The sequence below is a fragment of the Pteronotus mesoamericanus genome, unplaced genomic scaffold (assembly GCF_021234165.1).
Source record: "Pteronotus mesoamericanus isolate MK-2021 breed Mesoamerican mustached bat unplaced genomic scaffold, CSHL_Meso_final scaffold_21, whole genome shotgun sequence".
Lineage (NCBI taxonomy): Eukaryota > Metazoa > Chordata > Mammalia > Chiroptera > Mormoopidae > Pteronotus > Pteronotus mesoamericanus.
This window is the reverse complement of record NW_026555310.1, coordinates 3,039,039-3,108,903: the sequence shown is the minus strand read 5'-3', so window position 1 is coordinate 3,108,903 and position 69,865 is coordinate 3,039,039. Positions and strand designations below refer to the sequence as shown.

Sequence of the window (69,865 nt, the reverse complement as noted above, 5' to 3'; positions counted from 1 at the left end):
GGGGTAAGATGTGACACTTGGGGAGATAAGCAGGGAAGAGTCTTAGCTTCACTCCAGGGCATGACGACAAGGTCAGATCACTCTTCCAGGAAGCCTTCCCAGATGAGCCTGCTCACGTTCCTGTCCATCTCTCTTCCTCTCTCCTAAAAGCACCACCACATCTATACTCACTGGGTCAGAGACCGCTCCCTGATGAGGCTGGAAACTCTGGCCTCCTTTCTTTGGACTGTCATGTTGAGCAAGCCTGTCCTGAGGCCGCAGGAGGGAGGCCCTGCCCAAGTTCTGGGAAGGATGTCCTAGGCCCAGGGCTTCAGGTTTTTGAGCAAACTGCTGCTGTGTGAAAAAAATTTCTGTGGGCCCTGGAGCTGGGGATGGGGAGAATAAAAGTACATTTGGGATGGGAAAAGGCCAAGAAAGGGGAAACTAACAGCAAGGATAGGGAAATTAAAACAGTGCGCACGAAGCCTCCTCCATGTGCCAGGCAGGCTATGGAGGCCGGAAGAGGCACTGACCCAGGTGGAGGTGTCTGTGATGTCTTCCCAGTGAGGCCGGGGAGCAGAGGCTTGAAGGAAGAGGAAGAGCTGAGCAGGAGGGGAGGAGAAATGTGTTTCAGGCTAAGGCAGTAGAGCTGTGAGGGTGAGAAACAGTGTGTGTGGGTGACGATGATGACAGCCAGTATTACTGGAGTGTCAGAGGTGCTTTGGAGCTCAGAGGAGCAGTGACCAATTCGGGGGCCCAGGGAGAACACAATCATTTCATTACTTTGCATAAAGTTCTTCAGTAGCTCCCTGGGGACTATGGGATAAAGTCTAGAAGATTCCTTGGAACAGCAGAAAATCTCCTTTGCAGTTGTTGCCCTTCCTTTCTCCATCTCAGCTCCTCCATACCTGCCTTCTCTCCACATCCCCTGCCAATTTCTACCGCTTCCCAACTGGCCCCATTTTCCTGAACCTGCCGAGTGATGCCAAGTGTCCACGTTGGACAGCACAGGCATGGGACATTTCCATCACTGCATGCGATTCTACTGGACAGTGCTCATCTGCAAAGAAGGCATCTGAGGGGGGCCTGGAGGCTGCAGATTCCTGGAGGCTGTGAAGTCCTTCAAGACAGACTAGGGGGGCAGCATTGGGTCAAGGTAGAGCTCTGGACCAGGAGACAGGAGACATGATTTCCGGCCTGGGCTTTGCCACCTGCCAGCTGTGTGGTTAGGGATCAAATGCTTGGCTTCTTTCGGCCACAGTGGTTTGTAAAATTAGGTTGTAGAAGCCACCTGGATGACTGCTGTGTTTTTTTGTTTTGTTTTTAATTTAAGTTTTGTTTTCCAGTTTAGTTCATCAAATGTTTTTCAAACTATTGTCAATCCCCTCGCTGTACGAGGGGAACCAAGCTCGTCAGCCGGCAGCACCCTGGGAGGTTGGGCAGGTACGGGTTTTCTATAATGAGGGCAGGCCTCTGGAGCTAGGGAGAGGTAAGCGCGGGCTAATTACTCTTTCCTGCCTTCATAGCACTTAGCCCAATTTGTAATTATTTGTTGTTGGTTGTTTATTTGTCCTGCCTCCCCTCTGGAGCTCTGAGCTCTGTGAGCACAGGGACTATGTCGTGCTTTTGCTGCTTCCGTGTCCCAGTGCTTGACACATAGTAGGTGATTGATGACCATTTCTTCCTGAAGTGACTCAAAGGCCACCTGCACAGGGCACTTGTTCTACTGTGTTGCGGCACAGGATAGAACATCAAGAGCTTCTGATGGGATAGGTGGAGAGACCCCACGTGCGTTGGAGGACAGTCAGGATGGGGTGTCCCCCCCACTCTGGGGGCTGGCCCCACAGCACCTGGCTGCTTCCTTGCCCAGCTGAGCTGGGCTGACTGGGATGGGCCTGGGGTCAACATTAGGTCCTCAACCTGGGGTGTCACACGTAGCACCACCGGAGACCTGGCATCTTCTCCTTCAGTTCCCACTCAGCATGGGGTGGGAACTCTGACAACCCCCTTGCATGGCCATGCCTTAGGGGGGTGGCGAGAAGATTGCTGGGCCCTGCTGGAAAAGAAAGAGGTAAAAAGAAACCTCCTTAAGCTGCAGAAGCCCCACTAGGCTAGGGCTTGGTCAGGCATGCAGCTGGGGCTGGGCAGGCACTAAGCCAGAAGGCTCCAGGACCTTCTCCTTAGATGTAGGCCCTATGGGTGAAGCACATGGGGCTTGGTTTCCCTGATCCAGGTGTAAGGCAGGCCCAGCCTACTGGGAGAACCCCAGCCCGTGCCCGGCTATGTGGGTGCTGAGTTCATGCCAGTGGCATTTCAGCCTGGTTGCCAGGCCTGCTTCTGGGTGGAGAGGAGCAGGAAGAGGAGTTGCACAAAGGGAAACTAATAGGAGGTCCTCACTTCCTCTGGCAGCTCAGTGCCTCCTGGAGAGGACCAGGGGACGGCACAGGCCCCTTGGTTCCCGGGACACACTGCACCTTCCATCTGCCGGGTCCCAGCAACAGGGGTCTCAGTGGCTTCCTGCCACTTCCCATTCCACTTGCTGTGCCTGGCTGCTTATCCCATAAGGAAGGTTCCTTCCAACAAGCTTCATTTCTCAGCCCTGAGAGAGACACTCAGTGTTTCTCCTTCCTCCCACACTCACCACCTACCTACCAGCCTCTGAGCCTTCACTTGGGCCACTCGGCTGACTCCACCTGCTCTCTCCCTGCAGGGAGTTCTCCCAAAACACCCCTCTCACTTGTTCTTTGAGCAGGAGAGCTCTTAAAAGCAGCCTCCATGATGGCAAGGACTTTATTTCGTTCACTGCTCTATCGCCACTGGCACACAGTAGGCGTGTAAGAAATAGTTGTTGAATTAGTGATTGGTGAGCCCTTTATTATTTAGCCCTTGTTTCTGTGCCTCCTTTAGTCAGTATCTCTTCCCTCTACCACCCTTCCCCACTAGGGACCCTATTTTCTTTCCTCTGAGTCCCTCCAGGCCTGGAATCCTGGAGAAACCGGCCAGTCTTGGCTACCCTGCCATTTGTACCTTCACTCAGGAAATGCTTTCTGCATCGTTCCTGGGTGCTGAGCTGTGGGGCAAATACAAGGATACATGAGGCAAGGTGGGGACTGGGTGTTCTCCCCACATGCCTCCCAGCCCAGTGCTGTCTGAACTCTGGGGTCTGTTTTCCCCCGGCCTCTGCTTCTGGGCAGCTGCCCTTGGGTCCCGGCTCCTCAGCCTTCCATTCCTGGCACTGCACCCAGCTCTTCGGGAGCTGTCCCCGCGCTGGGGCTGCTTTCAGAGAGGAACAAGGAGGGACTGGAAAGCTGGGGTGGCTGACAAAGGCAGGACAGGGGAGTGGTAGGGCATCTGGAGATTCTTATTTGTAAGCCCAAACCACTCCCCAAGCTCCAGCCACTGCCTTTATCTGCCCTGATAATAGACCGAAACCATATTCTGCTCCCTGTTGGACGATCTGTGCCCGGTCTCTGTGAGCCTGCCAGGATGGCAGCAGCCCAGGGTGGCGCTAGGCACTGTGCCAGCTGCCATAGGCCGGCCAGCCCTGGGAAGCCACAGCTAGGTGGGTAGCCACCAGCCTGCAGACCACCCCACACACAGGAGGTCCCACTCATCCAGGGTCCTCTGTGACCGTACAGGCCACACACGTGACTCTCAGGATGGATCTTGGGAACTAAAACTTGAGCTATAATGGCTTATGGTTCATTCACCTTTGTATCCTTAGTACTGAGCGTGGTGCCTGGCATGCAGTAGGAGCTCAGCTGTGGAGCTTCATGCACTCAGCACCCATGTGCAGGCAGCCGTGTCCTCTCCCTGCCCGATCCTTTTATCTCATCCCTCCTGATGCAGCGAGGCAAGGGGAGTCTTTAAGGAGGCCGTGGAAGGCTAATCTGGGGCCAGCCCTGCTCACTGTGTCTTAGGGAGAAAAGGAGGAGGAAGTCCTTTCTTGTGTCCCCATTACCCAAATTAGTACCCAGGCTTACAAAAAGTGCTCACACATGTGGCCTGATTTTATCTCCCCAATGCTGCTGAACAGGCTGGGCACCCTGCACCTCCATTTTTCAAGAGGTATGGGATTTCCATGCAGATCTTCTACCTCCAAACGCAGCCCCCAGCCCAGGCTTCCTCATGTGGATTAGAGTCTTCGCCCATAGTTAAGCTCTGAGTTTTGGGGGGAAGTTGGGGGAAGCTAGGGGCTGGGAGATGAGAGAAGAGTGGGGGTGGAGATGGGCCAGGGAGGGTAGTGATTGTGGGAGGGGCGAGGAGCAGGGGGAGCAAGGCTCAGGGCTGGGCCCCTGGCCTGGGCACTGGATGAAGCAGCACTAGCCAGCAGGGATCTGATGACCTCAGCTCCTCTCTCTGAGGTGCCGTTGTTGCCTCCGTAGTGTGCAAGCAGTGCTGGGTGAGTCTGGGGACTAATGAGTATTTTCCAGAGGACGATTCCTCTATGTGGGGTTTATCTTCCCGGGTCATCGTTTTGCAGTCTGCACTTAGCAGGGTAATAGCAGCTGGGTCTGGGGCTCCACCCGCCCGCTGGCCCCAGGGGCTGCAAACAGATGGCAGCAGATGAGGGAGAGGAAGGCAGGAAGAAGCAGGAGCAGCATGCCTGCTTGACCGCACCCTGCTTCCTTATCCTAGGTCACTGCAGGTGTGTGTGCCCACAGCCATACAGGTGGTTCACTGCTGCCCGGATCCACGGACCCCCGCAGACACCCACGACCCCTCCCAGTTCTCACTGACTTCAGCCCTCAGCCCCTGCCCAAGCCCACAGAGACCACCTCTGCAGTCCTTCACTCACCTTTCCCCTGCCCCTCAGGGCTCCTTCTCTATCCCCAGAAAGCCGAAAAGGGAGAGGGCAGCACTCTTGATCCAGGACCCTCCCCTACATCCCCCGCCCAGTGTGAGGCACAGTTCTCCATGTTCAGGTGGCTTTCTAGTTTTCATTTTTTTCAATCTTCACCAGAGGGTATGTTTATTAATTTAGAGAGAGAGTGAGAAAGAGAGAGAGAGAGAAATATTGATGTGAGAGAGAAACATCAACTGGTTGCCTCCTGCACATGCCCCAAGTGGGGATAGAACCCACAACCTTTGATGTATGGGATAGTACTCCAATCAACTGAGCCACCTGGCCAGGGCTCAGGTGGCCTTCTAAATCCCCTGTGACCTCCCATGTGGTAGGAGTTATTTCTAGGTTGCCGTGGAACATGCTGAGACCTTGGGAAATTAAATGGCTTGTCCAAGGTCATGCAGTGTGCTAGGCAGAACAATGGACCCCCAACATCTCCACATTCTAATCCCCAGAAGCTGTGAATATATTACCTTACATTGCAAGAAGGACTTTGCAGATCAGATTGAATTAAAGGTCTTGAAATGGAGAGATTATCCTGAATTATCTAGGTGGGCCCAATGTAATCACAAGGGTTCTTCAAACGTGGAAGAGGAGGCGAAGAGTGATCCAATGGGAGAAAGTCTCATCTGACCATGACTGGCTTTGAAGGTGGAAGGGGAGCCAAGGAAGATGGGCGGATTCTAGAAACTGGAAAAGGGTTGGGGGGGGAATGATCTTCCATAATACCTTCAGAAGAAGCACAGCCTTGCTGGCCCCTTGATTTTAGCCCATTGCGATGCATTTTGGACCTATGACCCCCAAACTAAGATAATGAAACTGTTGTTTTAAATCACTAAGATCGTAGTGATTTGTTATAGCAGCAACAGGAAACTAATACACTCAGCTTGTGGCAGAAATGGGATCTCAAGCCAGGACTCAGCCTCTAATCTGTTTCCTTATCTGTCTGATGACTATGCTCCGCTCACCAGCCTAGGCTGCCTCTCTTCCTGTCCCCTGACCTCATATCCTGAACCGAAAGTCAACAAGAGCTAAAACATGAGGAGAAGCTTGCTCATTGCAAAGATTCAAAACTGGAACAAAGGCTAGATTTCAGGTACTCTCCTCCTCCAATTTCAGCTTCCCCTTCTGGTATTTCCCCTACTGGGAGTCTCAAGCTTTTAGAAACATGCTTATAGCAGCCCATTTCTTGGGGAGGGGGTTGTCAAGGGAGGCAGGGCATGTGTTAGCCGTTAGGATTGGGGGTGTGGAGGGAGCTTCAGTGTTAAACCAACATTATCCCACCCTTAGGGCAGGCACAACCTGCCTGCTTCTGCACTCAGTGTGGCTTCTCTTTCCTGGGAGCTGAGTCTCTGAAGCAGGGAGAAGGTGGGGTGAGAGGGGACATCTGAGAGTTTTTCTGTTCTGAGGCTCTTGACAGTCTGTGGGTGTCTCCTTTAGGGCAGCAGAGATACATGAGTGTCTGAGTGCCTGGTTGTGGAAGGACCCAGGGGCCCTGCTCTGCTGGCGGGTGTTGGGTGTCTCTGGGCAGTGTGTCTGTTCGGGCTTCTGTTTGTGAGCTTGTGCATGCGTATCTACCCATACCACTGTGTGAGTGTGTGAGGGTGTTATGTAAATCATGCCTATGGTTTGTGTCTGTTTGTAAGTACGTCTGCTCACATCCTGTATGTGTGATTAAATGTGTGGCTGTGTAAGTACGTGATCACATGTCTCTTGTGCCCCTGGGTGAATGTGTCTTTTCATATCCGTGTGAGTGTGCTGCCACATGTGTGAGGGCCTACTCACACCTCTGTGTAAATGTGTTAAGTGTGAAAAGATGGCTCCTCATGCTCCTGCATGTGAGTATGAACATGGGAGGGTGTGAGCATGTTAGTTTGCACCCCAAGTGTGAACAAGTGATCATGTCAGCGCACAATCATTCCCACTCATGTGTCAAGTGGGAATACGTTTGTGCGCAAGTGTGTGTCCACTCGCACTTCTGTTGGAGTATATAAACATGTGAGTGCCGGAGAGTGTGGATGTTAACGCGTGAGAGCTGGTGTGTGCTCTGCTAGCCTGAGGGGGGTGAGTGGCAGCTGCCCTGCACCCCGCCAGCATTGCCTCACCCCTGTGACACGGCTGCTAATGACTGTTTGCCATTGTCTGGGAGGCGGTGGCATCACCTGCACTAATGACAGTCTCCCTGCCTAATGACCTGCCTCCTGCCCCATCATTTAGAGCCACAAGAGCACTCGGGGCCTGTGTCCAGAGAGATGTTGACGAGCTCAACACATTTCCCTATGGGGTGTCCGTGGGGGTGGGGAGAAGCATAAATCCCACCCTCCCCTGCAGCCCTCCCCGTGTGGGCAGGAATGCCAGCTGGCTGATGGCATTCCTGGGCGGGAGCCCTGGGTCTGGGCCCTGCCCTCTGTCTCTGGTGTGGCTGGGTGCTTGTTGTTGGGGCTGCTCTGGTCTGGGGCCACCTCTTGACGGTAAAGGTGGCTGGGGCAGCCCAGGAGTTTACAGCCACCCTGTCTGGAGTCCCACCACTGAAGCCTCATTGGATGGCCCCACAAACATGTCTTTTAAAATGGAAATGAAGTTAAAATTGCGTTCTTTACCCTAGAAGAAGGAACTGGGGAGGGGCTGCCAACCCCCTTCTATGAGCCCACAGCAACTGCTTCAGTCTCTCATAGCTTTGAACCTACTCCATCCTACTGGTGTTTCCCACTAACAGGCCTGCCTCCTCCTATCATAAGTTTATCTAGATAAGCAGATAAACCTAGTACTCCACCTAGCTCAGTGGGGACTCACTGAAGGTTTTCTGGTTAAGGAATGCATCCCTGAACTAGCTGTGTGACCTGGAAGTGACTTGCAGCGTTCCGCTCTGCAAAACGGGGTGGCAGCAGTGCTTGCTTCAGGCTGATTTATATATACCAGCTCCAGTCTTTGCCACCTTCTTCAAGTGGTTTTCTTATTGTGCCATTTCGCAGATGGGGAAATCAAGGTGCAGGCACGAAGTACATCCACACAATTGGGAAGTGTGAGAACTGAGGTTCAACCCCAGGTCCACCTCTCCTTATGTCCTGCTGTGGTGTCCTGCTGTCTCATCCTTCTGGGACGTCTAGGAGCAAAGCTGAGTGTGCTGGTGGAGACACAAAGTTGGCACTCAGTCTGGTTCTGGAAGAGGGAACCTGGTCTCAGAAGGGCTTGCAGTGCTCCAAAGGGAGAAATGTCCCTTGAAGAGAAGCTTACCTTTTCCAGGTACTCCCCAGAGACTCCTGTCCCCGCCCTGAGACTCCTGCCCTGATACATCCTTATCTGGGGCCTCCCTGGCAGCTGAGGCAAGAATTAGAACATGAGGAGAAGCTTGCTCATTGTTGAGAGTTTCTTCAGTTGCTTGATTACCAAGGGGAAAAAAAATTGCAGGAAGAGAGATATGACTTAGATTCCAGAGTCTTCCTTGGCACTCCTTAAGGGAAGAGACTAATCCTCCAGCAAAATGGGTTTAATTAACACGGGAGACTCTCACAATGAGTGATGACCATGGAAGATGTGGCTTTATGAGAACATTTGCAAAACAATGTATAAGCAAGGGCACAGGAATATAGGGAAAACTCTGGATCTAGGTGCTGAGGGAACCTGGGACAAGCGGTGCAAAGGGCTGGGTGGGGTTACTCCGGGAAGACTTCCTAGAGCAGGGGGGTGTGGACTGGCTTGGGGAGGGATAGGTTTCCTTGGAGGGGGCGCAGGGGAGCAGCAGGCACCTAGCGTCCCAGCAGCAACATTCCTGGGCCATGCCCCAGAGCCTTGGCTCGGTGACCTGGTACCCTGGGAATTTGCCCTGCCTCCTGGGTGGGGATTGTCCAGCCACATGCCGGCCTAACCCTCTTGGTGTCACTTTATAATGACATGGAAACGTGGTGTTGCCTTGAGTCAGGTCTTCTTCTCCAGGGAATTTGGCCCAGTTTGACCTATGGTCCATCCAGGTGTCTTCTCCATGGGGTGTCTGGGGAAAGAGATGAAGGAGGAGTGGGGGGTGGGGCTAAGGGAGCAGTTGGAGATGTAGGGAAATGGAAGGACATGCTAATAAGGCCTGCTGCCTCCCTTGAAAGGGGTCAGGGTGCCGATAGGGTGGTCGGCAGGCCCAGAATCGGCCTGCCCTGTGCTTGGCTGCTTCAGGGAGGGGCCTGGGTCTCAGGTGGTGGAGAGAAACTTTCGATGTTCAGAGCTCCTGAGCAGCAAAGGCCCTCAGTCTCCCTGCTTCCTTCAGAAAGGGACCTGGAAGGCTAGGAGGACAGAGTTTATGTGTGGGAGGAGAGGGAGATGGGGAGCAGAAAGAGCACCCGAGGGATGGAGCTCTAGGCCCAAGCTGAGGGCCTTGCCTTAGAGTCAGGAGGCAGACAGAACCCCTGGGGTCCAGCAGGACTTCTGACTGAGCCACTGGATGCAGACAACTCTTCACCCCTGGGAGCATGAAGCCTGAGGCCCAGGGGTTCCCACCAGGATTCTTGTGCTGAGCTCCAGGAGCTGTAGCTTGTCCAGCCAGAGCCGGGTGGTGGGCTCTCTTTTCCCCAGCTGTAGGTTTTGTTTTGGGGAGGCATCTGGGGGGGCATCCTGGAGTGGCCTTGGGCAGGAGGCGTTAAGGATCAACACACGGGAGATCTTTGAGACTGGGGTTGACTCCTGGCCTGTCCTCGCTTCTAGGGACGCCCCGAAACTGGACAGAGTCATCTATTTAGGGATTCATCTTCATTTTATAACTGGCATTTAGATGCGTGCCTGCAGCAGCCTCAGGAATGACGGTATTTGACCATTCATCTCCCGTCCAACAAACTCTCCATGCTTCAAAGCAACAGCATCATTCAGGGCCAGTTGTTTGGAGCAGAGAGGCACTGAAAGAGAAGGCAGAGACTGACCCTCGCAGGAGAAAAGGGAGCCTCTCCTCCCCTTATTTATTGTCCTTTAGGGAGGGGTGGGCAGGGGGAGGGGGACTACTGGGCAACATGAAGAGGTCTTGGAGCAAGAGCCTGACTAGGTGGTGGGTCACTAGCCAAAGGCCTTATGTAGAGGCCAGAGGGAACTTCAGTCCGAGCCCTGTGGGGACGGCTCTGTTGTGAGCCCTTCATCTTGTCCTTGGGCTTCGTGCCCAGGCTTTGCTGTCAGCACCTGCTCCCTGAGCCAGCACCTGGCAAATGCAGCCATGAGATCATGGGGTGGGGTAAGTTGGCTGGTCCCCGATCTCTGCTGGAGCCGCGGCAGGTGCATGGCAGAGCCCAGGGCCCGGCGCCTCTGTAATCTCCCTGCTGGCCCCTTCCAGGGAGGTGGCTTCTCCAACCAGCCAGTGTGGTCTCATCCACCTCAGTCCCCAGACTCCAACAAAGGTGAAACACTGGCTAATGTCATAGAATGAAGGCTTGAGATTAGACTCCAAGAAGGACTTTGTACTCAAGAGATGGGATGGTAGGATAAGGGAAGGGGGAGTTAAAATTAAGGACACGTGTTAATAATAAGTGTATCACTCCTCATTGAGGGCTTATTCTGTGTTCTGCTCTATGCTAAGTGCTTTGTAAGCAGTTCCCTTGCTGTCTTCGCCATGACCTTGAAGAGCATGGAAACTCAGGCTAAGTTTTCGCAGTCAATAAGCAGGGAAGTTGGTACTAGCACCCTAGTCTCCAGCTCTGGCATAAATCTTGACGTCCTGGGAGATGGCCCACCAGAAGGCCATGTGGGCTCCCAAGGGCTTCCTCATGTCTTCATTTAGCATTCAAAGGTGAACAAGATAGGATGCTTGAGGGCAAGGATTGGAGGTTAAACAGGTAGAAACACTAAGAAGTGAGTTCATATTCCCGAGGGTGGAAGTGGGTCATACAGAGGTGGGTGGGTTTGTTTCTGTTTGGCACATCTTGAGTCAGAAAAGAAGCAATAGCATCAGAACTGCAGCAAGAGAGAGCAAGGTGAGACAGCAAGATCTTCTGACTTCCCGGGCTGCATGTCATGGTCACGTGAAGGGCATGTTCTCTCAAGAGGGAGAGTAGGTTGAAGGGCTCAGTGCGGAGGTGGGGAGATGGACGGCCTGACTTGGGGGTCTTTGTTCAGGTGTGTGTGTGTGTGTGTGTGTGCATGCACGTGTACACATATGTGTGTCCACAGTTTCCAGTGACACACTTTCTGCCCCCAGCTGGCTCTGAGCCCTCCAGCAGCATCTGTGTGGTTGTACCATAGGTACCCATGGTTCCCTTGCTGATGGTCCCTATTTACGTACAGTGCTGTCTTGATTGGGGACCCTTCTTGTTCCCCAAATGTCCTCCAGTTTGGCAGACCACTTATCCTAGTCCTGATATTCCCACTTTGACTCCCAGGATGTTTCCTCTGTCCCTTGTTCGAGGACCCCCATTTCCTTCCCTTACCTTGGGGATGAGCTGGGTCTAGGATTTTAGCTAGTGGTAGGCATGTCCGATTCCTTCCCTGGGAGCCCTTGATTGTACCTTGACTCATTCACTCCGGTGTTCTAACTGCCATAGGACTGGACCCACTGTAGCAGGTCCCCACATGCTTGTAGCATGAATGCATGGAGATGAGGATGCATGGATGGCTCCTGGCATGTAACTGGGGCCAGTCCTCGGGTGTGCCCTGTCAGGAGCCATGTTGGCTGCTGACCCCTGTCTGCTCTTGGCATGCAAGCCTGTGCCCTGTGTTGGTGGGTCTGGGATCAGTTCTTGTGTTTCAAGACACGGTGGCAACACACACAGAACCCTAAGATGTTAGGGCTGCAGGAAACCTCAGAGACCAGCAAGCCTCATGTCCGACATTGACAGACAAGTCACCCCCAGAGAGGAGAGGCCTTTGCCCAGAATCACACAGTATTTTTAGGATACTGTGTGTCTCCTGGCGCCTGTTCCACAGCCTTTCCCATCACGTGACATTGCCTCCCAACGTGACATCAACGAGCCTCTCTCCCCCTCAATTTTTTCTCTTGCTTCTGTACTTTTCTCATGCTTCCCCCTCTCAAGTTCACCTCTCCAGGCCCTGCCATTCCTCAAGGCCTAGCCTCGCCCTCCTCTGCTCCAGAACCTACCTGATTCCCCTCCTCTACCTTCTTCTCCTCCTCCATTTAACAGTATGTCCTGCTAATTCCCATTCCCTAATTGTCTGTAACACAAATTAATTCTTTATTACTTGATGTTCTAATGACCTGGGTTCTAACCAGGCTCAATTGCTGCATGACCTTGGGCTACTTACTTAACATTCTTAATCCTTTGTGTTTCTCATCTGTAAAACGGTGCAGGTGTTTGAGACTGAGGGAACAGCAGAAGCTAAACTCAGAGGGCTCAACCTGGGAAATGGCAAGATTGAAATCTGAGGTGTGGTGGATGTGAGTGAGGGTGATGATGGAAAGGCAGGCAGGGGCCAGGTGGGGGGGTCCTCATTTGGGAGAGGTTATGCTATTGGCAATGGGGAGCCCTCAGGCATTTTTGGAAGAGAAGAAACGCACCCCCCCCAACCTTCACCCACAGTTTAGGGTAGCCAAGAACTGGGATGGAACGGATATGGGCTTTGGAGCTGGCAGGTCTGGATTTGTATTTCAGTTCCACCACTGGTTAGCAGTGTGATGCTGCACAGATAGCTGGATCTCTCTGAGCTTCCTTTTTCAGCCTGTAAAATGAAGATTTTATCTACCCCTTAGACTTATGGGAAAGATAAACTGAGAAAGCGTCCCTAAATTGCTTAGCTTGGAGTCCCGTACTTAGTAGTACTTAATGAGGGGTAGTCATTATTTCTGGGTTGCTTTTGTCATCCAAGATTATCCATCTGCCTGCCTCCTGTTCTGGCTTTGTCCCTGGGCCTGTCTGGGCCCTGAGTGACAGGTTCATTCTTCATTTTCCAGCTTGGAGACTTTTCAAGGACAAGGCCTACGTGCCTTGTCTCCCTGCTCTAGCTGTTCTAGGAAGGGAAGGAGCTGGGAAAGCTGTTGAAAAGAAGAGAATGTCATGCTTTGGGGTCTCTGGGTGGCTCTGCAGAAGCGCCAGAGACCTGTGGGAGGAGGGTCCAAGTCCCCTTGGCCTTCCATTGACCTTGCATTGTCTGAGGGGATTAAGGCATGCAGGGAGCTCTGTGTTGACAAGACGTGTCCTCAACCTTCTAGCCAACTCTCCCAGGGATAGTCCTTGGGCCTCAGGTGCTGCGGTGGCCCTGCTGCTTCTTGTGAACCCTGTGAAGAGGGGCAGGTACAGTGCTTGGGGAAGGAGCAAGGGAGTGAGGGGTTAGGGGAAACTGGAGGCCACCGCCCCACCCCAGTGTCTCATTGGCTGGAGCTGGTGGAGAGGGGAGCCAGACACAACATCAATGAAAGAGTTAGAGTCTAATGATTGTTACACAATATTTATAAAACACCTACTAGGAGCTCAGCAATATGTCAGGTGCTGAGGATAATCATTTGGCAAAGATTGGCTGGGTTCTGTCTGCAGAGAGGGGATTCAGACAGACATTTGGAGGAGCAAGCACAGGGGGTTACAGGAGCTCTGAGGGCTGTGCCCCACCCTGCTCTGTGGGGACCTGCAAGACCTGAAAACAGCTGTGTGATTGGAGAGCAGACAGCGTGGCTGGCCGGCACTGGGAGTGTTGTGGGAGTGTTGTAGGAAGACCAGGCCTGAAAGTTACGCAAGAGCCTTGAAGGCCACAGTGAGGAGTGTGCACTATGTCTCAAGGGGAGGTGGGAACAACTGAAGGGTTTTTAACCAGAGGAGAGACGTGGCCAGATGCAGGGGCTGCAATGCTGTGGGAATGAAGAAGGATGGGTGGTCTGACTCCAGGTTTTGTGGAGGAGGGAGTGATGAGGGGGATAACATGCTTCTGGGGATGGGGAAGGAGCAGGATGATTGTGGAGTGTGTGGAGTGCGAGTGTGATTCTGGAGCTGAAATTTGGGATGCATCTGCAAGGTGAAAGGGCTGGGACTCCCCCGGGAGGGGATTTGGAGCTCAGGTGCGTGTGTAGGTGGGGTACAGGGCAGGCCTGAGTCAGGACTCTGCTGGAGGGGGCAGGCTGAGGTCCAGGGTGGTGCTGAAGGAAGAGCAGGCCAGGGGCCTGACTGTGGCCTTCACTTTGGCACCTCTCCCTTTAGGCCTTGAAGCCATAGGCCGCCAGACAAGATAGGCCCTCAGTGATCTCATCTGAAACATGGAGAGCACAATGCCTTTCTCCCTGTTGCTTGGAGTGTCCGATTAAGGGATAGTCAGTGTTCCCCCATCTGGGCCTGAGTTCTGGGACACAGAAACCAGTAGATGCAGAGCCTGTGGCCCAACAGGATCCCACTGGCCCCAGAATGGCCCCAGGTGGGCTGCGGACATGATGACTAAGCTCTGGGAGGGGCTGGAGGGATGAGGTTTTCGGAGGGTGTGCAGGGTGAAGAGCCGCTGGACAAGGTCCTGGGTCCAAGGCCCCCTTATTTCCTCTGTAATCCAGCTGCTCTCTCAGAACCTTCCAGCTCACCAAGCTTACCCCCTAATCCTGTGAGAGTGGGACCGGGTCCCCAGGGCTGGGAGGGCAGGGAAGGTGGGTGACGGCTTAGGCACAAAGGGGTGAGAACCCTGGACTCATCCTGTTCTGAGGGTCTCTGCACCGTTGCACATTATAGCTCCTCTTCAGATTCTACAGAGCCGTGAATAGGAGGAAATAGGCTCACGAACCGAGTAAGTGAGCTAGAGAGATACTCATACCCCAGGGGCCTGGTGCTCCCAGGGCACCTGCCACCTGGGCCTTGTTGGAAGTTGTCCCCATGTGGCTGTCAGGCTGTCAGGCAGGTTGGGGCTGGCCAAGGTGCTACGGGGATTCCTGCCACTGGGAGCAGGGTGGTCTGGTCAGTCCCGGAGAGGGAAGAGGGTTCCCACCCTTATGCTCCCCCACCCCTCCCCCCATGGGCTCCTGTTACTGGAAAAGGCGCTCTCTCAGGCTCATCCTGTTGTCTCCTTGCATCCTCTCTGTCCTGTTCTTCCTCCTCCTCTCTCTCACTCCCTCCCCTCTATAGTTCCCCCTTCATTGCTGGCACTGTCTTTTCCATCTCCCTCCATTTTTCTTTTCACTTTCCCCCTATTCCTCCCCCCTCTCCTCTCTGTTTCCTCCCAGTACCTCCTCATCTTCACTCTGTTTCTCTTTCCCTTACTAGCCCCTACTTAGACTCATCCTCGAGTTCCAGCTGCTCATTCTCCTTTCTTGGAGCAGGATGTGATTCCAGACACTGCAGGGAGTCCAGGCTGTCTTCTCAACATGTGCCCCCCGCCCCCCTCTCCCGCCGTTGTGTCTCTCCTCCGGGTCCCAGCCAGAGGCCCCACGGTGCCACCTACTGCCTCAGGTTGTGGAAGGACTCTACCCTTCAGAGCCTGGGGAAGGGACTGCAGACTGGGCAGCGGCCCCTAGAGGTGAGGCTTGGGATTGCAGCTTCCTGTCAGTTCCCTGCCTCCCTGCTCATAGCCTCCCCCCAGGCATCCGCAGGCCACACCTATTTGTCTAGAGGTGTGCAGGAGTGTGTGAATAGTGTGTAGACACTTGGGAATAGTATGTCATGCATGTACATGTGTGTCTGGCATGGGTGTGTGATTTGAGTGTGCACACTCTGCCAGGTGTCCATGTCTGTGTCTGTGTGAGTATAGAGTGCACCTGTAAGTGTGTGAATGGCATATGGGCTCTGCAGACTTTTGCCTGTGTGTAAGTGCTTTGTATACTTGTGAGTGTGTACACACGGGAGCACATGTTATAGTGGAAAAGAACATGTTTCTGTGAATACCTGGAGGAGCTTGAGGGCTCTGCTAAGTAGGAGCTCATCTGTACCTGGGGACACCAATGAGCATGGGAACAGCATGAAGACAGGTGGCTCTGTGTGTGAGGGAGGGAGGGGGCTGCTCTCACTGCCTGTGGCAGGTTCATGTGTGCACTTGTATTTTCACTGCAGTGTGGGGGATAGGAGACCCCCAGCAGGGTGACCGTTTGGGTCTGCAACACCAGAGTCACGCATGAGTAACAAAGAAGGACTGGGGAAGCTGTCTTTGTGTACATGTGGAAATGAGCCTTTATAGGCCAAGGGTGGCGCTGGGCTGAAAGTGGAAGTAGTTAGTGATTTATAAGCTTTTAAAGAAATGCCTCTGCTCCCAGTTGGGCCCCAGATGCAGTGAGGCCCATGCATTGCTCAGGTCTGACATCAACCAGACACCTGAAACCACAGGAAGGAGAGGAGGCTGCCTCCCTCACCTGCCCACCCACCGGAGGCTGAGGTCAGTGGAGAGCACGCACGTCTCTTGCCCCGAAGCACCCACTGGGTGCAGAAGCACACTGCCCAACGGATGCCCCAATCCCAGCCAGAGACCCCTCCCCGGCCACTGAGGCGACATGCCAGCAGGCAGTGGAACCCCTGTCTCTGCCTTGGTGGATCTGGGTACCCTCTTTTTCAGCTAAGCCTGGCTCCTCCAGGAGAGCTGAGTGGACCTCCTGCAGGCTGCGCTTCAGCCACAAAGCAGAGGTCAGGAAGCCCTCCATGACTGCTGTCTGGAGGGATAAATAAACAAATGGTGGTCCCCAGGAGTGGTGCTGTCTGGCCTCAGGGGGTTCCTGAGGGCAAGTGGGTGGCTGAACTTAATGCTGGGAGATTGGCCTTTGAATTCATCTCTACATGATTGTCTTTGAACTTTCCTTCTTTTTAGAAAAGACCAGAAATATCCCACAGGGTCATTATACCGATGAAATGTGGTAGTGTTCCTGGTCCCTGACATGTGGTAGGTGCTCAGGAAATGGCAGGTAACTCCTCCTTAAGGGCTGACTGTTGCCCTGAGCCCTTTCAGCAGCTACCCTAGACTAGCTACTGCTGGGAAGCAGGAATCATCAGGTTCCATTCTAGAAGCATGAGTCAGACCCAGGTCAGGGAGGAGGGAGGTCACAATGGGGTCAGATGCTAGACCAGGTAGGAGCAGACATGTGCCTGGCTCCCACCTTATCATGATTCCCTGTCCCACTAACTGGATCTCAGGAGGTGGGAAGCCAAGGCTCTGAGGCTGAATGGAACACCCCCAGGTGTCTGGGCTGAAGGTGTTGTTGACACAGGCTCTGTGATATCTAGATGCTTTTCAGGCAGAATGCCCTGGAAAGGGTCTGGGGATGCCCTACAAGGCCTTGCTTCCACAGCTGTCATGCCGCCACTGCTGCTAGGGCAGGACTCCAGCCCTGGGGCTGGGCCCAACCTGGGAGTTCCCTCATCTTCATCAGAGCTCCCCAATTCAGCTTGCCAGACCTGGAACCCTGTCTTGGTTCCTGATAACCTCTCTTGTTTATCTAAATCCCAGTGGTCTCCAATCAGGACTCAGATGAGCTTTCCCCAGGCTTTGATAAACATCAGAGACATGGAAAGCCCCCCTCCAAACTCTCCCACACCCCTGACTCTGGGCAGGGGGTCTGTCCTACCCCAATGCTGTAAAGCATGACCTTTCAGCACAACGGACAGCGCCTGTGCCTGGGGTGGGCCAAGGTGGGGATGAGGGTCTCTGTGCTTTGCAATGGTCAAAATTTTAGCCACAGTACACATAGCTTCAAAGCCTGGTTTCTTATCTCTAGGAGCCATTGCTTCTCTGGAGCCAGGAACTCATTGATTTCTCAGGACAGATAACTAAACACACATTCTTCTAGACATTAGCAGACATGATGTGATTTCCTCAGAGGGCCTTTGCAGGTAGAAACTGGAAAGAAGTACTATGGTGATGGGGCTTATCGCTGCCACCCAAACATGCAGAAAAGGTCAATAAAACACACACAAATCACTCGCTGAGCACCTTACTAGGAACTGGGAGGCGGTGGATAGAGCAGTGACATAAGGTTGGCTGCAGGGCTCTGGCCTCGTGGCAGCTCACAGATGCACAAAGGAGATATACGTCAACAAGCATTTATTTCTTTTCCATTTTTGGAATTTGCAGAAGAATCTCAGGGAAAACATCAAATATGTTAAAATAGGCAAAAAAAAAAAAAAAGCAGCAGCTTGCCTGGGCAGAAACAAACCAAACCAAACTTTCAGGGCAGCCCTCTCCAGGTTCCCCTGGCAACTGCACCAGAAGGGCCCTGCCCACTCCTGCTGGAACACAGCACCAAGGAAGTGACAAAGTAGTCCAAGGTCAACAGAGTTTGGTGACTTCTTTGTGGATTAAATACATATTTATGTATTGACAACAGGACAATTCCAGAAATTAAAGGATGTTCTCTCTTCCCTTTCTCCCCATCTCTTCCTTGAGCCCTGGGGCCTAATGGGAGAAGCTTAGTGCTAGGGGAGTGTGGCAAGAGTCCTTGTTTGCTTTTCTTCCTACCCCAGGCCCCTGAGGCCATAAGCTTCTGACCTCCTCCTAGGTGCTCAGTGCTGAGGTTCCTCGTGTGAGCCGTGTAAGCCATGGCCGCAAGCCTCCACTCCAGCCCTCCCTGGCCCAGCCTCTGATGGCCCTGGACAGAGAGCTCTTTGCCCAGCCCACAGTTGGCAGTCTGTCCCTGACTGTCAGGATGAACAGGTTTGGCTGACCAAATTGGCAGCCATCTTTGTTTTTAGTGGGATAAAGGAAGAGTCAGAGCTTTTGGCCATAGCTGAAATAAACTTCTTGGACTTTTATTTTCTTTGAATCTTTTCTAACTTATGGAAAAGTGGCAAAAAGTAGTTCAAAGGACTTTTTTTCAGAACCAGTTAATGTACCTTTGTCCCCAAGTACTTTAACATGTATTCCCTACAAACAAAGGCATTCTCTCTCTCAACCACATTACAGCCATCAAAATCAGGAGATGAATATTGATACACAACTGCCATCTAATCCTCAGACCCCATTCAAGTTTCACCAGTTGTCGCAACAATGTCCTTTATAGCAAAAACATCCAGTTCAGAATCCTGTGCCATTTCATTTGGTTGCAGTGTCTTCTCAGTCTCCTCTAGTCTGGAAAGGTTCCTCGGTCTGGATTTTCGTGACCTTGACGCTTTTGAGGATGATAAGCCGGTTGTTTTGTAGTATGTCCCTTAACTTGAGTTTGTCTGGTGTTTCCTCATGATTGGATTAGGGTCACACATTTTTGGCAGGAAGACCACAGAAGTGAAGCTGTGCTCTTCGTAGAGTATCGTGTCAGGCAGTACACAATTTTAGTTTGTTTCATCACTAGGGATGGTAACTTTGATGACTTGAGATGGTGTCTGCCAGGTTTCTCCACTGCAAAATACATTTTTCTTCTTTGCAATGAAAGTGCACTTTGTGGAGGGACACTTTGAGGCTATGTAAATTATCGATTCTCATAAAGCTTTCTCCACTAGTTCTACCCTCGCTGATATTTTTTGTTCAATTATTGCTATGGTTGCCAATTCCATGATTACTTCTACATTTATTATTTGGCATCTTCTGTGTGGGAAAACTCCCCCTTTATCTTCTTCACATTTATTTATTCATTCTTTCATTTATTTTATATAGACTCAGGGATTCCTATTTTATTCATTATTTATTTTGATACTCAGGTTGTCCCAGCTTTGGCCAGGGGGAGTACCTTCAAGCTGGCCTCTGTGTTTGATACATCCCCTCCACTCTTTAAGCATCTCCTAATTTTCTGGAACAAGGTGGGCCTGACTCATCTTGAGATTTTTCTGTCCCAGCCCTGGAATTAGTCATTTTGCCAAGGAAATTTGGTTTCTTTTAGCAGAGAATGGTATTTAGAAACCAAGATTTCGACACTAGGTATGCTCATAGGTTTTGAAACATCAGTGATTTTATGTCTCTTAAGCCAGGAAAAGAATGTTGCCTTCAAGTTTTAACATTCTAGACCAGTGATCCTAAAACCTGTTCAGATAGTGGACAATGGAAAAAAATGAGATTTTAATGGAAATATATATTTATTGAGTAAGTATGGTATCTCATAGAATCTAAGACATCAGTGGAGAGAGGGAATATATGTATATGTATAATGTATACACACATAATTTAAATCTGTGTATTTTATCTATCTGTCTGCCTATGTTGGAGACCATGAGTCCTCACTTGTATCTTCACTATCAGTCCCTACACCACATGGTCCATTCTAGTTCCCCCTTCCATCATTCCTATGTGTAAAACCAATCTCCTCTGCAGCCACTGCCCCAGCTCAAATGCCCTCTTCTGTGTTGGGACAAGCCACCCCCCACCCTGCACTGTGCCCTGGCCTGGATGCCAACTGTCCTTGGTCCCATATAATAGATTTGACAGTGAATTATGCAGAAAGGAAGTCAGGCAGATAGGCAGGCAACATTTTGGACATTTTTGATGACCAATAAATCATTTCCTGATCTTTGGGAGGTTTTGCTCAAAAGTTGTCCTTAAAAGTGATATACGCTTTGTCATTATTAAAATACCAAAATATGTGATTGATATTTGAAAAACAGAGAAAGAGAAAAGTCATCTATAATTTTACCACTTGAATACAAGCCTTGTTTAGTATTTTAGTGTATTTCCTTTCAGTTCCCCCCTCAGGTAAATCTGTTTTCTTTTAAATATAATTATAGCTGTAATGTTGCTGTACCTTTGTAACCTGCCCATTTACTTGAGGCAGCAATAAAAACATCTACTACTTGTGAAATACCTAGTATGTAGGCTCCATATAGGTTGTTTCTCTTTCTCATTTAATCCTTAACATAATATTGCAAAGTAGGTATTTTCCTGGTATTAGGCAGAAAGAAACTCAATTTCAGGGAAGCTGTTCAATGCTGCACTTCTAATAAGTGGTAGAGCTAGCACCAGAGCCCCAAGTATCTCTGGCTCCAAAGTCTGGTTTGCTATCTGCCCTTCATGAAGATAAGTATTTTTCCCATAATACAACACTATTTCCATAAGTCATTTTAAATCCAGGCATATGGGCCAGTGGGAGTCCTTTCAACCTGGCTTCTATGTTCGATACATCCTCTCCATTCTATAAACATTTCCTAACATTTTGGAACAAGATGGTCTTGGTTCAACATTTGAGTTCTCTGTCCCAGCCCTGGAATTGGCCATTTCTCCAAGGAAACTTAATTTCTTTTAGTGGAGAATGGTATTGAGAAACAAAGATCTCGGCACTAGCTATGCTCATAGCTTTTGAAATGTCAGTGATTTTCTGATTCTTAAGCCAGGAAGGAACAGAATGTTTCATGCTCAGTCTGTTTCAATTACTCCCCTGTTGTAGGATACGGGGGCTGCTCCCTCTCTTTAAATATCCATATTTATTTGTGTCTCTCTCTATAGCTATCTCTATCTCTGTCTATCTATAAACAATGCCATGATGAACATCTTGATGGTTGTGTTTTTTCATGAATTGTTTTCCAAAGGGTTGACCTAATTTGAACACCACACTCAAAAACCATTGACATAGTATTATTTTAAAAATAACTGATACTTCAGCCCTGGCTGGTGTGGCTCAGTTCATTGGAGCCACACCAGCCAGGGTACATACCTAGGTTAAAGGGATCCCCCCTCCTGTGCTATGATCCCTGGTCCGGGCACATATAGGAGGCAACTGATTGATGCTTTTCTCTCACATCGATGTTTCTTCCTTCCTCTCTCTCTAAAAAAGCAATGAAAAAAAAAGTCCTCAGGTGAGGATTAAAAAAAAAAAAGTAAAAATAAACTCCAATATTTTAATAGGCAAAAAAGTATTTTGATTTAATTAGCATATATTTGAATATTAGTTTTTAGTCAAGAAACAAGAAACATTCCTGTATACCAGGAATGATGGCAGGAATGGAAGACACAAAGTTATTTTTATTGTATAATTTACTGAGAAATCCAACACCAAGGCATTTCAATTAATTCAACCCATGACTGTGTTAGGGGCTGTGGGGGTGAGGCCTTCACTAAAAGGCTGAGGGGGACATGGGAGCAAATGCCCAGACAATGGGTTGGTGCAGTCAGTTCAGGAAAAATGTGACGTGGGGTAGATGGGATTTCCGGTTGTTAGGTGTGAGAGTTCAGTTGTTGCGTCTCAGCGCCAAGCCCTCACAACCTTCTGCTTTGCGGTGCTGCATCGGCTTTGCCATCAGGCTTTGGTAGGATCTGCCGAAAGGGGGCGCCAGACGGGGTCGGCCTTGCCTCGTATTTGCTTCTGCGGGCGTCACTCCCGCTCTCAGTTCTGGCGAGCTTTGCCTGGCCATGGGTTTTCCCTGGGGAAGCAACAGTGCTTTCCTGTAGCAGCCGCTGAATCCGTTTGGCAGTTTTCCCAACACTCGGACAATCAGAGGTCCCCCCGCGTGCCAGGCCGCCAGGGCTCCATGCCGCAGAGATCTGGGGCCCTGAGACGCCACACCAGCTCGGCGGCGCCTCCTCCTCAGAGGCCTGCGTTACACATCTTCCCCTCTCCTTTTCCTAGTGTGAATAGTACTAACCTCTTCACTTTGTTCCTTCAGCCCTAGTTCTGGCAGCTCATTCCACCAGTTCCGTGATATCTCAGGGTTCTTTTTTTACCCTTTCCCTTTCCCAGTTAACAACTCTATACCTGGTTAACAAGTCTTTACATTGAATTCTCTCTGTTCAAATAACTGGTGTGACTATTGTCTCCTCATTGGAACCTGGCCAGCCGGCCTGTGGGAGCTGCAAAGTTGGCTGAGAGAATGCGGCCTTTTCCAGAACATTCTGGCTCTTTTGTTAGGTCTCAAATAGGAAGTGTCTAGCTGAGTTGAGAAATTATTGACTGGACAAATCCCAGCCAGAATGTTTGGCAGCTGTATGTTCCAGGAAGTGAAGGACATCTCCAGGAGACCAGAATCTGTTTAAAATAGTCTGTCTTTATAAATCCACATAAGTGTTTTGTCTGTTTGATGCATTTAATGTCCATAGAACAGCTTTCATTTCAACTCTATTCAACAAACATTATTTAGTGAGCACCTAATGAGGGTCAGAATACAAATGAATGCAGAAAACTGCACCCAATCTAACTGAGTCACACAGGAATATACAAAATACACACAACTCAAACATCTCCCAGTGGCCACAGTTCATTACCCACATCCATCCACATCTGCTGTTACAACCTCTTGTGGGATTTCAGGGAACCTTCCCTTCCTGCCAGATCACAGTGACTCACAGGACTGGAAGTTGCAATCCCTCCAATGTCCCGCTATACAGGCAAAATTTGTGTTTTTTTCCAGATAAAATACCTTATTTACTATAGTTACTATGTATTTCTTTTCTTCTTCAATAATTAAAATAAAAAAAATTACAGTTGACATACAATATTATATTAGTTTCATGTGTATAACAATGATTAGACTTTTTTATGTATTTCTTAATCATGTAATATGTATAAAACTGCTACTGTTTTTATTAGATTCCTATCTTTTTTTAATGTGTCACCAATGAAATTTTTAAAAAGATTTTATTTATTTATTTTTAGAGAGAGGGGAAGGGAGGGAGAGAAACATTGATGTGAAAGAGAAACATCGATCAGTTGATTGGGACAGAACCTGCAACCTAGGCAAATGCCCTGACCAGGAATCAAACCGGTGACCTTTCACTTTGTGGGATGATGCCCAACCAACTGAGCCACACCAGTCAGGGCAATGATAAAGGTTTGAGTATTGTGTCTCTAATCCCATTTTCTGCCTCATGAGCCTGTGGTTCTCTTGTATAGTCTTGTATAGTATGGTGATTTTCAGGAATGCATATGTTATAGAAGAACTGACTATACCTAAGACAAAGAAAGCAAGGGAGATGATTGCAGAATGCTTCTGGAAGCTAGAAAGTAGAACAAATTATAACTAACTGCAAAATAATAGAAAACACATATATTGGTCTCTGCCCCTTGTTTCTGACACAGGGCTCTTAAAACCCCTGTAAATTCGTAAGTGATATGAACACTAGGACCATCTTTTGTTCTCCTGAGGCAACTCTGGGTGGGCCCCTGGATGGGGGCTGGTTACCAGAAAGATCAAGTTATGATTAGAAACTTGAAATTTTTAACCCCACCCTCCATCCTCCAGAGAGAATAGGGGCTGGAAATGGAGTTAATAATTGATTATGAGTTTTGTGAGGAAGCTTCTACAAACTTGCAATAGTATGGGATTCAGAGAGCTTCCAGGTTGGCTAACACAACCACAGTGGGAGGGTGAGACACTGCAACTCCACAGGGACAAAAGCTCCTGCACTTGGGACCCTCATCCTAAATATCTCTTCATCTGGCTGTTCATTTGTATCCTTTATCATATCCTTTAATGAAATGATAAACATAAGTGTTTCCCTGAATTTTGTGAGTCACTCCAGCAAATTAAAAGAACTCAAGGGGGAGGTTGTGGGAACCTCACATTTATGACCACTGGGTCAGAAGCACAGGTGACAACCTGGACTTCCAATTGGCATCTGCAGTGGGGGTGAGGACAATCTTGTGGGACTGAGCCCTTAACCTGTGGGCTCTGATGGTATCTCCAGGTAGAAAGTGTCAGAATTGGGTTAAATTATAGGACACCCAGTTTATGTCACATAATTGCTTGGTGGAGAAAACCTCACATATTTGGTGACCAGAAGTGTCAGAAGTGAAGTGTTCTGTGTGAGTAATAAAGAAGACACAAAGGAGAACTGTGGATTTTTTAATACACTAACTTAGACCTATGAAGTTGATTATTAAGCCAGCTATGAGAAACAAAGGAGATACACAGAGAGAGCTTCATAAATCTGCATGGGTTTTCCTGAAGTCTGTTGTTGAATAATGAGTCTCGTATGTGCAGGGTGACACTGTGGATAGGCAAAGACTGAGTGGGAGTTGTAAACTGAACAATTTTCAGAGCTCATTCAAGTTACAAGCAGTCAGAGGGGAGAGTCCTTAATGAACACCCGGGCGATCAACAGAGATCCCAGAAGGGTCATATCCTAGTGAATGGGCTAGATTAGTCCAGAGTAAAGATACTTTAGACTCACCCTAGCAGAGTTTAATATTGGAGGACTATGCTACCTAATCCCAGACTTAATATAAAGCTACAGTAATCAAGAATGTATAATATTGGCAAAGAATAGACATATAGATCAATGGAATGATAAAATCTAGAGATAAGACTCACATATCTATGGTCAATTGGTATTTGACAAAGGTGAAAAGGCAACTACATGGAGAAGAATAGTCTTTTCAACAAATGGTCTTGGAAAAATGAGATATCCAGAGTGAAATTCATTTGATAAGACACAAAAATCATGAAATGTAAAAGAAAAAAGTTGGGTGACTTGGATTTAATCAAAACAAAACCTTTTGCTTTTCAAAGATGTCATTAAGAAAATGTAAAGGCAAGCCATACTGGGAAAAAATAGTCATATATTTGAGAATGGACTTGAATGTAGAAAATACTGTATAAAAAAAACACTTGCAACTCAATAAGTCAAATAGCCCACTTTAAAAATGGGTAAAATATTTGATGTACACATTACAGAATAAGATGAATAATCAATAAGCACATGGAAGTGTGCTTAATGTTATTAATAATTGGTGAAATTAAACTAAAACCACTATAAGATCCACCAAACCCCCATTAAAATTATTGATAATACCAAATGTTAGTGAACATGTGGAGCAACTGGAATGTTCATATGTTGCTGGTAGAAAAGTAAAGTTGTTTAACTATTTTGGAAAACCACTTTGCAGTTTCTTATGATGCAGCAATTCAAATTTTAGGTATTTATTTGAGAAATGAAAATATATGTCCATAAAAATACATGTATAAGAGTGTTCATATCAGCTATATTCATTAATTATAATAGCTAAAAATTGGAAACAACTCAAGTGTCCATAAAAGGTAAAAATTATGCTGTATGCACACAGTGGAATGCTACTGAGCTATACAAAGAAATAGAAATTGATGCATGCAACCAACAATATGGATGAATCCAAAAAAATTATGTTGAATAAAATAAGGCAGACACTGAAGAGTACTTACTGTATACTTTTATTTACATGAAATTCTAGGAAAGATAAATCTATTCTATAGTGACAGAAAATAGATGAGTGCTTGCTTGGGGCCTAGGGTTATGGGGATTGATTATAGAGGCATAAGGACTCTTTTCAGGGTAATGGCTATGTTCTATATCTTTATTTCAGTAGTGGCTACAGGAGTGTGCACATTTATCAGAAGACATCCAAATTGTATATTTAAAGTGGATGCATTTGATCATATGTAATTTGTACCTCGATAAAGTTGATAAAAAAAAAAAAAACCCTGGAAGATTGGTTGCAGCCTATTTAATCATCCATTGAAACTTGGAATCCTCTCCTCCATTCAGAGCCTCCAGATACTATCCGTCCCCACCTCAGCAGAGGACTCGAGGCTTATTTTCTGGAAATGGTTAAACAGAGGGTCTTTATAACAAGGTGCAGTAGGGCATATTACTTTACTGAAAAGATGGGGAATAAGAGAAAGTTCACAATCTTAATGCTGAGACCCCAGCCTTCTTCTCTCATTTGTTTCCAGAATGCCAGAATGAGGCTTATAGATTTCAGGGAGAGATGAGGAAGGTTTTTCTGACCAGCTGCAAAGGAAAGACCCAAGATGCTGACAATGGGATTTCTCCACGTGAACAGCTCAACTGTCTCATGCTGCAGCTAGTCCAGTGTTGACATGTTTTATCCATGCTCAGGAGCTCCCAACCAGTTTTTAGTGCTACTCCTGCAAATGTGAGTAGTTAGCTGTGAATTAATAGTCATCTGAGAAGAGTCTCTAACCTGAAAAAGGGAGCTCAGACAATAAACGGAAAAAAAATCTGGGGAAAGCAGAGACTAAGTAGAGAGATGAAAATATTCAAATAAAAAAATCTCCCTTTTATTAATATTTTTAAAGAAATAATCCCAGACAATTTCCATAATTAAAGGCCATCAGTTTGCAGACCCACTAAATCCCCAAAAGGTATCATTAATTCATTTCACTGTGGGCAGAGAAGATTCTACAAACTTATATAGAAGAGAAAAAAATTTCACACGAAGTATCTAAAGTCAGAATGAATTCAGGCTTCTCAGCCGTAACATTGGCAGCCAAAGACAGTGGACACTTTCAAAATTTTGAGAGAAAACATTTTCCAACTCAGAATTCTACAGCTGTGCAAATTATGAATTGTTTTGAGAATAAAGAATATTCAGATATGCATTTTCTCAACATATTTACATCACCTGTCTCAGAAAGATACAGCACGATATGCTCTACCAAAACTAGGAGTAAATGAAGAAAGAGATAGAGTGCAGGAAACAGGGAATCTGGTGCAAAAGAGAAAAGAAGGGAGTTCCTTGGAAGATGGTGAAAGTAGATTCCAAAATGAAAGCAATGCAGCAAGTCTAGAGAACACACAGTCCAGGTGGGAGCCTGGGAGAGACCTTGGAAAAATGGCTCCAGTTGCTGAAATGATAGAATATTTGACATGTCTGACCATACTGAGAGGTTTAGACAAGTGAGGGAGAGTGTGGGATGATTTAGGAATCTATATATATATCTGTGTGTCTATCTGTAAGTATATAGATCATTATTACCCTGGGAAAACCAGAAGTAAAGAGGTATATTGCATGGTTCAAAAATGAGTGAAGTATACTGCATGGCTCAGTTGTGAATACCAATTAAAGAAATAATTCTCTCAGAAGGAAGAGAGATGAGAGAAATGTGGTAGCTGTGGGGTAGTTGTGAAAGAGGTAAATTTTCACTTCCCAGAATGGGAAGTTAATATTAACACTTAAATCTGAAAAGATAAGAAATAGCAGTATAAACATGCTATTTAGAGATATGTATAGAAATTTTTTAAAAAAGCTAAAACTTGAATGTGATTGCCTTAGGGGAGTAGAAATTTTGTGTGCCCGAGAGCTGCTATTTTCATCATAAGCTTGTGGTTTGTCTCCTTAAACCATGTGTATGTATAACTTATAAAAATCTATCTATTTATCTGTCTGTCTGTCTATCCATCCATTCATATTATCTATATCTGGGGACTATTGGAAAAATCGTGGCTGAAGTGGCTGAAAGTGGTGACTCTTTTTCCCTTTGTTCTGCTGAGATACTCAGCCAATAGGATAAAAAAGCTGATCAGCTAATAAGGGTGGGTGAGGAAGTTTGGTATCTTTGCTGGAGCCCAGAGCAGGCACAGCAGAAACTTTGAGTCCTGCAATCAAAGGCCTGGGGGAATTTAATTTGTCTAGTAGAGACAAGGCTCCCTGAGGCACCTGAGCTGGTAGATCCACTCCTTCATGATGAGGAAAGGACCCAGGCTTGGACCCCTGCAAAAAATCTGGAGAGCAGTCTCCTCTATCTGCTGACAGTGGCTGCCCTCGAGATGTTGGCCTGAGCTGGGACAAAATTGCCCTCATCTGTTCTAACCTGGAGTAGCCAAGGAACCTAGAGGCTCTCTCCATTCTTCAGACAAGAGAGTCCTGCCTTCCAGGCCATTTGTTGCCAGCCTGAAGGGAAGACACCAGTTTGAACAATCCCAACAAGGATGCCTTACTGAGGAAAATTTAATGAAATGAATGAGATAGAACTTAAAAAATAATATACAACAACAAAAAATACTTTTATGGCGATTCAACAATATATTGCTAAGGAGTGAACTGGGAATAAGAGAGAGATTTTGGCAATTAAAAAAAATCCCAAATTTAAAATTTAATAGAGGAAATGAAAAGTAGAATAAATACTGCTGGATGATAGAGGAAGTCATTTAGAAGACCATATGGAGGAACTATCTTGCAATATGGAACAAAAATACAAAGAGATGGAAATTAAGAATAAAAAGATAAGAGCAAGGATGCTAAAGCTAGATCTTATATCTGAATAATAGTTGTCCCAGAAGAAGACAGAAGAAAAGAATAGAGGAGAACCTATAAAAAAAGAAACAATCGAAGAACACTGAGCTGAAGAAAGACTTGCGTATTAACATAAAAAACATTCTCTAAATGCTTAGCAAGATTAATAATAAAAACAAGATACATACCTAGTCATCTCCTGGTGAAATTTTAGAACTTCAAAGAAAAAAATAAAAATCTTAAAAACTTCTAGACATAAAACAATCAACAACAAAAACAGGTTACCTGAAAGGGAAGGAGAATCAGACTGGCACTGTAGGTATCATTTGCAACTTGGAAAGCACCTGGACCACAAACTGATGCCCGCAGCTTCTGGGGGAAAGAATTCAGATCCAAGAATCTTGGCCAAAATGTTGTTAAGTGTGAGGTAGAAGACAGACATTTTCAGATCTCCAAGGATCCATGTACTATTTTTCAGGAAACGATTAAAGAAGGTAGTTTAGACAAATGAAAATTAAATTTTAAAAACAAAAACATCTCAAGATGGGGGAAGACAAAGAGCACATAAAGCAGTGGAGAGCAATTGATCTAGTAAAATTTATAGTAAGTACATGCATGACGATTAAACTAGGTTGTACATTACAAAGGATTTTTGAAATAGACGTCAAGGGGTAAAATCCTTAGTAATGGGTTGAATAAAATTACAGGTAATTTCAACCAAACCAGGGTATGGGATGGTGAGACTGAGGAGGCTGAGAGGAAAGAGGGGATGAGGGTGGGGAGATAAAAGTGCAATAGGACTGTGCTGAGTTGAGGGGGGTTATGTAACTATATTTTGGTATGTTGATAGTGAAGTACAGGTTCAAATATAACTTGAAATATGAGTGTAGTTATTAGTAAATTTGAGATGGATAGAAAATCTTCCAAATATCAGGAAAGGAAACATGAATTTAAAATAAAAAAATGCTGGAAGGATACATATAACAGTAGGGATCTATGGGGTCAGGTAAGGGGGGTGGGATTTAGGGAAGTAAAAGAACTTTCATATTTTTATTTCTTTGTCCTACTTCTTTAATTTTTGAATTTTTTTTAACAATTAGGATTCATTAATTGCCTTTGTAATTATAGAGAGTAAAGTAAGAAATACTAAAAGGTCAACAATGTTCAAAGATGCAAAGGCAATGCCATCTGTAAGGTCTTCGGGGAAACTGCTTTCCCCAATGCTCCCTTTCTTAACTCCCTCCCTCCACAAACAATGAATAATGGCTGCTACTGGGGAAAAGGGCTGGAGAATGGTATGTGTCTAACTTCCGAGGCCCCAAAGTAAAAACTAAAGAATTATGCCATAAAAAGAGATGGCTATCTGTGTACTTACAAGTTCTCATTTGTTGAGAAGAGACATGATCGGGCATGTCCTATGGGGGACACACTGTTTTCATCTTTAGAAAATTGGACACCAGTTTGAGAACCACCAGAGCAGTGGCATGGCTTGGATCTTCTTGACTTAGGAGTCAAGGCACATGAATTTTAGTTTTGTCTCTGCCATTTGTATGAGCTACATGCCTTTGTGCAGGTCACCTAACCTCTCTGAAGCTGACTTCTAACTGCCGAAATGCTGCTACACTTAGTCGACATCCCCTAAATGTTTGTTTTATGAATAATGAATAAATAAAAGAATGAATGAAGTGGGAGCTGGGCATGAAACCCATAAGTATCCAGCTTAACACACAAGTCTAGATGGGTCCCTCCCACCTCCCTTCCCCCAACCTCCCAACTCTCCCCTCAGCACTCCGCACACCTCCTGGAGGATCCGCTCCTGGTTCTCCTTGGAGCACAGGGCCAGGGTGCAGACCACCACATCCATGGAGCCATCGGCCACCTGGTGCATGTTCTCCCCCGCAGCCACCACGAGGCGCTCAAACTGCAGGTGTCGATTCTCAGCAATGCTCTTGATCAAGAACTTCTCAAAGTTGGGGTTGGGGTCAATGCAGGTCACACTGCATCCAGGCAGAGAGAACTTGAAGTTGGCCCTGGTGCCACAGCCCAGCTCCAGCAGGGAGAGCCTCCTGGAGGGGCCTACAAACCTCTGCAGGTTGCTGAAGAGCTTGCGCTTCTTCCTCACCATCTGTTAGTTGTATGTTACACTGAACCTCACTGAGAAGTAGGGGAACCATGTTTTGCTTATCCAGCTCCACAAGCCCAGAAAGCTCAGCAAGTGCATGGGAAATGCCAGAATGGAGATGGCCAGAAAGGGAAGGAGGGTAAGGACTGTCATTGCGTAGGAAATAGAGCCCAGAACCACAGGGACGGGGGAATAGGAGAGGGGTGAGGGGGGTGCCCCCACCATGGGTAACATATGATTCTGTAGCCCTCCCAGGAGGACCAAGTCATCAAATGAGGAACAAGTTGAGGGAGGTGGTATCTCGAATCCCAGCCTCTTTGGGCTCTTTCTTACCAACAAGGAGAAGACAGGAATCGCGTGAGCATGGCAGACATTCCAGTGGTCATCTGCCACAAAAACAACTTTCATCACAGAAACAACTCCCATCTACTGAGTCTTTAAGTATATTTTATAACACTATTTTTCTTCAATACTTAAAGAGAACCCATGGGATAGACACTATTAATTCCCCACTTTACAGGAGGAAAATCTGAGTTGCTACTAGGTTGTGAAGCCCGGAAGCGGCAGTCTGAGTCAAAGACGAGCCCTCAGCCTGGTGCTGCGCGGTCTCCTGGGCGCTGTGGTCCCTGTTAGGGAGTTACTGCCGTCATGCGGATTGAGACCACAGGACGCACAGGGTGTAGAGAGTTAGGTCAGAAGAGCCCCACAAAATGTTTTTATCTATGAGAAATTGCCATTCTGACAGAGTCTGTGGAACTTTCTCTAACTAACTAGACTTCTTGCCCGTCTTTGAATATCCTTGTGCATCCCTAGCTTCTTATTGCCATCAAGGTAGAGGTGCTTTTCCTCTGCAGCAGGGCTGCTCTCACCTGGACTCTTAAACCCATCTTCCAATCCCCCCTCCCTGCTCCACTTATTAGCTACCCCTCTGCCCCCCATATTTAACATCTCTTCTTCTGGTCTATCTCTTTTTCTTCTGCCAAACCTCATGCCCAAATCTCTTTATGCTCCAATAACCCTTTCCATTAGCTTGCTTTCCATTCAAGCTAACTTCCTGTCGCACTTTATTGCCCAACTTTATGAGAAATTGTAGCTGGCACTCTGTATCCGCGTTCTCACCCCGTCCAAACCTCAGCCAGCTGACATCTGACTTGTACCCTCACAGCTCCAATGGAAGTGCATGCAGACCAATGAGAAGGCAGTCAGAGGGAGGGGAGCAAGAGAGGGTGATAGTACTAGGAAGTGGTGACCAAGGAGCAGAATGGAATACTGCAGCTGAGAAGGTGAGAGAGGCTGGTGTCCAGGGCGCAGGTGTGGAGAGCCTATCCTCAGAGCCTGGAGGGAGGGGGAAGGAGGGGTGGGTAAGTTAAGTTTGGGTGGGGGAAGGAAGGTAAGAGAGTTTTTGCCAGTTGGCCTTGATTTTCTCAGTGAGGAAGAACGCTCTGATACTCGATTGAGAGTGCAGGTGCAGGGAGTAGGGTGGGGATAGGAAGAGAGTACGGAAGCTTTGCAGGAACAACCAGGATGAAGGGGAGAGGTTGCTGAGCAAAGGCAGAGAGATGTGCCCAGTAGCAAAGAGGATGCCACTGAGCCTGATTTGCTGTTGACACCAGATCTACAGGAGACGGTTTCTTCACTGATGTTCTGCGGTTTGGAGCTGGAGCAGAGAAGTTTAGTGTTTAGGCTGAATAAGGCTGGAGGTAGAGGAGACAGAAGGAGTCAGAAAGGGAGGGATTCAAGCTGATAAGAAAGTCTGAAGGAAGGTGATAAGAAAGTCTGAAGGAAGGTGATGGAATAGTTGAGTTAAGGACTAAGGCAGCTGGTGTGGCTGGAAGAATATATTGACTCAGAGTGAGAGTTACGAACAATCCTGTAGCATGAGATCAGAGTTTAAGATTTAAGAGAGAAAGCAGTTTAGGGTGTAGAGTGCGGCCCTTGGCAAAGACAAGAGAAAAAGGATGGAAGTGGAAGTCTCTGGGATTGAAGAGCTAAGGAACGATCAGGCTAAAATGCTGGGCAGTCACCTACATGGAGCATGAGGGTGCCAGGGTGGAGCGGAGCACCAGGAACCAGGTGCCAGTGTCCCTGCTGGGGACAAGGGAGTGGCCAGGAGGTCAGGGAGTGACTGAGGCATCACAGGCACCAGCCACAGAGGAGGGGGGTAGACATGGTATAAGTGGGTGGCCTGAACCGCATAGGACTTCAAAAAATTACAGCGATTTATATAATCAATATATAGAGCTAAAAATTCAATCAGTATGTAAGGGATTTTATTCTTTTCAATGAACAGCATTCCTCTGAATATAAGTGAATACAGATCTGGCTGCCTGTCACTATGAAAGCCAATACTGGAGAGCAGGTGCTGATGTAAAGGGAAGTGGTTTATTTTCTGGTACCAGACACCTGGAAGGAAGATGGGGACTCATGTCTCAAAGCCCATTTCCTCCTCTCAGTGGAGGCAGAGGATTTATAAGGAAGGAGAGGGAAACAGAACAAAGAGATCAAGGAAGGGGTTTGAAAAGTTCTTTATGTGCAGACAAGCACAGTCTCTTCCGTTAGGCAGGTGATGATCCGGTGTGCATCGTCCTGGTTTAGTCATCCTGGCTTCTTGTCATCCTAGATCCAGGGTTGAAGGTCAGTAAATCTCCCAGAGCTGGGATGCCTGAAGGTCCGAGTTTGTATATGTTGAAGATAGTTACTAGGATTCTTATACAAACATGCACTTTTTATCTGTAAGCTACATATTAGTCAGGGTCAGCACTTACAGAAATGTCAAAAGAATGGTGGAGTGGGTTATAACTTCCCGCCATTATAATTTTCCACTGTTACATGAGTGTATGTAGCTCAATTCATTTAATAATTTCCCATAGATGGACATTTATGTTGTTTCTTGTATTTTGCTAATATTAAATAATGGCAGTAGAGACCACAGTATTGTGCACTTTGATGAGAACATCTACAGGACAAGTTCCTATTCTGGGTTAAGGACAAGAGTATTCATTTTGTTTAGATAAGGACAGATGTCTTCAATATTGATAGTTACTGCCAACTTTCCGTCTAAGAGGATGAGCCAGTGGATGACCCCATGAACAAAGGACAAAACTCCTTGTTACTCATACACTTATCAACATTATTATCAAACTTTTTAGTCTCTGATCATTTGACAAGTGGACATTGATTCTCATTGCTATTCTTGTTGTATTTCTTTTAGTGAGGTTGAGCATTTTTTACATATTTCCTATTGTTTTTTTCCCCTTTCTTACCATTTTTCTGTAACCACTCTAGAGACTCAAACATCCAAGGTTAAAATCTTGGCTTTTCTACACACTAACTCAGTGAACTGGGGCCATTTACTTAAATTTGTTGTGCCTCGGTTTCCTCTCGGAGGATAATAACACACGATGCCATAGGGTTAGTGTGAGAATTAAATGGGCAAATGGATGCAAAGTGCTTAAAACACTGTCAGGCACATGTAAAGTAAGCACTACATAACCTATCATTCATATTCCTTTTTAAAATTCTAAATCTTACTTTTCAATTATGGTTGACATTCAATGTTATTTGGTACTAGTTTTAGGTGTGTAGTGCAGTGGTTAGATAATCACATAGTTTACAAAGCGATCTCCCCGATATTTCAAGTACCCACCTGGCACCATACATAATTATTATAATATTATCGACTATATTCTCTATGCGGTATTATACATTTGCAACTACCAATTTGCACTTCTTAACCCTTTCACCTTTTTTATCCAGTCCCCCAAGCTCCCTCCCTGTGACAACTATCAGTCTGTTTTCCATATCTATGAGTCTGTTTCTATTTGGTTTGTTCATGTATTTTGTTCTTAGACTGCATGTACAAGTAGAATCATATAGTATTTGTCTTTCTCTGACTGACTTATTTCATTTAGCATCCAGGTCTACCCATGCTGTTCCAAATGGTTAAGATTCATTTTTTTTGTGGCTGAGTAATATTCCATTGTATATATGTACTACAACTTTTTTATCTACTCATCTATTGATAGGCACTTGAGTTGCTTTCATACCTTAGCACTAACTCATATTCTTCATGCCGGTTGCCCACTTTTCTGTTGCAGTTGTCTATGGATCCACCTATTTAGTAGAGTAGCTTTTTGACTGCCATATATGTTGCTTATTTGTCTTTCATCATTTGACTTTTTTTTTTTTTAAGTATTACATTCCATGCAGAAATGCTAAATGGCTTGTTGAACAAGCTCAAAAAAGTCAGAGGCTTTGGCTATAAACAAATGACAAAAATTTATTCAAGGGTCTTACACAACTAAGCAATACCCAAATTATTCCAGAAGAGAAAGAAAAGTTTGAGAGTTTTTATAGTAAAAAGCACATGTTTGGAAAAAAGTCAGTCCTGTATTGTTAGTGGGTGGGTTGGCTAAGGATGGTAAGCTTCCAGATGTCCGGTGGTCTGATTAATGGGTGCCAGGTTGTCTGGATGTGTTTTTTCTTTAGTATGACACACGGTTATCTGTAAGAGATATACATCTTCAGCACATAAACATTCTTGAGATTCTTCAGAGGTTTATTTATAGAATTTAGGTATTTACAGGCACTGGCACACAACTGAAAGTTCGAAAGTTTAAGTTCTTGCTCTAGTTAAAGAAGAATAGAATCATTTCTTCATGCCTCAACCTATTTGATTTTAATAATTTAGCAGCTGGATTGTAATGACTCCATTTTATTTCTCCCTTCTTTTCCTCAGGTTTTTGTTATGATTTTGTAATCATAACAAGCATTCAAATTCCAAGATAATAAACATGAATCATGTCTTTTTTTTTCCTTTAGGAATAAGAGGCTCTATGTTAGGGGATAGACAATGAGTAATGGTTCTAAAAGTGCAGGATGTGTAACAGGGCACATCCAGGGCCCCCCCCCAAAAGGTATTTGTGATGGGCCCCGGAGATTAGGTTGTCAAAGGAAAAGATATTCTCCCCGTTCCAGGGCGGGCCGCCATTGGGGATGGGAGCCTCGAGCAGGACCATAGAGTTATTTTGCATGTCAATAACAGGATAGCTTCATTCCTCATATGCAAAAAGAGTTATTTTGCATGTCACCAAGGCTAATCAGGAAGGTTTAAAAGACTTAATGCAGAATGTAACTGGGAGGGAAGAGGAGAGACTGGGGCCTGCGGGATAGACAGTGGCACACAGCCTCTGGGGAACAGTGTGAAGACCACGCCGGAAGAAAGAAGGGAGAAAGGACTCTGGCTAGTGGGCCATGAGAAGGTGCCACATGGTTTTGGATTAAGAGCTGGAGATCACGGTGACGCAGCGGATGGTGCTGAGACCCGCGGGAGGCCTGCCTAGCCGAGCCCCGGACTTCTGTTCTTTTCTTTCTGAAGGACGGTACCCCTGACAAACCTGACTGGCCTAACTGGGCAAAGCAGGGGAGGCAGGACGGTGTGTGCGCTGGTGATTCTTTTAAAGAGATTTTGATGTTTAAGTGCAACATTTAGCCATTAATCAAACCTGTATAACTTTTGAATAAATAGTTCCTTTCCTTTTCACCAAACTCTGCCATTCAGAGCCATAATTCCAAGGGCGGCGGGCAAAGGACCTACAACCGAGGGACCCCGGGGAAGGGGGTGTCGTTTCGGTAACTTCATCTGGGCACCCCCGCCCCTCCATGGGTCCATTTATTTGGTAACAGAGGGACCCAAAAAGAATGCCTCCCCCTCCTCTCCAGAGAACAGCGGCCAGTTCCACCTGTGAGGACTGTGGGACCCGGTGTCAGGGCAGGTTTAAAGGGTTTAGTGAAGCCAAGCAGGGCTGAGGACCTGGGGCCGCTTGGTTCTTCATAGCTGGGCCTGGAGGTTTCGGGAAAGCCAGGTGGACAAGTGAGTGAGTGAGTGTGTGTGTGTGTGTGTGTGTGTGTGATGTGTGTGTGTGACAGAACATTACAGAGACAGGAGTGAGTCTTTGGGGTAGGCCAGGGGCTTGTGGGATTAACTTGGCTCTAGATTTTGCCAGGGTTCTCGTAAGGTGGTCTCTGTGAGGCCAGCAGAGGCACAGGCTAGGGTGGGAGCCTGAGTTAGAGGAACCATTGGATGGTGCATTCTTGCTGAACAGGAATTCTGATCCTCGGTCTCTCTGTGTTAACAGCTTCCTGTAACCCTTCAGAGGGCATTTAATGAGTGCAGCCTGGCACTGAGTGGGCTCATGGTGCTGGCCTGTGAATGCAGAGACAGGAGAATGTCAAGGACCGGAGCCATCAGGACTGCTTCAGGGAGGGGTTGGAGGGCGGGCACTGGGCAGGCCCTGGAATGGGGAAGTGTTGCTCGAGGGGAGGCTGAGTCCTAGGCCTGAAAAGCACTTGGTCTGAGGTAACAACCTGGCCAGCTCATTGGCTGGGGCTGGCGGTGGGCTAAAGGTGACTAGAGGCTTGTCAGCTGTCTTTTTTTCCAAAGTCTCCTCAGGGCTATTCCTCTATTTATTCTGAGCTGGGTCTGGAGAAATCGCCATAGGGTGGTGCAGAGGGGGTCACATATGTGGCTGAAGGCTACTAGGAAAGGAGGTCAGTGTTTAGCTGTCTCTGTGTCCAGTGTCCTCTGTCCTAGCCCAATGTTTATGCCTATCTTGGACTGGGTTTGAAATTGCTGGGAACTTTTAAACAGAAAAATGTCAGGGGTAAGGGGACAGGGAGGAAAGCACACTGCACAGAGGTGGAATCAAAAGTGTGCATCAGTGTATCCACAGATACACCCTCCCCCTGAACATAGACTTTCACTTGTATAAGGATGTTCACAGACATGCCCAACAGCATATTGGGCTGTACATGCAGAGAAATCCCCCAGAAGTGAACAGACATCTGCAGTGTCCTGAATACACACAGGTGTCCCCTTCCTCTACAGAGGAAACAGTGGACAGGGTAAACATTCCCACCTGCCTGTGGGCTTCACATGCCTGCTGGAGTGAGGAGGAGAGGGGTGAGAGGTGGGGTCACACCCCACTTGGCCTACTCTCCCTATAGAAATGAGGTGTAGGGGCATGTGGCCAGGGAAACCAATGAGACCAGGTATACCCTGGGGTCAGAAAACTCAGGAACTGAGCTGATTTCTGGAGGAGAGCCTGCACTTGGAGGGAGGCTGTTAGAGAATGCTTTTCTGGCTTTCAGTAGTCTGGGGGTGGGGTGGGTGGGAGTGTATTCTTGGTCTAGAGCTTTTTTGTTCACCTCTTCTGGCACGGGGTAGGGGGTGTGTGTGTGTGTGTGTGTGAGTGTGTGTGAACTTACATTTGATCTCTCTGCTCAGGCCTCAGGAATCTAGACATTCTTCACCCATTCCCCATGCCCCCTCTAGGAAGCTTCCGAGTCTGGCTCAGACCGTTGTCTCCTACAGCTCTGGGGGACTACAGTCCCCTGCCCACTCTGGACTACTTGGGTTTGGACGGAAAGCTTGGGCTTGGCCTGGTGGGCGGCGCGGAGGGCGGAAGCACGGCCCTGGAAGGGGCGGGGAGGGGGGGCGCGCAGAGAAAGGTGGCAGTCGGCCAGCTCCGCCCCTACCTGTGTAAGGCGATCGGCCGGCGCCTAGTGGATAAAAGCGGCCAGGTATCCCGAAGGTCAGCGAGTTTGGCTCCCTCTGGCCCACTGCTAGGTCTAACCGGGTGCAGCCAACATGTCCACCCACTTCAGCACCCAGGTCTTCAGCTCGCGCTCCGCCACGTTCCCGGGGCGCGGTGCCCAGGTGCGCCTGAGCTCGGTGCGCCCGGGTGGCTCCCGCGGCAATAGCCTCTACAGCTTGGGCACCTTGCGGCCGCGCGTGGCCGTGCACTCCGCCTACGGGGGTCCGGTGAGTCCCGGTATCCAACAGGTCACCGTCAATCAGAGTCTGCTGACCCCGCTGCAGTTGCACATTGACCCCTCCATCCAGCAGGCACGCCAGGAGGAGCGTGAGCAGATCAAGACCCTTAACGACAAGTTCGCCTCCTTCATCGACAAGGTGAGCAGGCTGCAACCTGCCCGGAGCCACGCCACGCTCCAGGCCAAGCGGCTACTGAGCCCGGACTGCACTTGGGCTAGGCGCTGGGAGAACTAGTCTTTCTTTCCGCCAGTACTGGGAGCTCCAGAGGCCAGGGCCGAGTTTCTCATTCCGGGCCCCTTTCTCTGTGAGAGGGCTGTGTGGAGGCGGCGGTGAGGTAGGGGTGAAACGCCCTTCCCAGCTGAGGAGGTCCCCGCACCCCGACTCTCTACCCCGAGGCAGGTGCTAAAAATAAAGCGCCGGAGGGAGGTAGGGAGGCTCCCGTCACACCCGCCCCACCCGCCCCACCTTACCTGGTCCTCCAGCTTCCCTTTGGTGGTTGGAAGTTAGGTGAGGTTATAACTGTCTTTGGAGACAGCCCATTTGGGGGCAGGGAGGGGGAAGGGACATCTGGGAGGTGTTCTTCCTGGCAGTTTGGGCCCCAGAGGGGTGAGAGTGGGGAGAGTCAGGGCTGGGAGGGAGGGGCAGGCTTGACTGGTGGGCTGAGATGGGGGGCAAAATGGGGCTGGACCGGGGAACTAAGGGCTATCGCAGCTGGGCCCCCCTGGCCAGGGCCTCCTCCCGCAGGTGTAGACCAGGCCTTCTCTCTCCTGCCTTTGTGTACCTACCTCCCCACTTCCCCGGCCTCCAATGTCCTCTTCCCTTTCGCCATGTTGACCAGACATGTCCTTCAGATTCCACTGAAGCCTCCCAGGCCCAAGTTCCTTTCCTCTGTCTCACTGTCTGCAACCCCCATGTCCCGCCGCCTTGAGTTGCTGGTTCTGAGGAGGCTTGCTTCCCACCCACAGTCATGCAGGGTGCTCCTTGGGGGCCTTTCAGGCCCCACGGCTGAGTACAAAATAGGTGCTCATTTTACACTGACTGGGTTGTAGCACCCTGTCCTGAGGCCTTGCTGGAGGAAAGGAGGAGGGGAGAGAAGATACTGAGGGAGGAGAGACAGGTCCCACCCTGAAGGCAGGAGGCTGAGTCAGGCCCAGGACACAGGCTGGAAGGGGAACCCCTTCAGGGAGGGAGGTGGAGATCCCCTGTAATGCGATGGGGGCACAGGAGGGAAGAGACCTTAAAGCACAGCCCCAGGGCACATCAGTGAACCAGGTCCACCCGACCCGTGGGCTACACTCTAGGACACTTGAGACAGAGATTCCTGGAGAAGAGGCTTGTCCAGGGTTATTTTCCCAGAGAGGGCTAAGGGCTGGGGGCCCAGGTTGGGGGAATGGCCAGAGGGAGCATGGTTTCTGCTGGGAGGCTGGAGACCCTCAACCCCACAGTGGGCAACATGGTCTGCCCCTCAGGAGTTTCCTCTTCTGTTTCCTTTCTAGGTGCGGTTTCTGGAGCAGCAGAACAAGCTGTTGGAGACCAAGTGGGCTCTGCTGCAGGAGCAGAAGTCGGTCAAGAGCAGCCGCCTCCCAGGCATCTTTGAAGCCCATATTGGTGGCCTGCGGAAACAGCTTGAGGCCTTGCAGATGGATGGCGGCCGCTTGGAGGTGGAGCTTCGGAACACACAGGGTGTGGTGGAAGACTTCAAGAATAAGTACTGCCTCCCAGTGTGACTTGTGGGGGAGTGGGAAGGGTGGGATCTGTGCCTTGCTTGGGGCCGTATCAACTGGACCTCTGCAAGTCCCCTCTGGGTTAGGGGGTGAAGCTGCTTAGTAGACTAACCCGTGATGGGTCTTGACTGACACAGTCCCTGCCTATCCTAGTCCCTTTGTCCCTGGGGGCTGTTTCCAAGTCTTTCTGGTCTTTTCTCCTGAGTTACCCCCAGTAAAGTATCTCTGCCTGGTCCTGAACTGCTCTTTTCTCTTTGGGTGCCTGACCAATACCCCGAGAGAGTGTAGGGCAGGAGGTCTAACAGATGTGCTTCAGAAGTCGTGCCGCTCTCACTAATTATTCTAGAACAACTTCATTTTGTTCAGGTGAGGAATTAGGGACGAGAGAGGCCCAGGGACTTGTTCGAGATCACACAGCAGATCATTGAGAGAGCTGGGACTTGAAATTTGGGCCCCTGATTCCCAGGAGGAGACATGGAACCAACTTGGGCTGGAAAGGAGCAAGGAGAGGGAATGACCTTTGTGAGCCAGGGGAGCGGCTGCAGAGGGGCGGGGACAGTCAGGCAGGGGCTGTGAGAAGAGAGGAAGCTGGTGAAAAGGGGCAGGGAGTGCAGGGGCCAGGAAGGCTGGGGTTTTGAGGATAGGCCTTTGAGGTATCCACCTGTTTTCTTTTCTCACTGAATAGAAACCAAAGCTTGAGGCTTGGGCTGTTCCCCACCCTGGCCTTCGTGCGCTGTGGGCAGTGTGGGTAGTGAATGAGTTCTGTGCCCTGCCTGGAGGCGCATGACTAAGCCAGAGCGGGGACACTGGCACTGACTGGAGGTAGAACAAACAAAGGCCTTAGTGGAGAATACCCACCTCCTAATGCCCCGGGGCAACAGTCAACAGGATAAATCTCACAGCAGGTGGAGTGAGGCAGGTGCTGGGCAGGGAAGGCCTTTGGCAACCAGCAAGCCCCTTTTGTTCTGTGCATTTGTCGATGTGGGCACACGTACTTTCCCCACCCCAAAGCCCACAGAGCTTTCCTGTGGAGCCAGGCTGAGCTCTGGGCCGGGGTTGAAGGAGGCACAGGGAGAGGCCTGGGTACAGCTACCCAGCAGCTCCTACCTGCACACTGTCTGGGCCCTGGGACGTGTGGCCGAGGCAGCGCTGGGCAGACAGCTTCGGTGGACAGATGGCTTCGAGGATATTTCCATAACTATTCTATAGGACTTGAGAGTCCAGAATTCTGGAAGGAAGGTCGCTGCCCAAACACTGCTGAGTTTCTGTTTCTGACACCTTTTTATTTAAGATTCCAAATAAATCCTGGGTTAAGCCCACCTGCTCTCTTGCTCTGTGCCCTGCTTTGACGGTGTCCTCCTATGTGTGGGGCTGGCTCCTGGGGAGAAAGAGGAATGGGAGGGGAGATGGGGACCAGAACACGTAGTTAAGGCCTGGCTATTCCAGGAATTTATGCACCCCTCCCTGATTCCACAAGGCTCCTCCCTTTCAGGCCCATCTTCCCCCTCGGGGTAGAATTAGGTAGTGGTTAAGGCCGGGGCTTGGAGTCAGACTTCCAGGTCTCAAGTCTGGGCTTTGCTACTTAGCAGTTTAGTGACTGGACAGATTACTCTGCATCTCAGAGCCTCAGTTCCCCGCCCTGATAATCATTTTACCATTGTTGTAAGACTGTTGTGAGGATTAAATGAGCTAATGCTCGGGAAGCTCTCGACAGTGCAGGCCCCACGTGAAGTGATCTATAAGCATAGCTTTTATTCTTTGCATTCTCCCAAAATATGCAGCCCTTGTCCTTTAATTCATATGTTCCCTGCTCTTCCACCTCCTATCCCATGGCAAGACTCAAAGCTTTAGGATTCGCCATATGGAAAAGTCAGGGACATTGGGTTTCATAGCTGACACTTGTTTTTTCAGATGTGCCACTAAGGGGAAGGTGAGGGTGATGCAGGGTAGATCTTCACACCTGGGTCTGAGGGGGGATGGAGGCAAAGCTGTACCAACACCATGCCCGCCTCCTCTACTGCAGGTATGAAGAGGAAATCAACCGGCGCATGGCTGCTGAGAATGAGTTTGTGTTGCTGAAAAAGGTGAGGGGGGCAGGTAGGAGAGATGGGGATGTTGTCTGAACACGTAGGACAAGGGATCACATGGCCTTCTCATCTGAGCAGCCAATAGGGACCTGTGGCCAGGGTCTGCCTTGGAGGATGACAAGAAGGGAATGATGGGCTTGGGGAAGGAGAGATCTGGCAGTCAGGCCCTTACAGCGTACCCTGTCTTGTGTGTGTGTGCACTTCTGTGTTTGTGTATGTCTGGTTAGTTACTAGACTTGTTTCTGGACTTGGAGGGGTTAGAATTAATACCAAAGAATAGAGGTTGGAAAGGGAGATTCCAATCCCAAATAAGGACATGTTCAATCATAGTCTGAACATTTCAGTACGGACAAGCGTGGCACAGGGCAGGCCTGAAATATTTGCTGAATGAATGGAACAGGCTGCCTTGAGGCAGAGTAAGTTCCCTGGCCTGGAGAGGTGCAAGCCAAAATTGGAAGGTCTTGGAAATATCTTGCAAGGGCTTGATTTAAGATTCTGGTTCAATGCACATTCACTGAGTAGCTGAGTTTTCCAGGACCATCCACATAAATGCATCCTGCCCCCAGAGTGCTGGGCCCTTGGAGATTCAGGGATGGGTACAAGTGGGTACTACCCATAGGAGTTTAACCAAAGGAAAGTGTGGCCAGAAAGGATCTAGGTATCATCTGGACCTACAGTGTTAATCTGTGGCCAACCTATGTCAGAATCACCCGTGCTGCAAGTTAAATATTCATCTGAGAGTGGTGCCCTGGAGTCTGAATGATTTTATACTCTCTTATTTGCCTGATCAGAAACTCACAGAATCGAAGTGATTTGTTCAAGGCCACATACCCTGTAGGTGGCAGAACCAGGGGTGTGTCCAGACCACCAAAGCCTTTAAGAACTGGTAGAGTGCTGGGTTTGTGGCTTCAGGTCGCTCTGGGCTACTGGTACTGAGAGGGGGCCTCTGGTCCTGGGGCTTCATGGAGATGATGTCCATCATGCAGCCCGAGGGTATCCAGCAGAGGAAACTTCTGGCCATGTGCATATCAGGCAGCCTGGAGAAATTGTGTGTTTTATAGTAGGGCAGTGGCGTTTGGCCTTGAGGTTGAACAGTGCTGCCTTACCCCCACCCCTGCTAAATGGTCTGTGTACTTTTCACCACCGTCCCCAGGATGTGGATGCTGCCTACATGAACAAGGTGGAGTTGGAGGCCAAGGCGAATGACCTGAATGAGGAGCTCAACTTCCTCAGGAGCCTCTATGAGACGGTGAGGACCTCAGGGCTGGGGGGCTTGTCATGACCCACGTGTCCTAACAAAGTTGCCATCTGGTCCACCCCTGCCTCTGGGCCAGTCTGGGTGTGTGCTGACTGTGTGGGGGTTCCTTTATCCTCCTCTTCTTCCTTTCTGGACAGGAGTCCTTGATGGTGGGGAGTTCAGGAGGAGCTGGCCCTATCAGAGCAGGGTGGTAGGGTCCATCAGGATTGGCCTTTTAGAGACATGGAATGGCCATTTGTCCGGGAGTGTGATGGGGCGGGCTGAAGGAGCCGGGAGGATGTCAGGGGATCCCAGGCTGTGACAGAGTTCCGCGGCAGGCTGGGTGGGGCAGGCGAGGTAGCCTGAGTCAGGAGAGACTGGAGTGCCTAAGAGTTTCCACCCAGAGGGGCTGGGTGGGAGGCTGCTCACCAACTGGCCTCTCTGTCTGTCCACCCTCCCATCTTATTCTCTGCCACTGACCCTTGCCCAACCCTGGGCTTCCAGCTCTTCCCTTATGGGACTTAAAATCCTTTTCATTCCCTTCCATGTGAGGCTCTGGCCTTAGGTAGAAGATAGGGTGGCCAGTCGCCTGGCAGGACTGGTCTGGGACACAATTCCACATGACCCTAAATGCAGTTCTCATTTTTCAGTTCAGTGTAGCCTGTGCCTGTATATTCAGCCTCCAGTAGCCTCTCAGAGTGAATTTCCAAGGGGCTGGATCCTTGGGGCTTTCTTCGGGCATTTTTAATCTTAGTGCAGGTCTTCATATGTCTGTCACATGCCATATATATTTGTGTCTCTCTCTCTCTGTGTGTATGTGTGTATATGTATGTATAATTATTTTCTTCTCATTATAAAATGTGTGCTTGTTGCAAAAAACCCAGAAAATTAAGTAAAGCATAAAATTAAAAATAATACACCTATACACCCTCTTATCATCTTGGTATCTACCTTTTCAGATTTTTTTTTCTGTGCATATATATACAGAGAGATATAGAAGTCTATATTTTAATAAAAATAGAACCATAATCTTTCCATGTAATGGTATGTCATGGGTATATTTCCCTGTCCATAAATACAGCCATGTCATCCAATTTAAAGGCTGCAGAGTGTTTCATTGGGCAGAATATGACTTATTTTACTCACCCCCTAGCGACCCCCTTCACAGTAGATAGAGCTCATACACCCCGGGGGGGCACCTCACAGCAGGGACCATCACAGCTCACACACCCTGTCACTTTTTTATCTGCTGTAATCCCACCGGACTCCTACTTGAGGAGTTGCTAATGGGCTCTTCAGGGAGCCAGGGTGGGAAGGACCGCAGAGCGGATGCTGCGGGTCTGTGCGCCCTCCCTGCCTAGAGACTCACACCCACTCTGGCCTCTTCTTTCTTTTTCTTTTCCTGGTGTGTGGGGAATCCCAGGATGGGCCTGGGAACAGGGGTGGGCCCTGCCCCAAGTCCCCATGATCTGCCTGGTCCCTGCAGGAGTTGTCAGAGCTGCAGGCCCAGATCTCCGACACATCTGTGGTGCTGTCCATGGACAACAGCCGCTCCCTGGACCTGGACGGCATCATCGCCGAGGTCAAGGCCCAGTACGAGGACATCGCCAACCGCAGCCGGGCTGAGGCTGAGTCCTGGTACCAGACCAAGGTGTGCAGCCACTGGGGACATAGTCCTCCTGTAGAGTCCTTGGTGACAGTTTTCCTTACTCTTCACCCTGTCTCAGGCCTTTAGGGCCTGGTCCCACTGTTCTCGGGGGCACCGGTGTTTTAAGTCTGTCGTGTTCTCCAGTGTCCTGGGAAAAAGAGGAAGCAAAGGACAGGGCCCTTCGCTGCAGAGGGTGCAGGGCAGAGGAAGTGGGCATAGTTTAACAATTATAATAGCTAAAATGTGGCAAGTACTCATAGTGCTAGGCAGTATTTCATGTTTTACCTGTATTGACTCATTTAACGCACAGAACAGCCCTATTAGGTAGACACAGTATTATCCCCTTTTTATATTTAGATGAGTAAACTGAGGCACAGAGAGGTTCAGTAATTTGCCTAACTCCACACAGCTGGTAGATGGAAAAGCGGGGTCCTAGGGCTGCCGACCAGGCATTGTGCGGAGGCAGCACAGCTGACTGCGCAGGTGCTGAGGGAGTGGGTGGGGCTGCTGGGGGAGGAGCCTGAGGCTGGGTTTAAAGCTGCACGGAGGGAGTCACCCACGGTGCAGAGGTGAGAACACAGGTGTGCCAGCAAGGAGACCTGGGCTCAGATTTGCTGTGTGGTCCTTGAGTAATGCCTTCATTCCCTGGGATCACTCTCCTAACCCGTGAAGTGGGTAGTGCTGAGGAGGGAGTGCTTGATAGGTGAGGATCTCAGATTCCCAGTGATTCTCTAGCAGTAGGGTTTGCTGGGAATGGGAAGAGCCTGGGGGTCCATGGGGTGGGCCCTGGGAGCCATCCTTGTTCCCTCTGTCCCGGCTGGGAGAACACCGAGCCCCTGAGTCACCCCACTGCCCTATGTCTGGCCTCTTAGCAATGGGTGAAGGTTGCTGGGAGTCAGACTGCCTCTCCCGGGAAGAGAAGCTGAGCGGGCTGGTCACTCAGAACCTGGGGCCTGCCTTGGGTGGGGAGAGGGACAAGTCCCCTGTGATCTTCATTCACCGCTGCCATACTTCTCTGTGTGGCTGTTCCAGTTCGAGACCCTCCAGGCCCAGGCTGGGAAGCATGGGGATGACCTCCGGAATACCCGGAATGAGATTGCGGAGATGAACCGGGCCATCCAGAGGCTGCAGGCTGAGACTGACAACATCAAGAACCAGGTGGACACAAGCACTCCTCCTTGCTTCTCCCTGTTTCTCAGGGCATGCGCAGGGTAGCCAGCTGACAATCAGGAGCAAGAGGCTGGGGGCGGGGGTGTCAACCCTGCCCCCCCCCCCCCACCAGGCCAAGGCTGGTACAGCTCAGACCCACTTGTGAGAGCCCCAGGACAGAATGTTCTTGGCCAAGTTTTGGCTCAGACCAAAGGGAGGAGAGGAGTCCTAGCTGGGCATACAGCCTATGGAAGAAGCCTCAGGCTGGCTGGCCAGAAAAGAACCACCTCATTACCCAATTGGTACTGAGCACTCTCCTTGCACCTAGCTTTGGGTGCAATATGGTATATCTGGGAGCTCACAGTTGTGGGGAGCAGCGGGGTGGGGAGGGAGGACAGTGGCCAACGAGAACCCTTACTGTGGCTCACAAGGCCCCGTCCCAATCCTGACCTCACTTTCCACCACCCCCCCAGTCTACGCTCCAGCCACACTAGCCCGCTTCCTGTACCTTGCATTTGCCAGGTGTCTGCATGCTTCAGGGCCTTTGCACTTGGTGTTCCCTCTACCTGGAATGTGGTTCTCCCAGCTCTGTATGTGGCTGCCCCATTCCTGTCCCTGGGGCTTAGGACAAAAGATCTCACCGATAGCCTTTTCAGTAGTCCGTCTGAAGTTCCCTGAAGCACCTATCACTATCTGAAATGTTCTGTCTTATTAAGTACTGACTGCCCCCCACCTCCACTGGAATGCAAAACATGCCTTAGAGCAGGGGCCCCATTTGTCTGGTTCACTGCTCCTCCCTTCCTAGCTCCTGGCACATGGTTAGGGCGCAGGTCTCCGACACCAGGCTGACGGGAGAACATGCTGTGAAGCTGGTGTGGGGGGTGTTGATGAAGGAAGGGTCTTCTAAGCCCTGGCGGAGGCAAAGGGGTGGGAGGGGCAGCTAAACCTGAGCAGGTGTCTGCACTGAGGAGGGAGGGAAGGTGACCAGTGCGGCAGCTTCAGAGACCTAACTTCCAGATGAGATGGGAGGATGGGATGTGGGGGTGGTTTGCCCAGAAATGTCCTCCCCTCAAACCCCTGAAGACCTGTTGACATGAGGGCGGAGGCTGCCTCTGGCACAGATGTGGGGCCATGAATCATCAGGGAAGCAAGCCAGCCTCCAGGCCAGTGGGGAGACGCGGCACATGGCGGGTGCCCCAAACCCTGCAGCTTCTGCCGTATCTGGGTCTCCTCCTACACCGCGGGGCAGAACCAGGCCCCAGAGTTGGGGTATCTGCCACCATTGAGAGACCCAGAGGTAGTGGGATGGGCCTGGCCAAGGGGCACCAATATAACACGGAAGGGCGCTGCCAGCTGGATGAGAGGCAGAGAGCACCAGAGGGCCCCCTGAGGAGAACTGGGGGGATGGCCAGAGAGACGGAGCACATGAGCTGAAGGGAGAGGATATGAGGGCAGGGAGCGGTGGGTGAGAAGGAGCACTGGCCTAGGGCATGGGGGTGGCGGCTGTCTGAGCTGAGGAGAGGAGGCCAGCACTAGATAGGCTCCCAGTGGTGGGGAGTGAGCTACAAGCAGAGGGAAGACCAAGGCCGGGCAGGAAGTGGCAGTTATTGCTCAGGTCCATCATGAATCTGACCACTTCTCCAAAACCTGGGAGCTGTCAATATGCATTTTGGATCTGGGGGTTCCAAGCAGTGTCTCTGCTCCAAGCCCCCCTGAGCCAGGCCTGTTCCAAACTGGCTCCTGTTTTGAAGGTGGTTTTGGTTCTTATCAGCTGCCTGAAATTTGGGAACTTAACTAGGGTCCTGTGGCTTTGGAGGTTCTCCAGCTGAGGGGTGGGGAGCAGGGCATTTGCAAATCATAATAACATTTATTAATAATACTAATCCTAATAGTATTTATTAAGTGCTTACTGTATGCGAGACACTGTGCCAAGGACTTGTGTATTACCTCATTTAATTCTCGCAATATCCTTATGAGGTAGACACTATGATTATTGCTGTTTTAGAAAAGAGGAGACTTTGGCCCTGGCTGGTATGGCTTGGTTGGTTGGAGCATTGTCCTGTAACCAAGGGTTTGCAGGTTTGATTCCCTGTCAGGGCACATGCCTGGGTTGAGGGTTTGATCCCCAGTCTGGGCACATATAGGAGGCAACCAATGAATGTTCTCTCTCACATAGATATTTCTCTTTCACATCAGTGTTCTTCTCTCTTCCTTTCGCCCTTCCTCTTTCCTGAAAAGCAATAAAAAATGCCCTCAGGTGAGGGAAAAAAATAAAATGAGGAGACTTTGGCTTAAAAGGATTGATTTATCCAAGATCACATAGCTGGCAGAGACAGAACTGTAACCTAGGTATTGGGTATCAGAACCCATGTTTTTAACCCTTGGGATTCTTCGGTGCTTGGGGAAGTAGGCTGGTGCCAATGAAACCCCAGAAGCAAGTTGCCGAGGGGCTCACCGCAGGATGGGGAGGCAGGAAGGCAGTGACTGGTGAGGCCTGCCCCCACCTCACAGCTCCTCTACTGCCCACAGCGTGCCAAGTTGGAGGCTGCCATTGCTGAGGCTGAGGACCGCGGGGAGCTAGCACTCAAGGATGCACGTGCCAAGCAGGAGGAGCTGGAGGCTGCCCTGCAGCAGGCCAGGCAGGACATGGCCCAACAGCTCCGGGAGTACCAGGAGCTCATGAATGTCAAGCTGGCCCTGGACATTGAGATTGCCACCTACCGCAAGCTGCTGGAGGGCGAGGAGAGCAGGTGAGATCACCGAAACTGAGAAAGGGATCCTTCTAAGACTCAGTGGGGCCTGGGGCTTGACATTCATCCATGGACAAGCATTTCCTATGTACTCTCTGCAGGGCGCTGCAGATGGGAGGTGCAGGGAGGGTATAGCTGATGGTTTCTTCTTTGCCCTTGATGAGATGACCTAGAAGGAAAGACAGTGTGATGTAAAGCTCAGTGGAAAACTTGAAGTAATGTCTTCATGTCTGTGGCCATTAACAGGGTCATCTCTGATCCTTAGAATACATTCAGAGAAACAGGTCAGGTGTTGTTAATACAGAGGATAAACTGTGGTTCAGTTTTATTAATTGAGGGGACAGGGCTGGTGTGCAGTCAAGCTCTACTGATTTCTGGTTCAAGCGCCTTGCATAACTCCAGGCTGCTTCTCACTACTCAAAGTGCTAAGTCATGTGGTATTGACTGAATGTGGTGGAGCAGGTTAATTTCTCCCTGTCCCAGAGATATTTGCATCCTCACTTGCAGCCTATGAGGAGGCGGGGATGGGCTAGTCTTATAGGGAATTCTTTATGAAAGACAGAAGCTATGTCCATGAAGTTGTGCGTTCATTCTTACCTTTCTGGGTTGACTGGCTCATTCAGTCGACAGATGGCTTTAGAGTGGACCTTGGGGGAAGGTTAGGATTTGGTGAGGGTGAGAGGGGACAGCATGGACAAAGGCCTGGAAGTAGGTCTCATCATGGCCTGGCTTGTTGGAACCCAACAGAGATAGATAATATGTAAGACATGTTTCTGCCCCCAGGGAGCTTGTAGAGGAGTAGAGGAGGCAAAGCATCTACAAAGGAAGCATTCAGGGACCAGTAACTTGGACCTGTAAAATGCTGAGTTTACAAAGAACTTTTCCTTTTCTGAGCATTATTGCAGAGGGCTGGGGACAGAAGATGGGACATGAATGGAGCGGAGAGGAAGGAGTTGGGGAACAAGAGAGCACGGGGGCAGAGTGCCTGAAGGCTGAGATTTGTCTGGGAGGAGCATTGGGCAGGAGGAGGGAGGTTGCCACCTAGTTTTGTGGAAGAGGAATTGAACACCAGAGGCCTCTGGGAAGGGAGAGTAGCCAATTTGGCGCATAAGGCAGCCCATGAGCCCAATTGTCCCAGCCAAGGTGCCTCTCTCTGCGCCCTCCTCCACTGTGGGTGCAGGAGCCTCACTTTCTTGGGAATGCACACCCCGGGGCCTCTTTTCCTCCTAGAATCAGAGCCAGGGGCCCCTTAGAGCAGGATCTGATCCACTTTCTCCCGTGGGCGAATGAGGGGGCTGAAGCTAGCTGAGTGGCATGGCCAAGGTCACTCCGCAAGCTGGACAGTCCTCCTGAAAGCCTAACCTCAGACCAGGTTGCCATCACCGGGCCTTAGATCCTGGTGCTCCGAGAGGAGACTGTCTTCTCTCCCCCACTTGGGGGACATGGAGATGGACACCTGGTTTTTATCCTCTAATCCCTCAGCCCTTCCCAGGGCAGGTCTAGGATTTAGAAACTCATCCAATTTGGGAGGACTTTTGTTAGGGATACAAAGTTACAAATATAAAGTTAGGTACAAAAATGAATATTTATTCAGGATCAGAAAAGAAAAATCACAAATCACAGGAGTCTGAAACGTTCAGGTTCCCTCCTTCTGAATTCTTTAGGAATTGAATGCGTGTATGGGATTGTTGCCCAACTGCCAGTAACTCCCAACACTTGCAGGGGCCATTTGAGCAAGAGGCCTGGAAGCTTCCTAGTACACCCATCTGCTGCTCTTGGCCGTTGCTCTGCCCCTTGGACTTGGGGCTGCTGAGACCAGGTGGCTCCCTCACTCCCCCCACAGATTTGAGGTGTCCTCTCCCTCCTGCATAGTACACTCATCCTCAAGGCCAGGGGCTTGGTGACAACATGCTGTGTATCACAAAGCAAACACACCCAGCTGTCTTGGGTGGATTTTTAATTTCCAATGCAAGACATGTTTCAGCCCCACAGGCTGCTTAAAGCTACCCCACCAACCTCCGCAGTCCCTGCTGGAGCTGCATTCACTCAGTCCACAATACACTAATTGCTTCAACACATAGAAATTACCATGCCCCAGACATCCTGCAGGGACTGGAGAGACAGTCATCAGTAAGCTACAGCTTACTTTGAGGGTTTTATGACCTGGTTAGGGGAAGCAGCTGCCTATGTAATAGTAAGAGCGGCTACATTTACTGAATCCTGTGTGTCCAGAGCTATGTCATTTACCCCTTGCAAACAACCCTGTGGGGTGGGTACTGACTAAGTTAGGCCCTATTTATAGGTGGGGAAATGGAGGCTCTAAGACATTCCCAAGATCATGTAGCCAGTAGGTAAGAGGGCCTAAATGAACCCTGCTACCCACTCCTCCTGGCTCATTTTGCAGCAAGGCTGAAGGGAGGCTGGTAGTGTGGGGGGCGCAGGAAAGAATACCCATGCTGCTTGGGGTTTGGACAGAAGGGTGCCTGGGAGTGCCTCCTCCAGTGCTGAGGCGAGAGCTGCTCTCACAGGCCTCTCCTCTACCCCCAGGTTGAACGGAGATGGAGTGGGAACCCTGAACATCTGTAAGTCCTTGGCTTTGGCTCACCCTTTGTTGTCTCCAGACTGGGAGGGGTCTATAGGATGGCACATTGGCCTGGGGGGCCTGGCACCTCCTTCCCTTCAATGGCTTCCAGCGGGCGCCCTGGAGCTCCCAGTCGGCCAGACTTAAGGGCCCAGGGAAGTCTAGAAAGAGGGCAGGGTTGGGCAGGGGACGGCCCTCCCTCCACTGTCCGAGGCTCCTTCTGGGCTGGCCCGGTGTGGGCGGTGGGAAAGGGAGGTGACGGTGGGAGCAGAAGGGCAGCCACGGCAGGAGGGTGGGGTGGAGGGAAGGCATGGGGCCTCGGTGGTGGGCCCATGCTGACGGAGTCCTTCTCTCTCCTCTCCCAGCTGTGGTGAATACCACTGGTGGCGGCGGCAGTGCCCTGACCTACGGGGGAACCAGCGGTGGCAGTGGCCTGGCCTTCGGGGGAACCATGGGCAGCAATGCCCTGAGATTCTCGAGTGGAGCCAACAAGGCCTATTCCATGAGGACCACATCTGCCACTCACGGGAGTGTCTTCAACTGAGCCCCACGTATGGGGAGACCCACATCCCCTCCCCTACAGTCACAAGAAGATTCCCATCCTGGTTCCCTCCATGGTCCCAAAGCTGCAAAGCAATCTGAAAAAATGATGTCAGAATAGCTTCCAATAAATGGTCTCTTTCTGAGGCCTGGGTGAGCCCATGGCCAGCACGTGGTATCCTGGCTTCATTTGGCTGGGCAGAGACGGGGTGGGGAGGGAGGAGCCCTGGAGAGGCCAGGGTCTGCTCTGATAACTGAAAGCCTCTTGTGCAGGAGACCGGGGGTGCTGCTCTAAGGAACTCAGCTCTTACTGAGTTTGAGGCCTTGGCCCCCTCCCAGCGCTGGGGCCAGTTCCAGCTCTTCTGAAGAAGCCCAGCAGCATCCCAGTGAAGTTCTGGCTCTGCCAGGTAGTGGGCCATGGAATCCTCTCCTGCTGAGAGGGCGGCGCTGTCAGTGCATTCTTCAGGCCCTGGCTTCTGGGTGTTCCAGTCAACTCAGATGAACTGCCCTCAGCTCTTCCTGGTGCTTTGTCTGCCAGGGCCTGGGACCCTGGACAGTGAGACCCTGGAGGGGGCTTTCTGGGTCTGGGATTCTGGGGTCGGTACAGTGGGAGGAGGTCTGAATGTGTTTGGGAAGTGGTCAAGTTGGGGTCCCTGTCAGTGGCTCGTTGCCTACGTCTGTGGGCTATGGGATGGTCTGTATATCTGGACCCCTGAGGGCGCGTCTGTGTTAAGCCTGTGCTTAATGGGGCATCCACGTATCAGGTCTGTGTCTTGGGGTCTGTGTAACTGTGTGGTGTGGGGTGTTTTTGTGGTCTATGCTTGGGGGTATCCATCCGGGTTGGACAGCAGCACATAGGATGGGTAGTGGGGAGGAGGTGGCAGGTCTCTGTGTCTGAGCCCTTCAGGCAGTGGTGGTGGTACGTGTGTGGGGCGTGGGGGTCTATCCAGGGAGTGTTGGTTTCTAGGCGGGAGGGGAAGTCTGTATATTCAATCCCATGGGCAGGGATTTTCACATGTTGAGGTGGGAGTGGAGTCGGGGAGTGAAGGAAGTAGACCACTTGGTGTCCCAGCAAAGCAAGTGATGACATCCCCACCCAAAGTGTCAGCAGAGCCAGGCCCTCCCCCTCCTCCCCAAGGCTCCTCCCTGTTGCCCTTCTAGCTCCTGTGTGTCAGGGTTTTGGGGCTGCCAGCCCATGCCCCTGCACCCTTCAGGATGTGGAAGTTAGGCACCACAGGTAGGGTGCCGCAGAGACAGCCCTCTGCCTCTTGGGCTGCAAACAGCTCCTCTGCTGTCTCCAACCAGGCAGGTGTGAAAACTGGGCCAGAAGTCCACATTTGTAAGCACAAATGCATGCAGGGAGAGTCTCCAGGGCCTTATATATGCCCCCTGAGCTTTAATGGAAACATGGAGACCAAGTGGGAGGAGGAAAGGGAGAGGGAACCCAGGCAGCCAAAGAAAGTTGTCCCCTGGGGGACGCAACCTCACTCATTGTACGTGGGTTTATTTATTCATTTATTTATTCCTCTATCTAGGACATAGTTTTTCTGCATTGCTTGTAGAGAGAGGGAGGGAGAGAGGGAGGGAGAAAGGAAGGGAGAGAGAGATAGAAACATCAATGTGTGAGAGAAACATGGATTGGTTGCCTCCTGTATGCCCCTAAACTGGGGCTCATATGCACCTGGAGCAGGGACAAATCTGCAAACCAGGTATGTGCCCTGATCAAGAATCAAACCCGCTACCAACTGAACCACACTGCCCAGGGCTGTGTGCGGGTTTAAAGGGTAAGGGAGGCATAGCACCAGAAACACACCAGACTGGCCCTTGGGCCAGCACTTAGAAGCCACAGGAGTCTGAGCCCAAGTCCAATTCCAGAGCAGCCCAGTTAGGACTGGATTGGTTTCAAGAAAACCAGTCACTCAGACTCTTGGGGATGGGGAGAGCTGCCAAGATGTACCAGCACAGAGAGCCCCACCTCCCTGGAAGAAATGAGACAAAAAGGCGGGGGGTAGCAGGTTGCAAGCGAGAAATTAAGGCAGCAGTGTGGGCAGGTCAGGCTGGCTGGTTCCCGAGGCCCTTCCAGTCTCAAGCCCAGGCGCTTTCAGAGCCCCGGGCCGGCTGCTGGAGTTGGGGCCCGATCACTCGCGGAGCGCAGAGCGGTGGCTGTACAGAGCAGGAGGCACTAGGCAAATCGCACCAGGCGGCCGCTGGGGCAGCTCTGTCCGCAGGGCGCGCACAGTCTGGTGCTCACCGCCAGGTTCCCGCTGCAGGGCGCGCTGCAGGCGCTGCCGGTCACCGGCCGGGATCCCGACACGCAAAGGTCTCCGCAGACAACCCCGCCGCGGGAGCTGCTGACACCTGCGGGGAGGGGTGGGGAGGATAGGGCTTAGTCCCTGCGTGGGCGCGGGGAGCTGGGCAGCGGCTCCTGTCTGCTGACCAGAGCCTGCTTCTCTTGTTCAGAGCTCCTCTTCTTCATTTTTATTCCTGGCTCCCCCTCATACCCGGGCACTCCTTCCTGCAGTCTAACCTCAAGGATCATCCTCGGTCAACTGTTAGCCCAGGCCCTCCCTAAAGGCAAAAATAGCTATTAAAGTTATTGTAATCATTCACTGCCACATTCCACTCCTTCCTTCCAGGGTCTTCAAATTGTGGTTGTATATTTGTAAATAAAGTTTTATTGGAACCCAGCCAGACCTATTTGTTAAGTACTGCTTATGGCTGTAGCTACTTCACCCTTGCAACGACAGACTTTAGTTCAGAAACAGACTGCATGACCCACAGTCTAAAACATTTACTATGTGGCCCTTTAATAAAAAGTTTGCCTTTGTTTCAGAACCCCAAGCCCTTATTTCAGAACCCATAGTATAGATTACTTACAGACATTTACAGCACCAATACCTTCACACAATCTTGTGGGGAAAGAAAAGAGACAAAAATTAATTGGGGTAGTGCAAAGCTTGCAAATTCTCTCCTCCAAGTAATTCTGATGCAATTGAGATGAAAATAACCTGCAAACATGCTCCTGGCTCTAAGCACAGTTTGGAAAGATTGAAGAGACATTCTTATAGGTGTGGTCCTCACCTCTGCTCCTCGCCCTCCAGCAGGCGCCTGTAGGTGGCAATCTCGATGTCCAGGCCCAGCTTGGAGTTCATCACCTCCTGGTACTCCTTGAGCAGGCAGGCCATGTCCTGCTTGGCCTTCTGCAGGGCGGCCTCCAGCCCGGCCAGCTTGCAGCGGGCATCGTTGATGGCTGTCTCGCCCTGCTGCTCCGCCTGGGTCACTGCAGTCTCCAGCTTGGTGTTCTGGGAGGCAGGGGAGGGTTATTAATGCTTCTGTTCTGGATTTGGGGTCAGAGGCCAGACATCCAATGACCACTGACTGTCAGAGGAAGGAGCTTCACCCATTTCTTGGGTCAGGAGATACAAATTCGTGCTCCCAGGAATGCCTTTAATTTTTTAAACTTAACACAAAAATCTAAATTCCTGGCTTCTCTTGAAAAAAATCTAAGCCCACCGCACCTGCGTTTCCATGAGGGCTGCTTCAGAGGAATCTGATTAGCTTGGCCCTTTGTGCTTTCTAGTTTGCCACACCCCAGTGCCTTCAGTGCAGCCTACTTCCTTCACTTATTTACTAACCTCTGGGACATCAGTATGTGATCGCGTATCTAGAGCAGCGCGCCAGAGAGGTGAGATGGCTTGCCCCAAATCGTGCGGTAAGCTAGTGGCAGGGTTGACTGGAGATCCCCTGTTTCCTGCCCCTGAGACCGGTGCTACTTCCTTGGACCCATTATGATCCCAAGACCAGATAAATCCTGGTCATTCCATTCCCCTCCATACCGGCCCCTCCCAGCCCTGCTCCTGTCCTCATTCAGTGGAATGGAGAGCATTTTCCATGGAAGAGACTCGCCTAGTATTTGATGTTTGCTCCTTTCCCCACACTTTGACAAAATGTCAGCCTTGACTCCCCATGCTGTAGGCTTTTCCCCCTACTCTTTCTACACTGAGGGCTGGGCCAGGCTCCCATACCTGGCACTTGGCGTTCTCGACCTCAGCTGTCAGCCTCTGGACCATGCGGTTCAGCTCGTTGATCTCCTCCTTGGTGCGGCGCAGGGTCTCCCCGTGGCGGATCACGGTAGCCTTCATCTCCTCGCACTGGGGGGAAGCAGAAACACTCATGGGACACAGGATATGTCATTCCACTGAGTCCTGCAGCTTGCCCATCTGCCACCCCATCCTGAGAGCTGTCTGCCCTTCCCTTGCCTTTCAGCGTCCCTTCTGCTGGGGTGCTGGGCACTCACCTTGGTGCGGTACCAGGATTCAGCCTCGGCCCGGCTGCGGCTGGCGACATCGTCATACTGAGCCTTGATCTCAGCAACAATGCAGTCCATGTTCAGGTCCCGGCTGTTGTCCATCTTGACGATGACCGAGGTGTCTGAGATGTGGGCGTGCAGGACACGGATCTCCTGTGGGGGCAAGGGAGCGGTAAGAGCTTCTTTGACCAGAACCCTGCTCTCAGCAGCCCACCCTCTCCGTGTTCCCTTCCTCTGCCTCTTCCACAGGCTTGCTGTCTGAAGCCCCAACCTCCAAGGTGAAGTCTCCCCCTCAACCTGGGACCTCTCCATGCACCTTGGACCCAGAGTCCCAAGGCTGAGAGGAGCCCATGTCTGAGGCCCACTGCCTGACTTCAGTCAAGGCCTTCTGTCTGGATCCTTGGGGTCTAGGACCAGAATTTACCAATTTGTGATCATTGTCACCACACTAACCAGGAACACCAGCTTGTCTGAGCCATGACAGATAAGACGTCAAGCTGGACTTTTTCACCTTGTGACAGTAAACCTACCTCAGGTATCTCAGCTCTGCTCCACACTGCCCCCACCCAGGGGGTTCAAAAGCCCAATGGCAGCAAGTGTTTTCTGATGTCTAACTCATATCCCCCCTGCTGCTGCACCGCCCTGTGTTCCCTCTCACCTCCTCATACAGTCGCCGCAAGAAGTCGATCTCCTGGGTCAGGGCCTCCGCGTTGGCCTCCAGGTCTGACTTGCGCAGGTAGGCACAGTCCACGTCCTAGAGGGCAGAGAGTGGCACAAGAGTCTCACTGTGGGGGACAACATAGAGGTCTTCCCACCAGAGAGAGAGAGAACTCCCTGAAGGCCCCTCTCAGGTGCTCACCCCAGTGTCTGGTATCATGGCATTGGTAAAGTCCTTATGGCAGGTAAGGGAGTCAGAGCAAGTTTAGGTCAGGGAGGGAGACCCTGAGGTGTCGAGGTACATCCTCTGGTACCTACTGGGACGATGCCTCTAGAGTCCATATCTTGTACCATCACTGAAGCTTACAACTAGTGTAAGGTGAGTCAGTTCTAATGGTGCCACACCTCTCTCTGCTCTGAAATCTGCCAAGAAATCTAGAGCGGTGGTCAGAGAAGAGGTCTCAGGGATCAATTCTGCTCCTCTCAAGCCAGCGTGACACAGAGCAAGACCCCTGGCCTTTGTGCCTCAGTTTCCTCACAGTAACTCTTGTCTTCTGCTTATGGAGACAATTGGAAGGACCTGGTTAGAGTCCACATGATGGCACTTATAGGGAGTTAGGTCTAAAAGGTGAGGCACAACAGCCCTGTGTATGCATTTCCCAACTCTTGCTGGTCTGAGGGTTTAATCTTCTCCTAGCAATAGTGTGCTTTTTCATTCATAAATATTTGTTGAGTGCCTACTCTCTGCCAGGCACAGGCGGAAGGAGGGGCAAAGCCATCAGCCAGATGAGAGTTACCTCAGGTAGAGGAGGAGATTGCCCTACTTGAAGCAGGCAGTGCGGCCTGGTGTCCCGGGCCACTCAGGGAGCAATGGGGCACTTGGGAGAAAGAATAGAGGAAAGGTTGGGCTATGTGATTCTGGGGGAGTCGCTCAGCCTCTCTGAATGGCAGAGAGTGCCCTCCTGCCTCTGCCTTTGGTTCTGAGTTGCCAGATGAGTATTCTTGGGTCACTCACCTTCTTTAGGATCACAAATTCATTCTCAGCAGTGCCCCTTAGTGCCACCTCCTCCTCATACCTGGGGACAAAGAGCATAGGTTCAGTGGTTAAAACTTCAGTAGGCTGGGATTTGGAGAGAATAAAAGAGAATTAAGGCCTAAACAAACACACCCCAGGAGGTGGATCATTTGGAGGTGGTCATGGAATCAGAGTGTTGGATTAGGAAGAACCTCGTCCATCCCTTTCCTCTTGGCACTCAAACCAACCCGTGACACCCAGCGTTCTTCCTGACTCTGGAATTCTCACACATGATGTGGGCCAGGTGAATGCCTTGTACGTTTTCCTAGGCCTTATCTCTGCTTCTGGATGGTAACTCCAAGGTGGGGCAGGAATCCTGCCCTAGTTCTGGTATCTCACTTACCCCTCCTCATTACTTTCTTACCCTCCCTCCCCCACCCCCCCACCACCTCAGCACCCAGCCTAACACCTGGAACATAGAGTAGACGTTCAACAAATGTTTGATGGATTAATGAAATAAGCACATAATATAATGAGGTAACTGGGGCAGCTTACACTATTGAATGTTTAAATTCCCATCCCTCCCCCCCCCCCCAATTTTCCCCACATATTTCCTGTCACTGTTTTCTTCCTCTTGGAAAGTTCCTCTGTGGTCTAATACAAATCTACCCTGCTCTGACTTAATCCCATTTCCCTTCTCCAAAGCCCCCTCCCTGATGCACTCACTTCTTCTTGTAGCCCTCCATCACCTCCTGCACGTGGTTGAGCTCTGAGGCCAGCCTCCCGCTGTCGGCCTCCACACACTCAGCCTCCCGCCTCAGCGTCTCGATGTAGCCCTCAAATAGCGGCTCCAGGTTGCTCTCGCAGCACTTGCGGTTCTGGTAGAACTGCCACTTGGTCTCTAGCAGCTTGTTCTGTTGCTCCAGGAAGCGCACCTGGTGTGGAGGTTGGAGAAAAGTTGGTGGGAGAAGTCAATGTCCCCAGCCCTCCTCAGAGAGCAGGCGGTCAAGACAGAACTGGAAGCAGGTTGTGCAGAGGCAAGGGGTGGGCAGCATGGGGACCCTGCTGGGCTCTCCTGGGCTGATGAGGGTGCACCGGCAGAGCCCTCGTTTCACGGTTGCTTGTTCAGGCCGGAGTGAGGGTCTGTTCGGAGGGCCTGGATGGGATGAGCGAGAAACTGAGGGATATACATGCTGTGCTGGATTACAGTTGGGCTGCGGTGACAGGTGGGATGGAAGGTAGTGAGAGTCAGGGAAGGCTTCTGAAGGAAAGGAACGCAGAGCAGGGGTTGGAGGATAAAGTAGGATGAAAGCCTTTTACTCTGAGCTTTGCCCAGGCAGAGCCTATGGCTCCTTTAACTGTGTCCTCAGTGGCCAGGCTGGGCGTAAGTGAGCAACTGTTTGAAAGGATGGTCAAGGTGGGAAGGGCTCCCTAGCTGGGAAGGTCAGAAGGGCAGGCTGTCACCAAGCACGGTAGCTGAGGCCTGGGGAGCAACAGGGGAGGGAGGCTTCTGGTCTTAGGTGGCCAAAAGTTCCTGTTGGACACTTGGATGGCTCCGGAGGCCAGGGAGGTAATGGGAATGGGGAAAAATTTTGGGAAGTAGGGAGGGAGACAACTGTAGGGAAATGACGCATGCGAGACATTACGGGAAGTCATTCAAACTGGAGAGTTGCAATGGCAACCATATGTACGCTGTGCTGGCCAGAAAGGACATCAGCAAGCATGACTAGGCTCTTGGCTTCCAGTTTTCTGTTTCTCATATATTTTGCTGGAGCTGAGACATTACTTTGCCTCTTGTTCTGGTATCCTTTCATCCAACTCTATAGAGAGTGCAGCTGGGAGTTCCCTGGTTGGAACAAACCTCTGGAAATAGGGAACCAGGACTGCTGGTATTATATGGGATCATTTTAGGTGGTCTTAGCTGATGGGGATCCAGCTGCGGTGGGGCGTCTCGTGGCTGCCTTGTCTCTCATCTTTCAAAGTCATGGTCAGCTCACACACTGTACCACACACAGCTCTGGTGAGGAGAACACTGTGGCCAAGGGGGGACACCTCTGCCTAGTGCACATAGTAAGTCAGTGGAGAAGCTGGGCGTGGAGCCCAGGCCACCTGCTCCTAGGCCAGGAGCTTTTCCTCACTCCACTGCTGGCCGCCTTTCCCAGTGTGAGCGCCAGCACATTCAGGGTGCGGTGTCTGCTGAGGTGGACCAGCTCCTGATGGAGGGGAGGCGGGCAGCTTGACCCCAAGCTTCAGACCCTCTGGCTCCAGGGGCCTGGGGAGCTGGGGACAGCCTGGGCTTGGAGTCCTGCTCTGTCACCAGCTCTTGGTGGGCCCTTGGGCAGCCCCCTTGCCCTATATCCCTGTCTCCCTTCTATTCTGCTTACACTCGAAGGGCTGGGCTGGAGGTGCCAGCGATTCTTGAATATGAACCCTTCACAGGCGGACTTCAAAATTTTGCCATCCTCTTGTATCATTTTACTTATCATTTATCTCTGGGTAGATTTGCTAAACCTTTACACTTAAATTGGGGTTAAAGGAGTAACTTTATATTACTATCAGAGTTGTATAACCGTTATCACTATGCATCGGTAAAAAGAAATCATAAAACATAAATTGTTGTTGAAACTGTTGCCCCAGACAGCTCTGAACCTGAGGCTTACAAGTGGGAGAGTAGCAAGGGTTAGAGGGATGTTAAAGACATATTAGCACCCAATGGGATTATCTCCATTTAATCTAAAGGACTGAAACATTCATGAAAGGAGATGAATTTTCTCATCAGGAGTTTCTACGTTATTTAATGTACCACTTACAATTATCACATATAATATCAGCATTTCCCATTCCCATTTCTAGAGAGGCTGCCTGCCTGGGTATTCCCAGGCCTTCTCGGGACTTCCAGGCTCAAGAACATCCACCTTGTCTGCGGAGATCCTCCCTGCCTGGACAGAGGATGTGTTTAATTGCAGTGCTATTAAATCAAGAGCCCTGGCCCAATGTACATCCCTCTATGTCTGTCTGTGCCCTGGATCTGTGTCCTTCTCCTCCATCAGACTGGGAGCCCACCTGGACCCTATCCCTCTTGCTCCTGACTTCTCTTCAGTCCCCAGCCCAGCAACTGAAGGTTTCGGAAAGGAATCATCAAGGACACCCACCTTGTCAATGAAGGCAGCAAACCTGCTGTTGAGACACTTGATCTGCTCCTTCTCCTCATGCTTCACGCACTGAGCGTTGGGATCAACCTCCAGGTTGAGGGGCGTGAGGAGGCTCTCGTTGACCGACACGGTAGTGATGCAGGGCGGGCTGGGTCCGCACACGCCGCCAGAGCGGTATCCGAAGCTGCGGCCGCAGGAGCCGGAGCGGAAGCCCCCGCAGAGGCTCTGGCTGCCAAAGCCGCGGGCGAGGCCGCGGTAGCAGGAGACGCCGCGGTAGGGGGCGGCCGTGATGCAGCAGCGGCCGGGCCGCGGCCCGCAGGCGGAGGCGCAGCTGAAGGCGCGGACCCCGAACGGGGCTCCGAGGCGGGAGGACAGGCAGGACATGGCGCGGCAGTGGTGGCAGTGGCGGCAGTGGCGGGAGCTGGACCTCGAAGTGTGCGTGGAGCCTTATATCACTGCCCGCTGGCCCGGGGAGGGAGCGAGCAGTCAACACGTTTACTAGCTTGGAGGTCGGCCCTAGCTCCCTGTCCCGCCCGGCCGCCTTCATAAAACGGCGTTCGCCAACCCCCCCGCCCCTCCCCACGTTTTATGGGGCCCGAAGTGCCTGGTCAGCTCCGCCGGCCCTGAGAAGTGCGCTCCGGACAGACCCCCCATATGCCGCTCTGCCGGACTAGGCCTGAGGAGCGCTGGATCTTTGGCTCCAAGCCCGGGCTAGACAGCTGGGCATACCCGGCCCTTCCTTGTCACCCAGGCCCACAAAACCACTCTTCAGGCTGCGAAGCCTTCGTCTTAGTTGTCTGTGCATCTCCATATTGTGTGGAGGGGAGAGTGTGTTTGTGTGTACTGAATGGCAGAGGTCTTTGAAGTCAGTTCTGCATTTTGTTGTCATGATCTTGGAAGGTGAACAACCTTTCTGAACCTAGTTTCCTTAAGTGCAAAACAGGGATAACAGTACCTTCCTGAGGGTTGTTAGGAGGACCTAATGAGGTAATGTACAGGAAAGCATTTAGGGCCCTACCTAGCGCTTAATGAGAGCTCCATAATTGTTTGCTTATTTGTTTGTTCTGTTTATTCTACCGTTATTAATTTGCCATTTATCCTGCTTCCCTTTGGGAAAAACTCTCTTCTCTTTTTATTAGAACTTAGCATCTATCTCCTCTCCTTGTAAGCATCACACCCTCTCCTTTCCCTCCCTGAAGTAGTTCCCTGTAGTTCTCTGCTCTGCTAGGTGGAGGGGAGGGAGTTGCATTTATGGAGTGCCTACAGTGTGTGAAGGCTTTAAAATGAGTTATTTCATTGAACTTCCAGGCATCCTTCTGAGGTTTACCTGATTATGAAGGTGAACTCAGAGTGGTCCAGTGACTTGTTTAAGGTCACGCATAGATGGCTTCATAGAGAGGCAGAGTCAGAATCTGACAGGTGGCTCCCAGCCCTCCCTCACGCCAGCCCCTCTCAAGGTCTGAGTCTTTGGGGGCTGAGGAGGGCTGAGTTCCTCTAGGAGGCAGGAGCCCAAACTGCTAGGCTTTGGGTTCTTAGAGAAATCAGTCCGATCCGAAGCCTCCCCTTTAACTGATGCTTTGTCATGGCCACCAACTCTAGAAGGCCAAGCCTAACATAATGAAAGTTAATTATGTGTCCAGTTATGGACAGAGGTAACCAAGGTGTGAACTCAGCAGCCAGTATGAAAAAGAAACGTGCAAATCATCCTTAGCTTCCTTTGTTTTTAAATATGAGTTATTATTGTGCAAAGGGTAATTAAATCCTGGAATCCCAGAGGTCACGTTGGCCAGCCGAGCCTGGCTTTGGGCTGCCTGGCATAGCATTTCCAGGGAGTGCCCCATTGCCTCCTTTGCTGCCTTTCCAACACTCTTGAGAGCCCAGATCCCTTTGATCCAGCCTTCGTTTGGCGGGAGTTTCAGCCTTAGTTCTATCCTCTGTAGAAGATGGAGCCCAGCTCCACAGTGTCTTGTGCTTCCACTTCCAGCTGCAACTGGAGTGGCCAGCTGTGTGACCTATGGCTTTAGGATTATGTAGGATTATTCTTACTCCAAATTTCCTCAGGGAATGACAGTAGTAATGGAGAGGTCCCCCTTTTGTGTCCTGCTCTTACCCTGAACTTACCCTGAAGCATGAGACTTAAGTCTTATGGAGGCACTTAAATGATGCTTGCTTGGACCTCTTTCTGGGTTTTGGTGGGGATATGGTTCGGACTTTCTGTGCTATCACAATCAATGAGGCGGTTAATAATCGGCCTTTGCCCACATAGATAATTAAATGCATTAAAATCCAGAGAGACCAGAAGGCTGCAAGTTAATTTGTGCCCACTAAGAACACAAGAAGGGGAGGAAATTGAAAGTTTTGACAGTTGGAACAGTATCCCCCAAAGAGTTAGCACTAGTCCCTGACCTAGCTTCAGGGGAACACGCTCCATGGTGTCCTCTTTATTATTCTTGGAATCCAAGCGAGAGAGATCAGCTGAAGCATGAGAGATCAGACACAATCAAGAAATTTCTCCACAGAGAAGGTTGGTAGTTATGGTTCCTTGGGGGAGAGGAGGGCTGCTCCATTCTTGGTCAGACCTTCTAGAAATCATTCCCTTACCCCTTTTATCTCCAGTCCACCAATCTATTGATGAAAAGCAAATGCTCTGTCTTGGTTGTCAGGTTTCTTCTTAACCCCCACCCCCTCCCAAGGGGCCTCAGGAGCCAATTCAAGGCAGGGAGCAAATACCTGCTGAGCACTCAGTAGGAACCAGGCAGAGAGCATGAAGGAGGAGACTGCAGTCCCCAGGCAGGCCAGGCAGGCACAGAGGGCCTTAATACAAAGCTGCAGGGTGTCTGGCTCTAACAGAGGAACGCCATGCCAAGGGGACTTGGCAAGAGAGTGAGCCTACAATTCACGGGCTTGTGGGGCCAGAGGTCAGGGCAGGGTCCTTGGAGAAGATAACAGTTTGGGCCTGAGGAATGGTGAGAACTGGATGCGCTGAGAGGAGAGAGGGAGGGGGAGTGATGTAAGCAAAGACACAAAGAAACAGAGGCTATAGATGTGAAAGGAAGTGCCGTCAGTGCACTTGAGCTGAGAAGTAGGGGCTGGGTGAGGGCACGGGGGAAGGAAGCAGGCTGGGGCTAGATGGTGGGTATGGCGGATGAACGGGATAGGCCTGGAATGTCAGGCTGAGCACCAGAGGTGCTTGACCTGGAGAGGGCCATGACCAGAGAGAGGTGTGTGAGCCAGTGGGACGTGGAGATAATATAGTGAGTGTATGTGTGTGAGAATGTGTATGTGTGCGTCTAGTTTTGGTAATCCAAGGCATCATTATGAAACATCTTGAACATCACAGTGCCCGTTTTGGAAATACATTCTTCCTTCTCAATGGTGTAGTGATCAAGTGGGTTTCTGGAATCAGACACAACTAGGTTCAGGCTTGGGCTCTGCCCCTCACTATCTGTGTGAAAAATTCTACAACCTCTGTGAGCCTCAGTTTCCTTTTTATCTATGAAGCATAAAACTTGCTCAGGGATGTGGTGAGGATAAAGTGAGGTCTCTGTGGTAAGCATTAGTAGACTGCCGGGTGCATAGTAAGCGGTCAACAAATTCTACAGGCTATTATTATTGTTACTATTATTTTCCTTCTATTGCCCATTGGTGACCCCAGGTATCTGCCCTGGTGACCATCCCCAGCCTCCCTCCGAACCACCCATGCCAACCTGATCTTCCAGGTCTAGGGGCAGTTTGGGACCAGCTCCTCTCTCCCACCAAATGCTCTGAGTTATCATCATTGTTCCTGTGCCAGTGTAGAGCAGCTCTTGGGGCCGTGTTTTTTGTGGGGGCCTCTCTGCCACCTGTACCTGTGGCACCAGATACAGTGGGATGGGAGCCAACAGCAGCAGCTGTAAGAAGTGTTCAGTTGGCAGGGCTTGAGGAAACGCTTGAGCCCTCCTCCTTTTCCCCTCTCTGAGAATCCCAGCTGGCCCTTGTACCCATGCCAGCCATGTGCAGCCTGGTGGCAGGTACAGCTTGTTGATCTCACCCTGAGCCATCTTTCCTGTTGTCCACTTCTCATTTCCTGTTGTGTGAGAACCCTGTTCCCTGACTCCTGCCTCCCCCCGGCCAAGAAAGCCTGCTGGGAGGAGTGACATGTAGGTGTATTCTTTCTTTCTTTCTTTCTTTCTTTCTTTCTTTCTTTCTTTCTTTCTTTCTTTCTTTCTTTCTTTCTTTCTTTCTTTCTTTCTTTCTTTCTTTCTTTTCTTTCTTTCTCTCTCTCTTTCCCTTCCTTCCTTCCTTCCTTCTTCTCTTCCTTCCTTTTCTTTAATTTAATCTTTATTGTATTTTTTCCCATTACCATTTAGCCCTCTTATATCCCCCCAAGCAATCACTACACTGTTGTCCGTGTCCATGAATCCTATTTTATTTTTGTCCAATCCCTCCACCCCTAACCTCCACCCCACTGTGCATTTCTCTGATGATTAATGATGTTGAGCATCTTTTCATGTATATTGGCCATCTGTATGTCCTCTTTGGAGACGTGTCTATTTAGGTCATTTGCCCATTTTTTAATTGGGTTGTTTTTTGTTTTGGTGTTGAGTTTTGTAAGTTCTTTATAAATTTTGCATATTGATGTATTGGCGAATGTGTTCTTTTATTCTGTGGATTGTCTTTTATTTTGTTGATGATTTCCTTTGCTGTGCAAAAACTTTTTAGCTTGATGTAGTCCCATTTGTTTTTTTTTCTTTTGTTTCCTTGACTCGGGAAATATATCTGATAAAATATTGCTATGAGCAATGTCTAAGATTTTGCTGCTAATGTTTTCTTCTTTAATTTTTATGGTTTTGGGTCTAATATTTAAGTCCATTATTATATTTGGGACTAAATATTAAGTCCATTTGATCCATTTTGAATTTATTCTTGTGTGTGGTGTAAGAAGGTGGTTTAATTTTTATGGTTTTGGGTCTAATATTTAAGTCCATTATTATATTTGGGACTAAATATTAAGTCCATTTGATCCATTTTGAATTTATTCTTGTGTGTGGTGTAAGAAGGTGGTCTAGTTTCATTTTTCCGCACTTATCTGTCCAATTTTCCCAGCATCATTTATTGAATAGACTATCTTTAGTTCATTGTATGTGCTTGCTTCCTCTGATGAATATTAATTGACTATAAAGGTGTGGGTTTATTTCTGGACTCTTAATTCTGTTCCAGTGATCTTTGTGCCTGTTTTTATGCCAGTACCGTGCTATTTTGACAACGATGGCTTTATAGTATAGTTCCATATTAGGAAGCATGATTCCTCCAAACTTGTTCTTCTTTCTCAGGATTGCTGTTGCTATGCAGTGCCTTTTGTGGTTCATATAAATTTTTGAAATATCTGTTCTAGTTCTGTGAAATATGTTTTTGGAATCTTGATAGGAATTGTGTTGAATCTATAGATTGTTTTGGGTAGTATAGACATTTTAATGATGCTAATTCTTCCTATCCATGAACATGGCATGTGCTTCCACTTATTTGTACCTACTTATATTTCTTTCTTCAGTATCTTATAATTTTCTGAGTATAGGTCTTTTGCATCCTTGGTTAGGTTTATTCCTAGGTATTTTATTCTTTTTGTAGCAATTGTGAATGGGATCATTTTCTTAATTTCCCTTTCTGTTAGTTTGTTATTAGCATATAAAAATGGAAATGATGCCCTGGCTGGTGTGGCTCAGTGGACTGAATGCTAGCTTGCACACCAAAGGGTTGCTGGTTCAATTCCCAGTCAGGGCACATGCCTGGGTTGCAGGCCAGGTCCCCAACAGGGGACACACATAAAATGCAACCACACATTGATGTTCTCTCCCTCTCTTTCTCCTTCCCTTCCGCTCTCTAAAAATAAATAAATAAAATATTTTAAAAAATGGAAATGATTTCCCGTTATTAATTTTTTGTCCTGCTACTTTGCTGGATTCATTTATCAGTTCTAGTAGTTTCTTGGTGGAATCATTGGAGTTACCTATGTACAGTGTCATGTCATCTGCAAATAATGACAGTTTTACTTCTTCCTTTCCAATTTGGATGCCTTTTATTTCTTCTATTTGTCTGATTGCTGTGGCTAGGACATCTAGTACTATGTTGAGTAAGAGAGGTGAAAGCAGATATCCCTGTCTTATTCCTGATCTTAATGGGAACGCTTGTAGTTTTTTCCCTTTGAGTATGATGCTGGCAGTGGGTTTGTCATATATGGCCTTTATTATGTTTAGGTATGTTTCCTTTAATCCCACTTTGCTGAGAGTTTTTATCATAAATGTGTGCTGGATTTTATCAAATGCTTTTTTCTGTATCTATTGATATGATCATGTGGTTTTTATCCTTCATTTTGTTTATGTGGTGTATCACATTTATTGATTTGTGAATGTTGTACCAACCTTGCATTCCTAGAATAAATCCCACTTGATCATGATGTATGATATTTTTGATGCATTGTTGTATTTGGTTTGCTAATATTTTGTTGAGGATTTTAGCCTCTATGTTCATTGGGGATATAATTTTCTTTCTTTGTAGTGTCTTTATTTATTTTGGAATTAGGATAATGCTGGCCTCATAAAGTGAGTTTGGGAGCCTTCCCTCCTCTTGAATTTTATGAAATAGTTTGAGAAGGAGGGCAAATTCACCTGTGAAGCCTTCTGGTCCAGGGCTTTTGTTTGTTGGGAGTTTTTGGATTACTGCTTCAATTCCATTAGGTGTAATCTGTTTATTCAGATTCTCTGATTCTTTCTGATTTAGTTTTAGAATGTTGCATGTTTCTAGGAATTTATCTATTTCATCTAGGTTGTCCAGTTTGTTGGCATATAGTTGTTCATAATGTTTTCTTACAAATCTTTGTATTTCTTTGGTGTCAGTTTTTATTTCTCCTCTTTGATTTCTGATTTTATTTATTTGGGTCCTTTCACTTTTTAAAATCTTTTTAAACATTTTATTTATTTATTTTTAGAGAGATGACAAGGGAGGGAGAAAGTGAGGTAGAGAAACATGCATATGTGGTTGCCTCTCATGCACCCTAACCTGGGGATCTGGCCGGCAATCATAGTCCAGTGCTCAATCCACTGAGCCACACCAACTAGGGCTCTTTTTTTTTTTTTTTTTTTTTTAATGAGTCTGGTTAAAGGTGTGTCAATTTTATTTATCTTTTCCTTTGAAAAGCTCTTGGATACATTGATCTTTTGTATCATTATTTTAGACTCCATTTCATTTATTTCTTCTCTGGTCTTTATTATTTCCTTCCTTCTACTCACTTTGATCTTTTTTGTTCTTTTCCAAGTTCCTTTAAGTGTGAAGTTAGATAGTTTATTAGAGGTCTTTCTTTCTTTCTTTCTTTCTTTCAGACAGGCCTGCAATGTTATGAATTTACCTCCTAGGATTGCTTTTCCAGTGTCCCACAGATTTTGGATTATTGTGTCCTCATTTTCATAAGTCTCAGGGTATCTTTTGATTTCTTCCTTGTATCTTTTGACCTTATTTTTGACACATTCATTGTTTATTAACCTGTTATTTAGCTTCCATGTCTTTGAGTGTTTTTTCAGTGTTTTCGTGTGATTGATTTCTAGTTTCATAGCGTTGTGGTCAGAGAAGATGTTTAATATGATTCCAATCTTCTTCAATTTATTGAGACTTATTTTGTGTCCTAACATGTGGTCTATCTTAGAAAACTTTCCATGTACACTTGAAATGTATGTATATTCTGTGGCTTTGAGATGAAATCCTCTGAAGATATCAATTAAATCTTGTTCATCTAGTGGTCATTTAGGGCCACTGTCTCCTTGTTGATTTTCTGTCTGGAAGATCTATCCTTTGAAGCCAGTGGGTGTTAGTATCCCTAATTATGACCGTATTGCTGTCAATCTCTCCCTTTATGTCCATCAAGATTTTCTTCACATCTTTAGACGCTCTTATGTTGGATGCATTAATGTTTACTAGAGTTATATCCTCTTGTTGGATTTTTCCCTTTATCATTATGTAGAGTCTTTCTTTGTCTCTTACGATAGCCTTTGTTTTAAAGTCTATTTTGTTGGATATAAGTAATGCTACCCCAGCTTTTGTTTTTCCTTTCCATTTGCATGAGATATCTTTTTTCAACCCTTTACTTTTATTCTGTGTGTATCTTTCAATCTGAGATGGGTCTCTTGGAGGCAGCATATATACGGGTCTTGTTTTCTTATCCATTCAGCTATCTTATGTATTTTGGTTGGAGCATTTAGGCCACTTACATTTTAAAAATTGTATTTATTTATTTTTAGGGAGAGGGTCAGGGAGAGAGAAAGAGAGGGAGAGAATCATCAATGTATGAGAGATGCATTGATTAGTTGCCTCTTGCATGCCCCCAGTTGGGGACCCAGCCCGCAACCCAAGCATGTGCCCTGACTGGGAATTCAATCAGCGACATTTCAGTTTGCAACTCAGCATTCAATCCACTGAGCCACACCATCCAGGGTGCCATTTACACTTAAGGTGATTATTGATAGATATGTATTTAGTGCCATTTA

General features: G+C 49.1%; 2 protein-coding genes and 1 pseudogene across 2 annotated transcripts; 1 reads left to right on the top strand and 2 right to left on the bottom strand.

Annotated features, from left to right (window-relative positions):
• Positions 1 to 21,768: 21,768 nt before the first annotated feature.
• On the bottom strand, positions 21,769 to 30,822 carry LOC129085091 (putative methyltransferase-like protein 7A; annotated as a pseudogene).
• A 7,433-nt stretch (positions 30,823 to 38,255) lies between these two features.
• KRT7 (keratin 7) lies at positions 38,256 to 52,390 on the top strand. Its single transcript, XM_054591077.1, has 9 exons — positions 38,256 to 38,641; positions 40,000 to 40,211; positions 42,251 to 42,311; positions 43,468 to 43,563; positions 45,038 to 45,202; positions 46,232 to 46,357; positions 48,878 to 49,098; positions 51,646 to 51,680; positions 52,045 to 52,390. The coding sequence occupies exons 1-9, from the start codon at positions 38,318 to 38,320 to the stop codon at positions 52,221 to 52,223; spliced, it is 1,419 nt and encodes a 472-aa protein (XP_054447052.1). The 5' UTR covers positions 38,256 to 38,317; the 3' UTR covers positions 52,224 to 52,390.
• A 2,011-nt stretch (positions 52,391 to 54,401) lies between these two features.
• LOC129084831 (keratin, type II cuticular Hb1-like) lies at positions 54,402 to 61,736 on the bottom strand. Its single transcript, XM_054591078.1, has 9 exons — positions 61,353 to 61,736; positions 58,927 to 59,135; positions 58,201 to 58,261; positions 57,187 to 57,282; positions 56,517 to 56,681; positions 56,245 to 56,370; positions 55,301 to 55,521; positions 55,097 to 55,128; positions 54,402 to 54,577 (listed from the first exon to the last, which is right to left on the bottom strand). Exons 1-9 carry the CDS (start codon positions 61,734 to 61,736, stop codon positions 54,402 to 54,404), a joined length of 1,470 nt encoding a protein of 489 aa, XP_054447053.1.
• Between the last annotated feature and the right edge of the window lie 8,129 nt (positions 61,737 to 69,865).

Bases quoted from the DNA above. Each gene is read 5' to 3' on its own strand.
- KRT7 (XM_054591077.1), top strand. From the start codon at position 38,318: ATGTCCACCCACTTCAGCACCCAGGTCTTCAGCTCGCGCTCCGCCACG. The intron at 43,564-45,037 runs GTGAGGACCTCA...TGGTCCCTGCAG, and splicing joins TCAGGAGCCTCTATGAGACG to GAGTTGTCAGAGCTGCAGGC. The intron at 46,358-48,877 runs GTGGACACAAGC...TACTGCCCACAG, and splicing joins CTGACAACATCAAGAACCAG to CGTGCCAAGTTGGAGGCTGC.
- LOC129084831 (XM_054591078.1), bottom strand. From the start codon at position 61,736: ATGTCCTGCCTGTCCTCCCGCCTCGGAGCCCCGTTCGGGGTCCGCGCC. The intron at 55,522-56,244 runs GTATGGGAGCCT...CCTGCCTCCCAG, and splicing joins TCGAGAACGCCAAGTGCCAG to AACACCAAGCTGGAGACTGC. The intron at 55,129-55,300 runs GTGAGGACCACA...TTTCCCCACAAG, and splicing joins CTGGAGGGCGAGGAGCAGAG to ATTGTGTGAAGGTATTGGTG.